This window comes from Amborella trichopoda, chromosome 9 (genome assembly GCF_054954075.1).
Source record: "Amborella trichopoda isolate Santa Cruz 75 chromosome 9, AtrichopodaSantaCruz75HAP2 v2.0, whole genome shotgun sequence".
NCBI lineage: Eukaryota > Viridiplantae > Streptophyta > Magnoliopsida > Amborellales > Amborellaceae > Amborella > Amborella trichopoda.
Genome location: NC_142344.1, coordinates 48,690,322 through 48,762,410, shown reverse-complemented (window position 1 = coordinate 48,762,410; position 72,089 = coordinate 48,690,322). Strand labels below are relative to the sequence as shown.

The following is a 72,089-nucleotide window of genomic DNA, read 5'->3' as shown; positions in this document are numbered from 1 at the left end:
ATATTTTGCTAAAATAAGTGAAATTAAGACGTCCTTTCTTGTCGAAGTGTTTATTCATATTAAAATTTTGTAACTTTTAGTAAAGAAACAAGGGAGAAAGTAATTTTGATACAAATTTAGCCACACTAATTGTATTTTTTATTCTCCTTTTTTTTTTTTTTGGTTATATGCAGATATTTGTTAAATTTCAATGCACAACAAATTTTAATTATTCATTATTTTTGTACATGCAACTTAGAGCTAATTGACTCATCAAAACTTACCTTTTTTTTTATTTTTTATTTTTTATAATGGTCATCTTGTGATACTTACATGGATCCCAAAATTTCAAATAAAAAGAATTAAGCGAAATAATTATTTTATCCGAGGAAGTTGTAGTACAATATGCTCCCATAGGAGCATATGCTATACATGCTCATAAACGTAGCTTTATTCACAAAAGGCCGGAACATTTCAATGTTTATTTAATGGGTGCGGTTTGTATAGAGCCTAGGCTCTAAACAATCAAATTAGAGCCTACCTTCAAATAGTATAGAAAAATGTGGTTTAATTATTGAAAATCATTGTGACAGACTTAAAATATATTTTCATATTTATTTATAAATGATTTATAAATTCAAAACTAGTGTAGATTGACAGATCTATGAAAACTTGAAAGTCTTGAAAGTTGACGGTCCAAAATGCGTTATAAAATTCAATATTTCCAAAACTTTAAATCCATTTTTTTTCTCATGTCCATGCATCTTGATATTGAGATGATCAATTTGAAGACATTTGAAAATCAAAAGAACCTCTTCTAGTGAAATTTTTGAGGTAGGCTCAAATTTGTTTGTTTAGAGCCTCGGCTCTATATAAACGTTTCCCTTATTTAATTTGTTAGTGCGGGCCTACGATGACAAGCTTGGCGAGTACGTGGGCCTGAATTTGAGACCTTAACCGCGGCCCGAAATTGGACCCCACTTGAGCTTATTAGCAACTCTAGTATACTGTGCTCATCAGTATCTAAAATATTACCGATTTGGATTGAAACCAGCTGACTCAAATGAAAATTGTTTGACCCGAACCGATTACCGCACCCAATGGAATCGACGATTCCACTATAGCGAACCACCGATACACTAAAGTGGAATCGCGGATTCCAGTTTCTTACCCAATAATGCACGAATCACTCTTTTGTTTTTTTTACCTTCCACGGGGTTGTTAGTTTTTGGAGCAAATTAATGGAAGAAAATTCATTGAAAAATGGCTATTAAAAAGGAATTGACGATTGAAAAAAATCATTAGATATTTTTTCAGGGCAAATGACCTTTACACTCCTTTCCGAAATTTCTATCTCTATTAGTCTCTTGGGATCACCAAAATCCCTTGTACCCCCTAAGTTTAAAACTTTGGGACCATTAGCCCCTAATTATGTTCTTTTCTTTTATTTATTTATTTATTTATTTATTTATTTATTTATTGTTTTTTTTTTTTACAAATTTGATCATAAAATGCCAAACCCATACATTAGTCATTCATAAATTTTTTTTGTGATTTGATATACAAATTTTATTGATGATGATGATAATACTAATAATAATAATAATAATAAAATAATAACAACAACAATATATTAATTGTTAAATAATTCATCTCTTACAGGTATTTTGAGAAATTTCTTTAATTAAATGAATAAATAAATGATAATAATCCATTAACATTAGTAACAAAGATCTTGATTAATCATTTTTCGAGTTCAAAAGATATTGATGTAATTATAAAATAGGTTATAATATTAAAAAGATTCATTTTCTTTTTATGTCTAAATTTATAGGGTAGGGTGTATGGATGTAAGATTCGTTTTAGGCAACGAAAAAGAAAGGAAAGGAAGTTGATTAATATAAGGGTTTGGCATTTTGTAAAAATATTAAATTTGTAAAAAGAACAAAGAAAAACATAATTAGGAGGCTAACGATCCCAAAATTTTAAACTTGAAGGGATACAAGGGAATTTGGTGAACCCAAATGGTTAGTAGGGATGGAAATTTTAGGGAGGAGGGGTATAGGTCATTATCCCTTCTTTTTTTTATCGATTTAGAATTTTAAACAATTTTCGATTTTCATGATTTCGGCTTCGATATGTAAAAGAAAAGTATATATTGTCTATCAAGTTAATATAAGAGGTGTATATTGTAATCTGTATATTTGAGAAACATAGATACAATATATTGTATTTATGGTAAGTTTGGGTATAGTATAGGTATTAGAGCTCTGATACCATGTAAAAAGTCTCGAGTTTCTCTCAAGTGACTCAGTGCCCATTCAGCATATGAATATACAAACTTGTCTTTTATAGACAAATTACAGATGACAAGAATATAAATAAATCTTATACTATACCTAAACTTACCATAAATACAAGATATTATATCTACATTTCCCAAATATACAGATTACAATATATACCTTATATATTAACTTGATAGATAATATATATTTTCCTTTCACACTCCCCTTCAAACTCCAGATTCTATGAGAGAGAGCCATTCAAGTTTGAATACTAATTGTGAAAACAAGCAGTTGGATTTTCAGGTATATTGTATGACCGATAGATATAGTAGTTGCCATGCTCAAATTGCTTCATCAACAAGCACAGAAAGCAGCGGCGGATCAACAAGCCTCGGGAAAAGATGGCCTCAGGAACTAATGGCCATATCAGAGTAGGCTCGATCAATCAGACAAAAATTCCAAACAAAGCAGTCGAGAGAGCTGAGAGAACAACATGATACTTAAAATAGCCAACAGAACTTGTACATATCCGATATAGATTTAGTAGCTTGCAAACCAGAACAGATAGGATCTGGGAACATACTTGATCATACAACAAAGTGAAGATGATCTTAGGAGCATGACACGATTTTATTTTTTTATGATAAAAAAAAGAGATGGTTTTGTTAGATCTCGTGGTTTTAGAGGCGATTTTTCAGGGTTTTTAGAGGTTCAATTTGACTTCAGATCTAAAGATTTTTAAGTTTTTTTTCATTTGTTTGTTTGTTTGTTTTTTTTTATTTTTAGCTTATACCGAGATTTGGTAGCTTAAAGGAAATAGCTACGGCTATTGTCTATTATCACATCAAACATCTCAAGAAAGGGTAGCGTAAAAGAAACACCTATGGCTATAGCCCAAATCCTTATTGGAGCCTAATGTGAAACATATAGGTTGGATATTCTACCTAAAATACCATCCTCGAAACAGAATCTCTAGGGAAAACTGAAGAATAGAGAATATTCAAGGGAAAATTAGAAAATCTAACAGAGAGGACAATTGATTAAGCCCCATAAAACATATGGTAGAAGTTTCCAGACTATCATTAACCAGAACAGAACCATCATTTAACTGAAGGTGAACTCAAAGAAAGCCTCTCACTTTGTGCTTTATTTTCCCTTTCCAAGTAATCTTGATGAGATTGATGCTTTGTCCCTCGATTCATGAGAACCAAAGGAACTCCAAAGACCACTCCTATAATGGCGATGCCTGCAAATCCATGCTTCATATCACCGCTGTCCAGATAGTACTCCATTTTTTACCTGAACCCACAGCCATGTTCAGCACCCATTTGATGTTTTCAAGTCCCTGCAACTTTAAACGACACATAGAGAGGAAAATGGCTGCCCTCTCTCTAGAAGAAAGTGGCTGCTCTCTCTCTATGCTTAAACAAAAGGCCCAAACAAACTGAGAGAGAGAGAAAAGCACAAATCTGAGAGAGGCGTAAAACGGGGAGATCGTGAAAGAAGAAAACAACGACAGAGGGAACTCCTGAGAGAGCTTAAGATCGTGCCGTTCTTTGTTGTTTTTGTTTTTTTTTTTCGGGGTGGGGGCCAAGAATGACTTTCCGACGGATCTCCCGTGCTTGTTTTATGTAGATCTATGGTCAAACTGGATTTTCCAATTTCATATGGATTTGAGAAATTACTGAGAAAGAAATCCTAGGCACTAGTCTCAAGTTTATCGTAAGAGACTTAGTGTCCATTCAACATATGAATATACAAGCGAAGACACACTTGAAGAGTCTCAAGTTTCTTGGAAGAGACTTGGGGGCTGTTTCGATACCTGGAAATATATTATATGTTAAATATATTACACACATAATACAATATCTTTGCAAATAAATTGTTACTGTTTGGGTAGTATTTAGATGGAACCTGGGAAAGTTACTGCTATTGTTTGGCTACGTCGAGAAGAAATATGAGAAATGCATTACCAATATTTTACCAGTAGTTACCTATAAATTATCAATTTTTTCTTTTTTTTGTCACAAAATTATACTGAAATACAGAATTAACGTCATCATCACACAATTTCAAAAATATTTTCTACTAATAACTTGTACCATTTTCTAATAATAACATCATCACTATTCCAAAAAGATTTTCTAATAATAACTTGTACCATTCTAAAGTCACGATGACACCATTTCCAACTAATTTTACATGCTTTATTTTTATTTATTTTTTATAGAAGTCTTTCAAATGTCTCTCTATATGATTTCAAATAAACAATAAATTTATGATACCAAATTCAAAATCTTTATAGTACAAGTTAAAAAATGGGAAAAAGTTTGATTAGTAAACTAGAAGGTTTGGGAAAAAATGGGAAGAAGTTTGATTAGTAAACTAGAAAGTTTGGTAATTGCAGTAGAAAACTTTGAGGCATTCAAAGAGACTAAAGAGGTATCTTATTTCAATTGAGATTTTACTAATGTTTTATAAGGATTATGTTGTGTGAAATTTTTTATTACGATTGTGTAGGGCTTACCAGGACTCTCCTGTTTCTCTCCCTTCAGATTAGTAGCAACTACTCCTACTTCTCTCTTCATGTTAGCAGCTGCCTTTGCATCTTGACTTTGAATCACATGGTTTCAAGATATTAACACTTTGGAATAACATATTTTTATTATGATAAACCATCATATTTTTTATGTTTTTTTTTCTTGTGCTAAAGCCTTTCGATCATCTCTCTCCAAAAAACTTCCATGGGCAAATTCATAAGAACAAAAAAATGTTTGGAGAAATTTGGCTGGTAACCTAGAATGCTTTATGACTAAATGAGATGTATTAGAGGAGAAATTATTTTGAGGCATTTGAAGAGATTGAGGAGGTAAATTAATTTAAAAAAGTTATGAAAAAAAAAAGCAATTTAAACACACTGATTTGATGATTGTGAGTGAACCCAAATATTTTTAATTTATCAGTAAAAAAAATAAACAGAATGATCTTAGCAGAAAACCTAAATCCATTTATTTTTTGGACTAATAACTATTGCATAACCCAAAATAAATATGGGTTATCTACAAATAAACAATATCTACAGTGATTTCAGACGATGGGGCTAGCGATTTTAGCATGGGCTGACGGTTTTAGCTGCTAGTGTAAGAGATGGGCTGGCATGTTTTAGCTGTTAGTTGAAGAAAATAGGACTATTGTGTGATTTAGTTAAAGAAAATATTTGAAATGGGTGCTAGATGGGCTAGGGGGTTTTAGCGGCTAGTTGAAGAAAGTAAGGCTATTGAGTGATTTAGTTGAAAAAAATATTTGAAATAGGGTGGTATGTGGTTTCTGAGGTTTAAATATATGTATGATTCGGTTTGAAAAGGGCGCTATTGGTTGCATAAGATAGGGCTACCATGTTTTATTCTGTTTGCAAAGGGCGCTATTGGTTACATAAGATAGGGCTACCATGTTTTAGCTGTTAGTTGAAGAACTTTTTTTTATTGTAAAAGTGAATCAAAGGAATTTTTAGTAGAAACATTTTTCACTCTTTACAATGAATAATAGATTTACTGATTTTTAGGGAAATTTCCTATAATCCTTTTTCATTTTTTTATTATTAAAGTGTTACTAAACCATGGAAATCTCATATTTCCATTGGGAAATATGATATTTACTTGTAATCTATTGTCATGTAATAGATTTACAGGTACGCTATAGATTTACTGATTTTTGGGGAAATCTCTAATAATCATTTTTCATTTCCTTACTACCTAAACAATGGAAATTTCATATTTTCGTGTAATCTATTTTTATGTAATAGATTTACAGGTTCCCAAACGGCACTACCCAAACATTGAAAATATGATATTTACTTGTAATCTATTGTCATGTATTAGATTTCCAGGTACCCAACGTCGGCGCCGTTTGGATACCTCAAAATATATTCTCTATGAAATATATTAGTGGGGATACCTCGAACTATATTCTCTATTAAATATATTACTAATGTAATACATCATGTGCAAATAGATTGTGGATAGTATTTAGATGCAGCCTTGGAAATACATTGTTATTGTTTTGCTATATCTAAAAGAATATGGGAAATGCATTACCATCCTTTTTTTTTTCTTTTGTTTGGCTTTATACCCAAAACATGATTGAGAATACAATCCCGATTAGTATGTAGCTTAAACTTTATAATTGCATCAGGCATAAGAATTAGCCACATCTTGCGTCTTAACTTGAAATCACATGTTTTCAAGATGTCAACACTTTGGAATAACATATTTTTATTATAATAAGCCATCATATTTTTTATGTTTTCTTTTTTTGTGCTAAAGCCTTTCGATCATCGCTCTCTAGAAAACTTCCATAAGCAAATTCAAAAGAAAAAAAAAAAAAAAAAAGTTTAGAAATTTGGCTAGTAACCTGGAAGGCTTTATGACTAAATGAGATGTATTGGAGGAGAAATTATATTGGGGCATTGGAGGAGATTGGAGAGATAAATTAATTTAAAAAAGTTTTTTTAAAAAAAAAACAATTCAAGCACACTGATTTGACGATTCTTTGTAAGTGAACTCAAATATTCAAATTTATCAGCAAACAATAGCAAAAAAAAAGTAAAAATAAAGTCAATAAAATAAACAGATTGATCATAGTAGACAACCCAAATCCATTTTTTTTGTTTTGGAACAATAGCTGTAACTGTGATTAGAGAACAAAAAAATTAATTATTGTATATCAATCTTAGCAGAGAACCCAAATCCGTTTATTTTTTTTGAGGTTTAGCTATTGGTTTCTGGGTTATTTTTTTTGAGGTTTAGCTATTGGTTTCTGGGTTACGGGGTTTTTTTCTTGTGGTTTATTGGGGGTGAATAAGGGGATTTTTGAGTAGCAAAAATACGATACACATCTTAAAAGATTTCTAAAATTATTTATCACCTCATCCTTCACCTCTCGTAATAAATTTACTGGTTTTTTTGGGGAAATCGTGAGTAATTTTTTTCCATTTACTTACATTAAAGTGTACCCAAAGAATAGAAATGTCCCAAAGAAGACAAATGTCCCGTGTAATCTATTTTCATGTAATAGATTTCCAGGTTCCCAAACGGCCACTTAGTGTCTATTCAACTATGAACTTGTCTTTCATAGACAAATTACAGATGACAATAATAGAGATAAATCTTATATTATACCCAGACTTACCATAAATACAAGACATTGTATCTATGTTTTCCAAATATACAGATTACAATAAACACTTTCAATATTAATTTGATAGACAATATAGTCTTTTCTTTCACACGATATACAACTAATTTGTCTCAAATTTGGTACTGTTTGAAGACAATCGAATCCTTCATATGATTATTGTGCATATTTGTTTGATTAAATGAAGATCGGATGCAGATTTCCCCAACGTTGTTTCTAAATGCTTGCGCTGATCCAAAATTGAAGATGCCGTTCGATATTTGAGTCGATTATGATGAAATTGAAGTGTGGTTCTTGATTTACAAAGTTTGAGTTCTCAAAGGTAAATTTATTTATGACTTTTTATGTTGTTTATTACTCGAATGTGATAGTGTGTTAGGGTTCCGCCTCTCCTTTTCTAGAATTGTTACCTCAATTTTGAATCCAATTTCTTCATATTTCATTAAAAAATAATCTTAATAAACCTACCTACTTTATTATGGATCTAATTTAATGGATCGAGACCCAAAAAATCAGGGATTTTTGGCAAAACTTTAGCTCGGTTTTAGGGTGGTTTATGAGTATTCGTTCTTTTTAAAAAAAAAAAATTAACTTGATGCATATGGAGAATTGGTATTGTTTTCATTTTTTATAAATTTCTTGAGTTTTATCTCATGATTTTACAAATTTCAAGGGAAAAAAAAATCGATTTTTTTGAAGGATTTTTTTAAGGGTGTGGGTTGCAACCTAAACATCCGATTAAGTTGGACCTCCAAATTTTATCATGACATGTAATTTTGGCCTAAAATATTATTAGGATTATCTGAAAACCTTTTTTTATAGCCAATTATAAAATTTTAAACTTTAAAAATAGTTAAAATCAAGTAGATCTATAAACATATGAAAATCTTGAAAAGTGACGGTTTAAATAATGTGTTGCAAGATGCGCTATTTTTGAGACTCAAAATCTTTTTTTTTTCCTCCATATTCATACATCTCGATGTCGAGATGATCAATTAGGGGGTTTTTCAACATTAAAACAACCTTTTCCAATAGATTTTTGAGCTGCATTTTTAATTCTAAATTTAAGGTTGCAACTTTATATAAACTTTTTCCTTTTTTTTTAATGTTAAAACATCTAAAATGGCTATGGATTATATATTTTTTTTATTTAATCTTATATATGGCAGTGTTTTTTATTATAGTTTTTCACTTAAATCTTTTTATGAAATATTGATATATTAAGATGGATCATTATTAAGATGGATCATTTGGATATTAGAATGAATATCGCAATATGTTATAATTATATGATAATAATACAAATCTTGTAATTCATTTATAAATTCATTTATTTTCTAAATTATACAATTTATTGTTTCAATTATAAATGTAAATAATTTTTTATATATATTAGAAGTTATTACAAAACAAAATTTAAAATTATTCATATTTATATAGAAAAATAATCATAAACTAATAATTTTAATTCTAGAGTATAGAATTATAGTATTATGGTAATAACCATAGCACTCATGTGTTTTACAACCCCAATGGTACGGCCACATAAGTCACTTGCCTTGTCCTTGATGGCATAAACAAAAGTCGAGTGTACCTCAATATCGACTTAACTACCTGCCAACTTGGATTATACAAAAATCTGATCATTATACGATAATAGTACAAATCTTGTAATTCATTTGAGGATTGTATATAATGAGATCATTTATCTTTAATACATGAAGGTCACAATTACTTACAACTATCTGATGTAAAATTTGATAGCTTTGGTGTATCACAAAGTTCAAGAAAATTTATTTTGAACTTTGAGCTTCGTCAATGAAATAAATGCAGCCACCTAATTTCACTTTCAAGGGTCAATATTAATTGTGACCACTTTTGGTAAAGGTAAATGGTCTCATTATATATTTTCCCATTTATTTATTTTCTAAAAGCATATATCAGTTTCTTTTTTTTTCTTTTTCAAATTTTTTTTTGTTTGACATTTTTTTTTATATGTTCCTACAATACAGTGTCGCCTAAACTAATTTTGACTTAGGTAATCTTGCGGCATCAAGTACAAGTTGCAAGTTGAACCCAGACTAATAAGATAAGGATAATTTACACAAGCACACATGACAAGAATGGAGTACATAATCTTATTTAATGGCTATTTTTGCTATACACATTTTGTCCTACACTTTAAAGGGTGCCCCTCAAGCCAAGACAAGGAGCTACGTAGCCTTGAATATATATGCCTACATATTCACCCTCATTTAGATTGTGCATGGCCGGTACCATATACTGACCTACCAATGGGTGTGACAGTTACCCTACGGTAAGGTTACATATTTAGTCAACCCACTAGTGTTTATGTATTTAAATTCAAATATATAGTGTCAGTACATCCATCTATTTTGATACGAAGTATGACCATTATGCAAGCCTATCTCTCATCGCAACAAAAACAAAAACAAGTAACATATTGTCCAACGTTGCACTGGAAAAAGGCACTTAATCAGAAGTTTGGTTGCAACAATAAAACTGCATCTACAATTTACTTCCAAATGAAGATGGAATCTATTGGATTTTCACTCATTTTTGTGTTATGGGTACTTTGCATACCTTCTAATATCTTATAACGTCTTCGGTAAATGAATCGTGAGAAAAGTGGCCAAACCTTTTTGACAAATATTTCGAAATTAAATCAAAAGAAATGGGTAAAACGTTAAAGGTGAGGTTTTTTATAAGGTGCCCACTTTATACTTATACTGTAGAAGAAAGGCGTACCTCTAATATATAATTCCGGTGTGGGAAACTTTATGATGCTTGAAAATCTATTTTTATTTTTAATTATGAAATCTCAAATATAAAAAATGGTATGGACCAAGCAATGCTAAACATACTTCACAATCTAGAAAATACACAGTCCAAATAATTTGCTACAAGATACATTATTTTTAGAACTTAAAATCCACTTTTTCTTCATATCTATATATCTTGAGGTGGTCAATTGTATGGTTCTCTGATGTCGGAACACACTCTTTTAGAGGATTTTTAAGGTTCACCTTACTTGAATAGTTTAAATTTGCAACCTTATACAAACTTTTACGTGTTAAATAGTTATTTCCAGTACTTAATAACTTAAGGGAAAGTATAAAATGAGACTATTTATCTTTTATACAAAGTGGTCACAATAATCTTGACCATTGGATGTAAAGTTGGGTGGCTACAATCAGTGCTTGTAAAATTGAACCGGAACGGTTAACCGGACATGGGGCCAGAAGCGATTTAATAGGCCTAACCGATAAACCGGCCAATTCAACCGCTCTATCCGGGTAAGCCCATACGATAAGAAAAGTGTTAAAAAAATAAAAAAGGTACAAAAAATAATTCTATTAAAATATGAAAAGTATATAAAGAATGTGATTAAAACAAAACACAATCAAATGAAGTTGAAAATTAATGAAAAAAATGGATTTTAACGAATCGATTTATACCTAGAGGTATTTTAAATTTTTTAAAGAAGATGGGAAAATATAAAAGTATCATTGACCAAAATGTTTTTTAATCTTTACCATAATGTAAAGAATATTAAAATAGTGTTAAAAAAATTGACTTGACCAACTCTTTTTTTTAAAAGAAAATGAAGGAAAATTAAGTTATATATAATATTGGCTATTCTTTTTGTCAACTAAATAGTAAATGGTGTATTGGACAGTGGGTCTAATAATAGATGACTTGTTTCAAGTTCGATTTGACATAAATTCAAAGTAGTATCATATCTAAAGTTTAAAAATATCGGTTGATCACCAAAACTATCCAAAACCGGAACTAATTTAATCAGGTAGTTACCAGTTAGATCGACAAATTTTGCGAACAATGGCTGCAATTATTCCATTCAACAAGCTCAAACTTCAAAAGTAATTTCTAAAACTATGTAACAAATACAACTATCAAATAATTGTGAAGAATTGTGACCACCTTGTATAAAAAGTAAACAGTATCTCTATTTACAATCCCATAACTTAATATCTTATTTGCACTTTAACAAAATTCCCTTTTCCTGCAAATCGGTTAAGGACGAGGTATCCTTTTCTAGGAGGTGGGTGGTATTCAAATGTCACTTGATGGTTTTTTCTCCCGAGAAGATTTAGATTGAGGGAAAAAGCCAATGATCACTGTCGATCAGGAATTGGATGGCCATTGTTGATGGTATCAATGCCAAACCTTTTGTTCCTCCAAGGGCCTGACCATTGCTTGGACTCAGATAACCCTAGAGACGCCATCCGATAACCCTAGAGAGGGCATCCGTTTTAAGGGTATAGTTTGTATAAGGGCTGAGGCCCTAAACAATAAAAAATAAGGTGCACGTTCTAGTGTTGACAGATGTCATTTTGCTATAAAAAATATTTATGATGGCTTGAGAATTTATTTTCATATCTAATTATAAAATTTAAAGTTTCAAAAATAGTGTAAATCATGCAGATTTACGAACACTTGAAAATCGATAGCCTTTATAATTCATTATAAAATGTATTATTTTTAATACTTGAAATTCATTTTTCGTTTACGCCCATGTATGTCAAGGTTGAGATGATCGATTTGAGGGTTTTATGATATCAAAACAACTACTTCTAATAAATTTTTTAAGGTGCGTCTTTGTTTGATTATTTAGGGCCTCAACTTTATATAAACTTTTTTCTAGTTCTAAACAATAAAAAATACAGGAATTTCTAGCGTTTCACATTGAGATGGTTTGTTAAGATGTTATGTGATTTTAAAAGCAATATTTTTCTTTGAATATTGATTTTAAAAATCAACATAAACGATATGTATAACTTTGAGAAAATGACAATTTACCAACTCTTTTTCTTGGATTACAAACTTTCCATGGCATTCTTACAAAGTCGTGGATATTTTTTGTTTTCTTTTATTTTGAATGCCAATTCCCCTTTCAAAACTATATGAAATACTATTTAATTTTTTCCATCATAACTTTTTCTGCATGTTTATTTTCAATTATTTATGTTTTATGAGATTTGAGATAATATTGGTTTGTGTATGTTACAAAGGGGAAAGATTTGCTTTTGATTTGAGAATATATCTGTTTTTATTGGATCCAGTTTGAGAGGTACTACTAATATATTTCTCTAAAGGGTGCAGTTGGCATACGGATGCATCCCGTAGCTGTAGAGGTAAAGTGCACCTTCAAATTTTATCATGGTATATAATTTTGATATAAAATGTTCTTAGGATTATCTCAAAATCTATTTTTATATCTAATTATAAAATTTTAAATTTCAAAAATAGTTAAAATCCAGTAATTCTATAAACATATGAAAATCTTGAAAATGGACAGTGTAGATATGTTGTAAAATACACTATTTTTGAGACTTAAAATCTTTTTATTTTTCATGGTCATACATTTCGATGTCGAGATGATCAATCAAAGGAGTTTTCAACATTAAAACCACCTTTTTGACGTGCATCCGTAGTTCTACATTATAAGGTTGCATCCTTTTATAAATTTTTTCCCTCTCTCAAACGTGAAAAAACAGCAATATGTGCATTTTTGTGGTGTCGTTCGCTGCACCAATGACAGACTTGAAATTATGTATAAAAACCATGCTAGTGCTTTTTTGACGTGGACGGGTGCACAAGCACCCTTTTGGTGGTTGAGATTTGACAAGGCCAAATCTAACGGCTAAAAATCAACTTCAGGATGTTATTTTTTATTTAAATAATATATTTCTTTGAATTTTGGGGGTGTGGGTTCATTTTTTTAAATACAACAAATAAAAATGATAAAAAAATGTTTCAAATATAAATATTTAAAATACCCTTGAATTCATTTGGATCAATATCTTTATTTAAAATATTTTTTATTATTTTTACTCAATTCTAATAATTCAATTCTAATGAAAAAAACAGATAAAAAATTAAATTTCAGATCAATATTATTTTTAAATAAAATCCAAAAATAAAAAATACGATTTTTTTTTTTGGCCGGTTGAATCTGAACCATCAAAGGATGCTTCAGCCTTTATAAGTGTCCACACTCCACAGCTTGTGGACGCAATACCAACCCGTATGTGAAACCAAAAATCATTTTATCACGTTTAAGTCTTTTTCTTATGGTCGGTAAGCTGCTTTATTCACCCAAGAGAAAACGGTACGCTGGTTTGGTTTTATATTTAGAAGTAAGAATCAATTTCAACCACGAATCCCTCCTTACCCACAGATTGCTTTTTAAAAGGGAAAACTAAGTTATTCAATGACACATCAGTGCTGATCCTCAAAACCCATCAATTAAACTAATTTATATACTTTCTCTCTCATACACACAGTCACACTGGAATTAGATGTCCACATGTTGAGGTCAGGGTAAATGGACTTTCCTCGAGTCAGAGTAATCTACAATTTATAAAGAAATTAAAAAATAATTAAGAAACAAAAAATTGGGCGACTCTAGGGATTTTCCATCCCAAATTGTCTTCCTTCAATCCAGATCTGACCAGGGAAATTCGGAGTCGCATTGTTATTCAGAAAGTTGTGAGATGGGCAGTGTTATGGGAAGTATGAAAATAACGAAATAGGAGAGTCTTTGAAGGCAACACTTTAATGGTAGAAAGGGTGATTAACAATGTTTTACAACACTCTAATTAGAGTTGGTTAAGTATTACCAAAGAATGTCAAGGAATTTCTCACATAGATGTAATATGAAATCTGCACAATCTTATTCATCTTTGAGTAATCAGAAATAAGCATGTGGGTAGATGGATACCACCATTGGAGGAATCTTTTAAATTGTACTTCGATAGTAGTTCTTATGGGAATCCTGGAAAAACAGGTATTGGGGGTGTAGTGAGAGAAGCCGGTAGAAGAATAGTAGTTGGTTTCTCATGGCCTTTGGGTCAAGCCGCAGCTAATTTCACAGAATATGTAGCTTTGTTGCAAGGTTTGAAACTATTTAAGGACAAAAATGTGGGCACCTGCTGCGTGGTAGAAGGAGGTTCTATGGATGTCATCAATTGGTGTTCTAATAAGCCGAGAGTTCCATGGACCCTTAGGCTTATGTGGTGTGAAATCCTAGACTTAACAAGATGTCTCACGATCTCTTTCCAGCATGTTTATAAAGAAGCTAACCTTTGGGTTGACTTGTTGGCTAAGATGGGAGTTTCTTTGTCTTCGCTTTTGGTTTCAAGTCATGTAAATATGTTGTAATCTTTTTCTGAAAGCAATAAAATTGTTTAAAATTTATATAAAAGGAGGAGGAAGTAAGAACAAATGTCAACCACAAATCCCTCCTTTGCCACTACTTTCATTTTAAAAGAGAAAGTTGTATTATCCAATGACACATCATTACTAATCCTTAAAATCCATCAATTAAAAAAATTTAGACTCATTCTCACACACACATTCACACTGGAATCGGTTGGGCTAAAAGGACTTTCCTCAAATCAGAGTTCAATTTATAAAGAAATTAAAATATATTAAGAAACAAAAAGTAGGCGATTCTAGGGATTTTCCGTCTTAAATAATCTTCCTTCAATCCAGATCTAACCAAAGAAATTCGAAATCGGATCAGCGATATTTCTAATATTCATATATAATGATATCAATCCAGGAAATTGAGTCCCCTAAAACGTGCAAGATAGCACTTGCTTTGGGCCTAGGCCATTGAATTGGTTGAGATGTGAACGTATACCAACTCTTACATGAAAATCATTCGATTTAATGTGACAAGCATTACTTTGGGTTCTAAAATAATTGAGGCTCGGGACCTCCTCAATCTGCACCTTTTTATTTATATATTTTTATCATTGTCATTTTGCACGCATGGCCAAACCACATCCACCAATTTTTTCCTAAATACCGCCCACTACTTTTAAATCCTTTCCTAAAGAATCAAACCAGGCTCACATCACCTCAAAATACCTTCCTTTCTTATCTATGCCAATCAACAAAGCAAAAAAGGTTTCTACTCCCGTAGGAATATACTGTCCATCTACTCCCTCAGACAAAACTCGGAATATCTTTTGGATCCCAAATGTTGGAGTGTCGTCTTCATAACCCGCCAATGAACCTTGATAAAAAAAAATAAAAAAGAATTTTAAAAAATTAAAAAAAATCCAATTTTTTCCTTTAGAAAAAATCATCTACTTATAGTTCGATGGATCCCAAAATTGCAACTAAAAAAATACTCCCAAGCAAGTGTTTTGCCCGACGGAGTAAATATATAGTATGCTTCCGAAAAGACAGGGGCTAGTCATGATATTTTATTTAAATGGCAAAAGGCGGCATTTCTACAATTACCCCAAGATACGCTTCCAAATCTTTTGATTTTTCCTTTCCAAATCTTTTCTCATTTCCTAAATTCAAGCCTTTATACTTGGACAACAAAAGAAGCCAAACCCCCAAATTACAAAAAACCAATATGAAAAAACAAGCAAGGATGTATTTATTTGAGGTCCCAACAAGAATGCCTAATCCTATCAAGTTCTAATGGCCACGACACACAATTCCTCCTTTCTCACCCTCTCCCCCCTTCCTTACCCGGTTCTCTTCATAGTCTCACTTGCGTTGCTCTTCTTGGGGTTCTCATCGTGGCTCTCATTCGAGGCGGTCTATGAAAGTGCGGTCGAGCAGGCGAGCTTAGCCTTGGCTTTGTGCCCTATCCTTCTCTTGCTCGCGGTTCGTTGGCTCTCGTCTCTCGAAAACCATGGCCAAGGGATTTTTTTCTCATCAGATAGGAGACAGACGTATCGGAGTGCTCAACAAAGTGAAGGTAGTTCTCCTTGGGGTGTGATGGCCTTCATTGTATTGCTTCTAGTCATGCTTTCTTACCAGTCCACTTTTCTTGAGAAGTGGTTCCCTTAAGCTTGGGTCGCCTGAAAATTAGATACTGTTTTTGGATATTAGTATTTTCTTTTTCTTTACTCTTTTTTTTTTTTTTGGTTGACAAATAATAGTGGTATTTTTTTAATTCCATGAGGATTGCCTGGTTTGTGTGATCATGTTCCTGGGGTGTTTTAGTTGTAACTGCGGTTGTGATTGTAAAGTTCAGTTCGAGAGAGAGAGAGAGAGAGAGATCGAGAGAGAAGGGGAGGTGATCGGACTTTCCTTTCTCGGGTAAGTTGATTTCCTTTTTCAGATATGGCCGTTTGGTGGTGATACTAAAGTGGCCATATATGCAAACTCTATTTGAAAAATAATAGCGGTTTAAAAAAATAATATTAATACATAACATAGACCGGTAAGCGTAACCGGTCAGATTGCCAACAGGTGGTTTGGCCAGGTTTGTACCCAACCTATATCCACCGAGTATACCCGACACGGGTCTGGGCATGGGTTCAAGGTTTGGACATGCGGATAGCGTCCGGGTCCAATAAAGGATACCCGGATAGTCCTTGGTCCGGGTACAAGTCGTGCTATAACCGATCTGACAAGTACCCGGGCCCCAATTTTAGTTTACCCCAAGTTCAAAGCCCTAACCCTTAAATCGTTTCAATACTTTTCGTCTTCTCCTAATTCCCCAAATGGCCAAAACCAATCGCCATCTTCTCTCTCTACAATTCTCTTTCTCTCAGTTTCTTAGAGACATAGCTCTCTTTGGATCTCGAATGTCTCTCTCTTTCTTTCCGTAATCGCTCACCCCTCAAAAATTAGTTTTTTATTGTTCACCATTGTAAGCAACAAAAAAAGAAGTTCATAATGAGGGTAGTAATGGACTCGACCTGACCCGTGACCTGATGGGTCTGGCCCGGGTCCAAAACCGAATACATTCGGGTCTGGGTTTGCTTGGACCCGACCAATTGCCACCCCTAGAGAGAGAGATAGAAGAGAATGGGAGGTGATCATATTTTCCTTTATCGAGTAAGTTGATCTTCGTTTGGTGGTGCTATTAAAGTTGCGATATATGCAAACACTATATGAAAAATAATAGCGGTTTAAGAAAATAATATTAATACATAACATAGTTATCAACACCGGGCCGGACTGGCAAGTCTAACTTGTTATATTGCCAACCGGTGCTTTTGCCGGTATTATATAGAGTAAAAAAGGGATTGGTAAACAACCGGACAAAACTACTTTTTGACCATTTTTGGGTAGCTTGATTGGCCGTTTTGATCAGTTTAACCATCCAAATAAAGTGGGTTTTTTAATATATCATATATTTTTAATTATATTTATTTAAAATTTTTAAAATTCGGCAAAACCAGTTTGACTAGTAATTAGATCAGTTTCGATTAGATCAGAGCCCTCACTCAATTGACGACTGATCCAATCCAGATAATAATGATATAGAAGACATTTTTAAGAACCCATCACAAACGTGTGGCACCATAAATCAAATTAATGGAGAACATTCTAGAGTGCGTTCTAAGTGCACTTGCACAATGGTCCACTATCTCTATCCCAAAGAGAGATATGACGGTAATGTAAGTTAAAATAAGACGCACTTGCAGGGGGGTTGTAAACGGCCGACCGGGGCCTAAGTGACCCGAACTTAAAGCCCGGACTAGGCTGCATATGATGATGTAGGTCAAAAAGCTATGTAAGAAAGGTTGGATCCTTTTTTTTGAACCTCCAAGGATTGGCAACATGATTCAAAAAGTATTTTAAAAACTTACTTTTCAGTACTTTACTTTTGGTCTTTACAATAATGGGGAGAGAAGTTAATGTAAAAAGAAAGGAAAGTTAATCTAAACAATCAAATCGGAGCCTACTTTAAAAATTTTACTAAAAGAGGTTGTTTTGAAGGCCAATTTGTCCTCAAATTGATTATCTCCACCTCACGATACATGCATATGAGAAAAAATTGGATTTCAAGTTTTAAAAATAATACATCTTGTAATACATTTTTGAACAAGCAATTTTCAGGATTTTTAAGTTTTAATAGATATGCTCAATCTATCACAAAGATTTATAGTATTAAAACCACATTTCTCGATACTATTTGAACATGCGCTCTACTTTGATTGTTTACAGTCTCGGCTCTATACAAACCGCACCCTAAAAAGAATTGTGTTCTTTTATTGGGAAAAATTTCTAAAAGGTTCTAGACTAATATATGTACAAAATGTACACCTAAAAAACCCACTAAAGAAGGTTGTTCCTATGCAGGAAAACCTTCAAATTAGTCATCTCGACCATAGACATGAAAATGAGGGATTTCTAGTCCTAAAAATAGTTCATCAAACATACTATCTGAACCGTTCATTTTCAAGATTTTTAAGTGTTTATAGATCTGCATGATCGTCAGCATTTCTGGAACTTTAGATTTCTTTATTGGGGGCAACAATAGATTTTCATATCATTGCAAGGTTTTGAAGTGCCGAAACTGCATTTTCGGCATAGTTTTGAGGTACACCTTACTTCAATAATACAGGATTGACACCTTATACAAAAAAAACTGGCCCTTCTTTATGTGGGTACACATTATATGGTATTAAATTTAAACACCAAAATATGCATATTGAGGAGAGAAGAGGTGAAGAATTTCATGCTTCCAAGATGCTACGGCAGGTCAGGAGTGCCCATACACTTATAGGGCCGCGTTTGGGCAAGGGCATTTGAGGATGGGTGGCCCTGGTCAAGCTTTTAGGGCCACCTTTGTACCAGTCCAAGATGGGTATGTAGCTAATTTGGGGAAAGCAGAGCGCATATATCTTTGGTTTACCAACCTTTGGATTTTTTTGCCATCCCTATCCCATAGCTATTTTTGGGTCATTTGTTTGTTTAACATGGAATTGTATTTTATTTGAAAAATATTATTTTTGTTTAAAAAAATAAATTTTTTAACGTTATTACATAAACATTGAGAATCTTCCGTTATTACATGTACACCCATTTTTCACCTTTGTAACAATTTTTTAAAAAATAACGGAACTGCTTGTTTTGGTTGTTGAAATACCGAAAGTACATTGTATTTTAGTTTTTGAAAAGCCAATAATCCCCTAATTTCGGTTGTTGAACAACCCAAATCGTAAATCTCTTTTCCAGTATATTCCTGGAAAATAGGGAACCATTTTTTGTTTTTCAAAGTTCGAAAACACATATATTCTCACAATTTTGGTTGTTGAACAACAAAAATCACAGTTTTCTTTTTAAGCATGTTACTATCAGATAACTTGTTTTCCATTTTCGGGTTTTTAAAGACCGAAAATATATGTATTTTGATTTTTTTACTCTAGTTAAACACGTAGTTTGAAATTTTAATTTTAAAATTCTATGACTAAATAAATTGATGTGGGAATTTTTTTTTTTTTTTAATTTAAAGAACCGTAATGTTGACGAAAAATTGATCTAAATTATTCTCTCTAAAAAGTATTCCTTTCAAGGAATTTAGCTATGAAGGTGGACATCTAAACTCTATTTTAAAAGAGCACAAGTATACTATGCTCCATAGTTTACTTGTGCTTTCTTACTTGAGAGGAGTTTTTGTTCATGAAATTTTAGTAACTGCTTAAGAATTATTAGATGATTATTCTAAAAGAAGAACTTAAAATTTGAGTTTTTTAAGTCTTGGATCTCATCATCTAAAAATTGAATGGTCTCTATTCAATCTTGAAACATTATTATTTATTATTTTTTTAACTGCATAGAGGGTAATAGTTAGGATTTTATTTTATTTTATTGAGGTTAACCTATGAGTTGAGGTGAACGAGTTACATCCCCAATATTTGAAGTTCTAAATTAATTCTAGGTGGAGTATTACCCGAGGGAGTAAGTGAATATTATACCCCCAGTTTTACACACTTTAGAAAGTAGTGATAAAGATGTATCTCTGCTCCAAATATTTTTCCTCCAAATCTCCTCTCATGTGTGGATACTCTCCTGCATATTCTAATGGCGGATGATCTCTCATAGTTTGGAGAATTACATCTCTTGAATTTTAAAATATTACATTCTTATACCTATTAATTTTAGGTGGTTTTTATCTCTCTCTTCATGTTTCTATCTCCCTCTCCAACACAGTTTCTCTCTTTTTTATGTCTTCCTCTCTCTGTACTCATAGGGAGTTTCCATATCTCTCTACACATTATTTTTAAGAAGTTTACTCTACAATTACAATATGTCTAGAAGTAGGCTTTTTTTAATCTTGTGATAGGTGTCCATCTTTAACTTTGGCTTAATAATATAGTATAATATAGGTATAAACTAGTAAAAACCACCAATGCCATCAAAAGCATTGATCACAAATGACAAAACTCTCTAAAATAACATAAAAGTACATCCTAAAAATTTAATTGAAAGTGAAACTGCGCACGTAAGAAACACAAACTATTTCGAAACAATTATATTTTTGATAGAATATGAAAATAGTAACATATGACTTTGAGAAGCATAGCTCAATTTAAATTTTTTAAATTAAAATCTATAATTAAAAAGTATATTTTTAACAAACAAATAAAACAACCATCAAACCAATTGTTCACAAAAGTGTTTGCACAATTTCTTAAGTTTTGTTAGTTTCTCATCTTTATTGGTAATTAAGCATCAACTGAAAAGCTACTCTAAATTCAAAAATATAATTAATAATTAATATAGGTAGTAGCATAACAATTATTGACAATCATGTGAAAATATCCTGAAAATAAGATCATGAGCCAAAATTGATACAAATCAACCGCTTATGGAATTAAAAAAAAAAAGAAAAGAATTCACTACATACTTTATATTCATCTTGTATGAACTAACTCTAAACCTTGATATGCAATACACATGAAATAACAAATATAAAAAATAAAGAAAACAAAATACAACAACTCACCTTTATGGATGAACTTGTTTTTTGAGCTTATAGAATGGACAATGATACCTGCACAAAATAATATGATAATAAAATTTTGAATACCTAAAAACATGAGAGTAAAATAAATATTTAAAAGTAAGAACACATTTAAACAATACCAAGTGCAAATAGGAAAAGAAAGAAAGAAACAAGTCTTGCAACGTGAACCACAAAAGCCAACTCCACATAAAGAAGTTGTTCACCATATATCTAAAGAAAATAAAAATCTAATTTATTATTCCAAACATGCCTCTTACACATAGGAGAAATCCAAAAAAAAAAAAAAAAGGAAAGGAAGAATTTATTTTCCTATAAAGCAAAATTATTGATAATATTGTGAAAGAACAATCAATAAATTAAACATTGTCTAAAAAAGAAAAAATGGTTCAAATTACATGAATGAAACTTCATCAACAAATTGAATACAAATCCGAAAAATCCAATCTCTAGCTTTCTATTGATAAAAATACAAAATAAAAATAAAATTCATATAAGAAAATTAAAAATGATGGACAAAATGGAACATGTCTTATTTAAATATTGGCTTTGGAGAGAATGAGGAAATCTAAGTAGATGGGAAAAAAGCTGGGAGAAAATAACATCCATGATAGAGAGAGAATCGTGGGGTTAAAAAGGAGCGGTGATCAGGTGAGAGAGAATTTAGAAGAGAAAGATGAGAGAGTGACCCATGGGTTTGGAATTTTCATAAGGCATCATGAGAGAATATTGGAAGAAATAGAAATCTGACTTTTGAAATTTCACAATTAATGTGCTTTATTGCATTTATCCTTGTATATTTACTCTCACTAGATATTTCTTACGAAATGATATCATGTAAATACATCTAGTGTTATCACTCTCAAAAAAGGAAAAAGTTTATATAGGGATGCAACCTTATAATGTAGAACTACGGATGCACCTCAAAAATCCATCGTAAAAAGTATTTATTAATGTTGAAAAAGCTTTTGATAGATCATCTCGACATCGAGATGTATGACCATGAAAAATAAAAAGATTTTAAATCTTAAAAATAGTGCATTTTATCACATATTATCTACACCATCCATTTTCAAGATTTTCATATGTTTTATAGATCTACTTGATTTTAACCAATTTTAAAATTTAAAATTTTATAATTAGATATAAAAATAGATTTTGAGATAATCCTAACAATATTTTACATCAAAATTATTTACCATGATAAAATTTGAAGGCGCACGTTACCTCTACAACTACTGATGCATCCGTATGCCAACTGCATCCCTAAAAAAAAATCTAAAAAACCATTATCTCTCTCTCTCTCTCTCTCTCCATCTTTACATACCTCTTATTCACTATCTCTAACTAGTTAGCTAATTTTTGTATAAATCCCTATAATTCGAAAAGACTACAAAATGTCTATAGGTTGAGTTCTACAGTACTTCACTTACGGTTTTATCACCATTCAAAGTTTATCACACATTCATAGATGTCTGATAGTGTTTAAATTTTAATATTTTTTTTACAAATCATAATAATCTGAAATTTTGTAGGTGTGTGCGCCTTAGTGAGTTGCACATGAATAAAATATATAATAATAATTTGAATGATAAACATTATGTAAAATTCCCCTATAAATTTTCAGGGGTAATTTCATCTTTCTATTTATGATTATTATTTTTTAAATATTTTATTTTGGTGCAACTTAGTTATATGTACACACACCCCAAATTTTAGGTAAACCTAATTAGTACAGTAATTATAAAAATTCAAATACTACTGAACAACTGTGATCGTGTGATGAACTTTAGACGGTGATGAGGTGTTGGTGAAGTACTGTAGAACTTCACTTATAGGCGTTTTGTAGATCCTTCCCCTGTAATTTTGATATCTATCACTCTTTATAAAAATGATAGAAGCCCTAGGATCTCTCTTGATCTCCACGTACCTCGCTCTCTCTCTCTCCATCATCTTTTTTAGGAACCATCATATCACTCTTCTCATCTCCATGTACCTCTCAATTACCCTCTTGATATTGATTTTAGGGAAATTTTAGTATAGAATCCTAATTCTACATACTATTTCGTGGTAGACCCTCCTTGCGTTTTTTTTCAAGTGGTATAGGAAAACCCCTAAAGATTTCACCATAACCCCTCATCTCTTATGTCTATCTTTTATTGACTTTTGATCATAAAAATTAACCTCAACAAATATTTTTATATCATTTCAACTCAAAACCTTTTTTAATGGGTGGAAAGGGCAAAAGATGGTTAAAAATGTTTTTGGGATGAAATAGTATAAAAAGATTTGTTGGGGCTAATTTTTATGGTCAAAAGTCAATAAAAGAGGGAGATAAGAGATGAAGGGGTACGGTGAAATCCTTAAGGGTTTTCTTATGTTGCTTGAAAGAAAAAATGAATGCGGGTCTACTATGAAATAATATGATGAATTAGGGTTCTATGCAAAATTTTCCCTTGATTTTACGTAATTAACTAATTTCTATATAAATCCGTAATTTTGTTATAAAAGACTGCAGACGTGTAGATTTGGTAGGAATTGAGCATAGAGCGAACGAATTCCAGTCTTCTAGCAAACGAGAGAAACCTCGTTTTCCAATTTGGGATATCCATCATCACTCTTTCTATGTATGATATAAACCGTAGGATCCCTCTTAGTCTCCATGTACCTCTCTATCCATCTTTCTCGCTATCCTATTGCATGGGTGAATCGGTTGCCATCACAACATAATCGGTGGCTGAAAAAGTACGTGATCGGATAGCTTCTCCATTAGTAGGTGGTCGAGCGCTCGAATAGAAGAAGGAAGCTGACATGGACTTCTCTATTGATCCTTCTACTTCTCTTTTCGAGACGCATTCCATATGTTGTTCAATCGGCCAGTAATGTGCTAATGCACATCTATTTTCTTGCTTGCATTTGTTGGTTTATTTTTTTTCCGGCCCATTCCTTCTTCCTTAATCCAAGTAACGGCAATACAAGGTAGAGTACCGCCATTCTCTCCTAGCTTCGACTGCCAATTGCTTTTGAGAAATTGTTAGAGAATCAAACAAAATAGAGTTCAAAACGTTTTCTCTTCTTTAACACTGTCAAGGATGTATTTAATGGAGTGCCTCCCAATTGTTTCAGAAAGAGAGACCGTAGTGCCATCATCTTTTTTAGGAATGATATCTTAAATATATCTCTCTACATTTTTCACTCTCCAAAAACTAGGAAACCATTATCACTCTCTCTTCATCTCCATGCAGCTCTCAATCATTCTCTCTATCCTAGTTTAACCTAATTAACTAATTTCTATATAAATTCTTAAAATTTAGAATATCTATCACCTTTCCTGAAAATGATGATAGGATCGCCGCTGATCTCCATGTACCTCATATCTCTCTATCACCATCTTCGTTTTTAACTCTCTATACTATCCTACTATATTATTAAACCCAAATTAAGGGGTGGAAATGTAGAGATATTATAGTACAAATCCTTTTGGATATAGGACAAAAGGGACCTTACCTAGAGAGACATACATAATTTAGTGCATGCAGAGAGAGACAAAGAGACATAATTTAATACATATATATATAGAGAGATGAAGTTAGAAACATGCAGTTGAAAAAATCACATTAAGAAAGGAATGGACAATAAATCTATCTTATTTACTTCCATGATCGAATACAATCAAAATTGGAATCTTTTCCTTATGTCCCCCTTTTATTGAGAATCAAAATTTTTCATGCTCTCTCATATCTATCATAGCTTTCTCTATTTGATGCAGAAGAAAAATTCAAAAAGACAATTAAATAATATTTTATTTTAAGAAAAATTTGAAAAGAAAATTAGTATTATTTTATTTTATTTTCTTAGGGTTAGGAAGAGATAAGTTAGGTCCGGTTTTTGTTTTTGTTTGTGAACTTAAGAGATTAAGTTAGATTTAATTAGATATTTATAGGGTATCACAGCAGAAGAACGAGAAATTTAAGGAGATCTAGATATCATTAAAGTTAAGGGATAAAGATTGAAGAAATAGTAGGAAAATAGGCTGAGAGTTTTAAAGCATGGTAGAGAGAGAGTTTTAAAGAGAGACATAAAGTATTATTTTTTAGGTATTTTTATTTTTTTGTTTATTCTAAAAGTCTATTTAAATGGAAGAAGTCACTCATTATAAAATGAGTACAATATTGGAATTGAGTAAAGTTTATCTGGTAAAAATATCTTTTTGGGTTGGATTCCCTTGCACACCTTGAGAGAGAGTATAATAACTTATTATTTTATTTTATTTTTATTTTCTGGTTTATTATTATTTCTCTTTAATACCAACTGAAGCACGGAGAATAATAACAAACTAAAAACTAAATAAATAAAATAAAAGTTTGAGAGAATATATCCATCTCTAGGTTTGCAAGGGAATCCACCGCAAAAAGTCCGCAAGAGAGAAGGGAATCCACCTCAAAAACATATTTTGATCAACTTTACTCAATTTTAATATCTCTATTCTCTTTACAACGAGGGACTTATTCCCTTTAAATAGATTTTTGAAAAAAATTAAACAAATAAAAAATAAGCCCAAAAAATAAAACACTCTCTCTATAATTGTCTCTCCCACGTCTTAAAACTCTCTCTCTCACACACACACCCACCCTATTTTTCTCCTCTTTTCTCAATCCCTTATCTTTTCCCATATCTACATCAGATATCTTTAAATCTTATGATTTTCTATGGGATTTTTTATGGTTTAAAAATAAGGCTTCTCAAAACAGCTCAGGCATAAAAATAACTCATGCCCCACCTAACTTATACCTTTGTATCCCTAAGAAAATAATAATAATAATAATAATAATAATACTATTTTTTTTTTGAATTTTTTTTGTGGGTCACTATTTGCAAATGTTCAATTATGCAAAGGGTGGTGCACCTTTACCTATCTTTCTTCTCTTGAATCCAACCATTATTTTTACAATGGGAATGAATCCATAGCTCCTTCCGCACCTCCCACTATCTTTGGCAAAGAAAAAAGGTGAAATTGTAGCTAACAATGTAGGGTAAAAAATAGTGAAATAGTAGCTAACAATGTAGGGTCCTTGTCAACCCCTCACTTGTAGAATTAGAAATCCCAAACACCATAATTTCACCCAATATCGTATACATAGTTAGCTAAAAACAAAATAGGTGAATAAAACTATTATCGAGTGTAAGATATATAGCAAAAATCGAGTGTACGATAAAAAGAAAAAATTAAACCACATTACAACGACACACGGTTTATATGGTTCACCTCGTAAGGCTATGTCCATGGCCTTGACAAATGAAATCTACTCTCCCAATAAAGATTACAATTTTAGGTTATAAAAGATATACCTCTATCCACACATCAGTAGAAGCCCTCGCCTATCTTTCCTTCTAAATCTGCTCTCCCAACCAAATAACACCATCGATCATTCTCATATTTTGTAGTGCTATACTGCTACCGGAGGGAGAACCTTAAGTGAAACCAATTTTCTTTTTATAGAAGTAAAACTTTAACCAATCCAAAACTCTCAAGGGAAAATTACCTCTGTATGAGGCTATGTCTCTCTCTTTTGAAGACCTATATCCTACTTAGAGATTCCTTCCTATAAACCCCAAAAATGGTGACACTTAAAGGATGAATATTATCTTGCTTGACCTCTACTGGGGGCTTCTTTCTTGCTCTCCAATATAGGTGTGGTGATTTTGACTATCACCAAACCTAACAAAGAAAAAAGACATGAGAGTATATAAAAGAAAGAAGAGACAACAAGAAGTTGTAGATACCAACAACTACGTCTCTATATCCAAAAAGGAAGTAATTATAATATATCATTGTTGGAAAAACGGGTTGGTTAGAATCGAAACCGGCCGGTTAGCTTGGAACCGGCTGGTTAGCTCCGAATCGCTAGGGTTTCGAGTCTTGTTAGGGGAGGTTTTGATGATCTCCCCTAGCCTAGGGTACAACCCCATAAATTTTCAAGCCCAGAACTAGCCAGTTAGGGGTTGAACTGGCTGTGTTTTGATCAAACCAACCGGTTTTTCAACTAATCGACCGGTTAGTGGATATAATGGGTTTTATAAACAAATAACGGTATAGTTAAAATAACGGCCATTATTTTCAATTGAAGCCGCTATTTGATGTAGGAATTCACAGGTTGAAGCCCTACTTGGGCTTCTTTCTTGCTTTCATATGTAGGTATGATGATTTTGACTATCACCAAACCTAACAAAGAAAGAAGACGCGAGAGTATATAAAAGAAAAAAGAGATAACAAGAAGTTGTAGATACCAACAACTACGTCTCTATATCCAAAAAGGAAGTAATTATAATGTATCATTGTTGGAAAAACGGGCTGGTTAGAATCAGAACCGGCCGGTTAGCTTAGAACCGCTAGGGTTCCGGGTCCGGTTAGGGACGGTTTTGGTGATCTCCTTGCCTAGGGTACAACCCCATACATTTTCAGGCCCAAAACCAGCCGGTTAGGGGTTGAATTGGCTGTGTTTTGATCAAACCAACCATTTTTTCATATAACCGACCAGTTAGTGGATATAATGGGTTTTATAAACAAATAATGGTGTAATTAAAATAATGACCGTTATTTTCAATTGAAACCGTTATTTGATGTAGGAATTCATAGGTTGATTTTTTTTCAGCTTCCTTTTATTCTTTTTTCTACCATTTTGTGGCTTTTTTATGCTTTATGGTTGTAAAACATTATTTACTGTCTGTAAAACAAGCAAATTCACACCCAAATTGAAAAATCAAGAAATTTTATGGATTGAAATGGTGGATTTCACGCCTTTTGAAAATTCCGCCATTTCATCAATACCACCTTCAATTGCCAATGGTTTTCACTGAAATTTGAGAGTTTTTAATCATAATCAAATCATCTAATCATATACCTCTTTCAATTTGTTCAAAAACCAAAAAATTGGGGGTTGATTTTGTCCCGAAAAGTTGCTACTCGAAGAACAGGTGTTCAATCAAAAAAAAAAAAGATTTTGGATTGATTTTTTTGTCGTTTTTTATCAAATTGATTTGTGTATTTTGATCATCAAATCTTCATCTATGACATAAACTAGGTATGCTTATTTATTATTGAGTAAATATTTTTATATGACTTTTTTTGTTGCTCAATTTCACAGGTCTGAATTTTCCACGATTTTTTCAAATAAATAAAAACTACCGATTTTATTATTATTATTATTGTTATTAATGATGCATTTGAAAGGGTGATTGCAGCCTTTATAGTGCATGTGTGTTGATTTGTTCGATTATCCAAACATTGAGGGTCGTTCCTTGCTTGAAATGCTACTCAATTTTAGGAGTTTTTGAAAAATCGATTTTTAAAAAAAAAATTCTTTAACTTTATAAAATTATTATTTTTTACGAATATGGGAAGTGTTTTTTATTTTTCTTAATAAAATAATATTTTTTATTAAAATTATTTATTTTGATAAAAATATGTTGTTTTGATTTATATGACAAACCCTATATGTATCGGCCTCTCTACCTTGTGACATCTTGCCTTTTACTGATGAAATTCTAGAAGGACATGTAAACGTTGGTGGATCAATTTCTTTTTCATTGTTTCTAATTGTGATTAGCAGTATCTTAAAGTAGTGTAAAACTTGAAACTGGAGAGCGTAAACATATATGTGTGCCTATATTTTTTAGTAATAAACGTAGACTAATGTAATGTTTCTGCCTAGTTGCAACACCTGAATATCTAGAGTGCATATTTACACTGGGTAATACATTTATGGTAAGGTGTGGTAAATTTATTATCAGACTTAATTCTAAGAAACAAAAATATTTATGTGATTTGCTTGGGATCATGTACAGGACCATAGTATTCAAATATTAATTTATAAAATGTTGTTTCAATTGTTTTTTTTTTGTAAGATAAATGTATGTAATAAGATATTATACACTTAATCTAAGTTTTTCTTCTATTTTTTTTTATTTTTTTTGTGGGTTTTTGACCCATTTGTTTTTTAAAAAGACCCATTTGTTTTTTAAAAATCTACTTGACATGTTAGTTCGGTTAACCACCCCGATTAGTCTGGTTCTGGTTATAACTGCTTCCAGCCCCATGTCCAGTTAACCGTTCTGATTCGATTTTGTGAACAATGTAATATATAATGACTTCATTCTATGTCAAAGTTAAATAAATATTTTATTATTTTTATAGCTCTATATCATTTTTTTTTTTTCATATGTCATAATTTTTTATCCTCCTCTGTTTGCATCAGTGTTCATAAAATCGAACCGGAAAGATTAATCGGACATGGGGCCGGAAGCAGTTTTACCGGCTTAACCGGTAAACTGGCCGATTCAACCGTTCTAACCATGCAAGTCCTGGACGTTCAAAAAATTGTTGAAAGAATAAAAAAGATACAAAAAAAGGCTTCTAAAATATAAAAAGCATATAAAGAATGATTAAAACAAAACACATTCAAATAAAATTGAAAATTAATGAAAACAATGGATTTTAAGAATTGATTTGTGCCTTGGGTTATTTTTAAAAAATTTCGAAAAACATGAAAAATGATAAAAGTGAGTATCAATAGACAAAACAATTTCTAATCTTTACCATAATATAAAAAATATTAAAAAATGTATTACAAACCAAATTCCTTATTTTTAGGATTTTATATAAATTATTTTTAATTTTATTTGCTAAAATACCTGTCTATCACTAAAACAGCCGAAAACCAGAACCGGCCAGTGGTCGGCTCCAATCTAACTGAGAGGTTACCGGTTAGATGGCTCGGATTTTCTAATGTGGGTTTGCATTGAACCCACCCACAAGGATAAATACAGTTAACCGCGTCTCATTAGTACCTATCACCTAGAACATCACGAGGATAAAGCTAGGAATCAATTATCATCACAAGAATTTCAATTTGCATTAAATTCCAAAGGAATCAATTATTATAATTGCAAAATTCTAAAATCTTATGAGATAGGATGTTTTGAAAATTAAACATTGTACATATCCATTTTCCATGTAAATGTTTTGGAAATGTCAAGTTAAAGCCATCTGAATGTGCTGATTTTCCATGTGATTTTGGGATGTCACTTAATTAGTTCCACACACTTAGTTTTGCATAAGCACTAGTAACTGGGGCAAGCATTAGGTAAAGTTTCACACACTTTTTCGATAAAGGGTGTGGTTTATATATCGTGGTGAGTGTGGTTACTAAAGGCCTTATGAATGCTGGTAATAAACATTTTGATATAATAAAATATAAACTCGATAGAAGTGTAGTCTTTCGTGGACCATACTAAACAAATAATATTTGTTGATACTGAACTGAGCTTTATGAACTAAGCCAGACGTTTGGAAAAAACCTATGTTACCTAAGCATGAAAAACTATCCGATAAGGGTTTTAATAGGTCATCCCTTGATGAAGTCAGAGTCAGTCTGGATTTATAAGCCGATGAATTGTGTAGCCCTTATGTGTGATGGTAGCCTTCAGAGGCGAGGCAAAGCTTCATCCGCGTGCCATCACAAACATGTATATAGGATAGTTGTTTCGGGAAAGCGAACCATATTTCAGGGTGAAGCTTATGTATGTGCGAGAGATACTCTTATACGTCATATGAGTTGTGGTCACATCAAGTTTGGATGACCTTGGTACATCTCTAGAGGAGAACTTGAAATTCACAAACTGATATGACAATTCCTTGCCCATTAACTATACTTTGGTGACCCACTAATGAGCCCCTGTATGGACTGTGGGTTGTGGGCAATACTGGGTCGGTTTAAGAAAGCAAGCATGCGTTGTAGCCTACAGTTAAAGGTGGAGTGCATCAATGTTTTATTTATTTAATTCTTAAACCATATGGATCTTTTTCTCATGAATGAATTTAACTATGTTTATTTTATTGATATATGATTTTTAAAATTATTATTTGAAATTTTTTAGATCTCTGGATATTTTATTTATCAAATTTGAATTTATAAAAACATGGATATTGATCTTAGAATGATTTAATTATTTAAATTGAGTTTTATGAAATTTTAAAAATCATATAATATTTTAATTAATTTGATTATTGCAGGACCAATAAGCTATATGGGCCCACCATTGCATTGTGGGTGGGGCCCATGAGTGCACCTAAGGTGGCATGCCCCACTCCAAGCAGCTTTCCAATTTTGTTGGATCAAGCTTGGGCTTGAAGAAAAAAGTTTGTGATGTTTTAGAAAGTGTTTACCTTAAGGTAGCTTTGAATGGATTTTTGGAAATCATGAGGAGGCTTATGCATATTTTTTGGTAAGCCTAATATTATGTTTGAATTAATTTGTTTAATTTCTATTGATGAAAAAATGGTTTATAGGAACTGGGGGATAAATGTTCTAGTACATTCCATATGATGTTGATGATCCATCTATGGAATTGAGGGCTTAAATCTCTAACCCCACAAGTCACCCAAAATCAATAATGCATATTCAATATCACAACAAGAAGCAAGTCATAAAAAACCCTAAGAAACCCTAATCCTATTTTTACACTATAAAAAGAGGACCTTATGCCCATAAATTTCTACACCAAAAATCTAGTTTCTCTCTCTAAAATTTTTATCTCTTTGTAGAATGCCAAAATTGCGGGCATGCCCCACTTAAGAAAGAAAGTTCCCTCTCTCTTATGTTACAATATCTTGATCCTAAGGGTTGGGTAGAAGTAAGTAGATGTTATCTCTCTTAAACTAGGTTTTATGGGTTACACTTAAGTTTGAGATTTATGATCAAGAGGAGTTCAAAGTTCAATTGGAGGGTTTGGCCTAAACTTTCTTTACCTAGATTGAGATCGAAGGTTGATTTTTTATCCCGTACCATCGAATGGAGATGACTCGGTGTGGGGTGTAATAAGCCCGGTTGAGGTAATATATGGTACTTCTTTTTTATTTCTTGCCATATTTAATTATATTGGCTTTATGTTTCCAAGCATAAGAATTATGATTACTTTTTTGTTTAAAGAAATTGGTTTAGTAGCATCAAGGTTTTTCAGAACTTAGGTTTTCTAGTTTTATTTTCTTTGTAGCAAAGTATTGTAATAAAACTACTTATACGTCAAGCAATCAAAGTAAGACACATATTCAAATCTTTGTCAAAAAATATAGTTTGCATGCCAAAAGTTTTATAATGGTCTAAAATCCAAGTTTGCTACTAATTATAAAATTTAAAGTTAAAGTAATGGTGTAAATCAAGCATATCTCTAAACACCTGGAAAACTTTAAAACAATGTTCTAAGATTCGCCCAAGGCCACTCGGACTCGGCCGAGTTACTCGGTCTCGCCCTCTGGGGGAGGTGAGGTTTGGGTGAGTAGGTTGTACACCATCTTTATAAAATTTATTTACCCTAGTATGGGAAGTTTAGGTCACATACACTTGAATGACTCTTTGGGTAGTGCCACGCATATGTCCCAACATGGAGATTTCAATTTTTAATTTGTTTGAACGATGGGAGTCTCCCCTCCCCCACCCCGCCCCCCATTTTTTTAATTCGGGATAGACTCGGGTGAGTTAATCAGACTCGCCTGAGCAACTTGCCTCGTGCCAAGGTCCTAGTACCCCGGCAGAGTCGTGTTTCATAGCACTACTTTAACATTATGGTCCTCATAAAGTATTTCAATAAAATTCTATCATGAATTGTAAACAAATGCATTTTTATGTATTATCACAAAGAAGTGCTCCCTTATTTGAAATGAAAATGAACAGATTTTTATGAGTGTGAATAAAGAAATGTCAGGATGATCACGTGGCCATCATAAAAACATGAAAAATGTTACTAGCACCATTAGAAAGACTAACGAGGGACATTGAAGGTACAATTCGAATAGTGAAAGTCAATGGAAGTACTTCCTAACTGCCGTCCATTCCATTTTTTGACGTGTAACAACGTGATCCACATAACCCCACACCACACCGACCATGGCTGAAAAAATAAGGACTCTGGTTTTCATTAGAAGGCAACTCACATCATTTCTTCAAAAGACTGTGAATGGCAAACCAGAGACTGTTATGAATTTATTTCCAAATACTTTTATCCAAGGAAAAAATACCATTTGGGGACTCAGGATCGCCCGTCCAAAAAACCGCTTTGGATGGCGGTATGGGAGAGAACGGGCCAGTTCATGGGAGAAACTAGCCAGATTTTAATATTTAATGAGGTTTAGATGGGCTTGATCAATTTCCAATCTCGGTTCGGATCCAAATCACCAACTTTTTAAAACCTTGCTAGGCATGCATTTTTGTACTGCTTTGAGAGAACGGGCTAGTTCATGAGAGAAACTAGCCAGATTCCAATATTTAATGAGGTCTACATCTGCTTGATCAATTTCCAATCCTGATGAGGTTGGTTGGCTATGAAGTTTGTGCATTCATTTTGACATCACCTTGACATCAATTTTTTAGAAAGTAACTTTTGATCCATCTAAAAAATGGAAGTACAATGTAGATAATTTATTACAATATACATTATTTTTAGATCTTAAACTTTTAATTTCTTTTAACATAATGTTCAAGGGGTTGTACCCCTATTAAAATAAGTAAAGCCTCACCTCGTAACTTATCAAACATTGCAATTCAAGTGTTGAAAAACTTTTAAATCGGTCATTTTAGCTTGAACATTATGATTGTAAAAAACAAAATTAGGATTTCAAGTTTTAAAAATAGTGTATATTGCAACAAATCATCTAGACCATCAATTAAAATTCAACATTTAAAATATAGTGTAAATCAAGTAGATATGTAAAAACTTGAAAATCTTGAAAATTAACGGTCCAAAAATACCTTACAAGATGCACTATTTCCAAAACTTGAAATCTATTTTTTTCTCATGTCCATGCATCTTGATGTCGAGATGATCAACTTGCGAATATTTGGGCATCAAAATAACCTCTTCTGGTGAAATTTTTAAGATGGGCTCGAATTTGATTGTTTAGGGCCTTGGCTCTATAAGAAGTTCCCCTCAATAATCCTTTTTTTTTTTTTTTATCTTGATTTTTAAGGAATGTACAATCCCTAACATGAAGATTATTAATGTGCAATAAATAAATAAAAATTAAATCTCAAATTTATATTATTTAGAAAGAAATATTGGAGCTATTAATTTTACCTTTTTCTTGGAGGGACCAATACTTAGATCTAACTTCAGATGATCCTTTATGCATAGGGGGACCTAAATGTAGAAATAGGTCCCCCTGTACATAAACTACTTTTTGGATAAAAAAAGTATATAAGGTAACTATTTACTTTTAATATAAAAAGATCACAATCACTCGTATCATTGTCCTATCAATTATCGTGAAGAAACCGAAGAGCCGTGTCGTAAAGGAAGAGACAGAAATTGTTATTACGTTTTAGCATTTGATTTTCATTTATGAGGATGAGGATTTAGTTACCGTGAATGTGTTAGTCCCAAATGTTTGGAAAAATATTACTGATATTTTGTGACATTGGACCTATAATGGACCGCAAAGGAAAATGTATGGTTCCTATCAATAGCAACTCCTCATGGATTGCACGTGATGCACATGACTGAACTCCCCAAAGTTAGGCACAAACTCCCCTATAAATATACCACTGCACTTCTTTCAATTTATTACCATTCTCATTTTCGCACCCCAAAAGAAGGATTTAGGGGCAGTCTTGCACTTTAGAGAGAGAGAGTCATGGAAGTTGTAAATGTTCTACACATGAATGAAGGTAGAGGGACGATGAGCTATGCACAAAATTCATCCCTTCAAGTAATTCTCTCTCTTTATCTCTCTCTTTTTTCTTTTTTTTTCTATTTTTTTTTTATTTTTATTTTTATTTTTTTTTTTGGAATAAAACCTAGTTAAGAATGTTTGTAGGCCCCAATATTCGGGGATGTAAGCTCCTCAATATAGCGACACTCTAAAAAACTAGATAAAATAGAATCTTGCTTTGTATGTATGTCCCTCCATAAAAAAAAAAAATTTATGATTGAATATAGACTATCTATTTTAAGATGATCGTATATAAGTGTTTAGGAACTCAAAATCCAATTTATTCATGTAAAAATACTTGTCCGGTAGATCTAACGTGGACTAAAAAATTTTAGATTGATAAAATCCTCTTAAGTATTCTTTGACCGAGGAAGTTGATGTACAATATTGTTTCCATGCAAAAATCTACGATGAGAAGATACAAGACTTCTCCTCGTTTGCACTTAAACTAAATCAATTATTATTTTTTGTAATTTGTGAAGAAAGGGGTTTTGTAAAAAGGATTATCTAGAGACCATTTATCTTTTGTATATGGAAGTCACAATCATTCTCACTCGGTAAACATCAAATTGGATGGCTTGGGGTGAGTCACAAAGTTCGATAATTTTTTTTTTAGAACTTTGTATCTATTCAATAACATTATTATGACCACCAATTTTGAAATTTAAAGGATAAGAATGATTATGACATTTATGTACAAAAGATAAATGTTCTTTTAGTAGACAATCTTTTTGTAAAATTATGATACGAGCAGCAAAAAGGGACTTCTTTCCTGCAAACCACTGGCCAGATCGGCTAAAAGTTTGCCGCAACCTTTCTAAGGAGATTGACAAAAAATTAAATTTAAAAAAAATTATTATTAAAATAAAATAAAATAGATTGAAATAAAATGGCCTTCGTACTAAGCCCCACAAAGAGTTAGAGTTTGGATCAAGCTTAGGCCGTATGGCGAGATGGAAAAAAGTTGTTTTTGAACAAAATTGGCAGGGAGTTAAGGGCCTTGGTTCCCAATGACTCGGGTAGTTTAGGGTCAACCTTAGGTCTAAGTTTTGTTTTGGTTGGAAAGATCTGTTTTGATTGAAATTTTTTTGAAGGTTTGAAGTAAAGGTCTGCGTGTAAGGCCCATAATTCTTGTCACCGAAATGGTGGCCGAATCTAGACCGTTCATTTGCTCGTGACATAGTCCATGTCTTGTCCCATAATTGGGCCTGGACAGTAGTAGTTCCCACCACGCATCCCATGTGGCCTCATGGAGATATTTCTGGTCCATTTAGGGAATTTACTAGAGTTTTTAAGGTATTTTTTAATGTTTTAAAGTTAAATTTGATCTTCTTTATTGTTCAAGGGGCTATGTTTAGGGTTTGGGGTTATTACAATGTAAGAGTAGCTAGGGCCTAATTGTGCTGGATGGTTTTTTTAACGTATGGTTTAGGAAAGTTAGAAAGGCTTTTCCCAATGTCTTGGGCTAATTCAAAGTTGTGTAATCCAATGGGTTTAGGATAATTAACTGATGCAAGATAAAATTATTTTTATTTTTATTTTTTCGAGGATGTAAAATTTAATTTTAGTGTTAGGATTTATTTTCAAAGTTTTTAATTCTTTTATACATTTTAGGATTTTTTAATATTTTTATTTACTATTCACTAGTTTTTTAGGTACCTTTCACAAGTACTACTCACGGATTAATGTTCACATGGGTAAAATTTTTATTACAAATTTTATGTTTAAGTGAGGATTTTTTGGTTCATTTTAATTAGGAAAAAGTTTATATAAGGATGCAACCTTATAATGTAGAACTACAGATGCACCTCAAAAATCTATCGGAAAAGGTAGTTTTAATGTTGAAAAACCCTTTGATTGATCATCTCAACATCGAGATGTATGACCATGAAAAATAAAAAGATTTTAAGTCTTAGAAATAGTGCATTTTACAACATACTATCTACACCGTCCATAGTCAATATTTTCATATGTTTATAGATCTACTTGATTTTAACCATTTTTAAATTAAAAAATTTATAATTAGATGTAATAAATACTTGATTTTAATTATAAAATTTATAATGATTTTATAAATTTATAAATACTTGATTTTAACCATTTTTGAGGTAACCATACTTGATTTTAACCATTTTAAAATCAAGTATTTATAAAATCCATAGCTGTAGTGGTAAGGTGCATCTTCAACATACAATGATCATTTCCTTGACGATTTTTCTAAAGTATTTATAAATATGTCAATTGATTTCAAAGATCCAACATCAATGTATAATTGTTGTATTTTGATTTCCCCAGTAAACAACAAGTCTAAGAATTCAAAGCATAATATATGGGTTGAAGAAGATTATGGAACTGATGTGGAATTCATCTTAGCCTACGTTTGAACTTTAGGATGAGTTTTCTCTAATAAGAGGAGAATGATCCAGGATCAAATTATTGTTATTTTTAATTTTTTTTTAATTTCAAAGGATGCGTATTTTAATTTAAGTTTTAGGTTTTATTTTTATAGTTTTGAAGTTTTTAAGTATACTAGATTTTCTCAATGTTTATATGCTAATTATTGGTACTTCTCATGGGTATTATTGATGGGAACTCTTCACAGGTTACTCTTCGTATGAGTAAAATTGATGCGAATTTCGTATTGAAGTTAGAACTTTCTAGGTTTGAATATCTTTGAATATTAATTATAATGTAGAAGAGGTGTGTGGGGCCGTGAGCTAGTCATTCTATAAAAGAAGGATATATGTGATCTAGCTGGAGTATATAGCAATTTTTTTCTTTCTTTTTCTTTTCTTCATGGTCTAGATCACTTACAAGTAGTCTTTTTACAATATAATAACTTCAAATAAAATAATACATTAGGATCTTAAGAACTTGAAGCCATTCAAAACCTTTCTTTTAATAACAAAGAAAAAGACACAATCTATGCTTGAGAATAAAATACACAATAAATAAATATGAAATAAGCAAAAGAGGGTGCTGGAGATTATTTCAATCGGGCTTAGTACACCCCACGTCGAGTCTCCTCTTTTCGATGGTACTCGGGATCTTTGATCGGTCTCTTGATTTCTCATTTTTATGGCAAAACCTAATCAATGCACATGGAACTCGATCTAGAGCCACCTATCTAAAGCCTCAATGCTTAGACCTAATTTAACCCCCTTGGCTTGATCCTTATAAGATCTAGAAATCTAGAAATGAGAAAGAAAACTACCAACTAGGGATGATCCCTTTGCTACCCACAAAATGTTATAACGAAATTAGCTTGATTTAGAACCCATGAGAGAGAGATTCAAACTGACCTAGACTAGCTTGGGCGTGTTTCCTTAGAACCAACAATAAAGAGAGAGAGACTTGCTAGGTTGGGGTGTGCCCCCTTAGGATAGTTTGAGAGAGAGAGAGAGAGAAAGAGAGGTAGGCTAGGGTGGGGCGTTTTCCCTTAGGTTTCTTGGAGTGAGAGAGAGACAACTTATGTGGGACATGCCCCTTAGAGAGGTTTGAGAGAAAGAGAATATTTTAGAGAGAGAAGTGAGAATAAGTAAGAACTGTAGAAACAATGGAGAATGATCTCGTTTATAGATTTTTAATGCATTACGGTTTGCCATAAAATCGTAGGAGCAGATCTTAACCGTCGATTTAGTGAGATTTGTGGGATGAGAGATGTGAGCCATCAATTCTATAGATCCACCATCAAGATGCTAAGGAAGGTGCTAGAATCATATCCTCCCCTTCATAAACCTATTCCCATCAAATAAGTTAAATAAGGAAATTATCTTTTTATTTTTTTATTAGTAAATATTTATTCCTTACTTTTCAAATAAAACTTTCTTGATTAACAAGATATTCTAAAACTCAATATTATCATTCCTTAATGCAAGTAGGCTTCTCTCCAAAATGGAAAGCCAACTAGGATGGGATGCCTCTCGCCATATTTAGCAAGAAAAGGCAATCCCCTATAGGTGGGGCGTGCCACCCTTTGATGGCCACTCATGGGCCCCACCCAATTATCTCATGAGATTTTAATGGGCTTCCAATAATTATGGAATCCCACATATTTTATAAACAATAAAAAAATTGATTTTCAAAATTTTCAAACCTCTTAGTTCATTTAAAACTTTATAAATGAATTTCTCTTGATTTATAAATCCAAATGACAAAATTAAAATATCAAAAAATTCATAAAAATTAAATAAGCAATCTAAAAATCAAATAACATAAAATTAATTAAATTAAATTAATTTTGATAGGAGTCGAATCCAAATAGGTTTAGGATTTAATCAACGCATAGGAGCACTCTACGTTCAACTGTTGACTACGATCCACACTAGCTTTTTCTCAAACTAACCTAGCAGTTCCCATGATTTACAGTCCATTGCAGGGGTTTATGATTGGATCGCCAAAGTCAATCAATTGACTAGGGGAGAAAATCACAATCTGTAGATTTCAGATTCTCCCCTAGAGACAAACCATGATCTGCCATACCATGATGCAATTATGACACTATGGTGCATAGGGGTATTCTCTCGCACATGTACATACTTCACCCTCAATGGTGGATTACTTTATCAATATGGCTATTTATTTACATTTCGTGTGATGATACAACGATGAGGTTTTAGTCTTGTCTCTATAGACTATTCATCATACATAAGGGTCACACAATCCATTAGCTTTCATCCGGGCATACTCCGACCTTATCAAGGGCTAACCCACTAAACCCTCCTCGACTACATCTCTATGCCCAGGTAACTTAGGTTTTTTAACTCGGCTGGCCTAGCATGTCAAGCCTAATCCCAGTATCGGTAAATTGCATTTGCCTAGTATGGTCTATAAGAAGACCACACTCCCACTGAGTTTATGTTTCACTATATACAATGCTCATATAAGCTCTCATAAGGCCACATAAACCCAACATTCCATACAATTTTAGAATTTTAAAGAGGGTAGAGAGAGGGGACGCGTAGAGAGAGAGAGAGAGAGAGAGAGAGAGAGAGAGAGAGATTTAATGGGTAGGGTAAAAGAGGTAAATGTAGTTTAGTATTTAAAACATGAATGATTTACATACGGATCTTAAAATTTTAGGTAAACTACAAAATGCTCTGCTCATTGGCAGAAATTACAAAGAAGGTCGGTTAGCCCATATTTGTTTACTTTTCTAAATTTGCCCCTCGGTCAGCTCGAATTTTAATTTTTTACTTTATTTTTTTTGTAATTTTCACATATAAGGGGAGTATTTTGTATTTTACCTAAAATTTTAAAGCCAGTACATAATTCACTCTTAAAAACAATGACTTTTTGACTGAGGGCAGGGTAAAAGCAAAAAAAAATAGTAACTTTTTGACTGGAGGCAGGGTAAAAATAGGAAAAAATAGTAACTCGGTCATAGGTTTGATACTAAAAGCATTGGGGGGTAGAATATCTACAAAGTTCATTTTGGAAGGATATCCATAATTTTCCCTAATATGTCAGCTATTCTATAAGAAAATAATTTTTCATGCTTTTGGAAAAAGGGTGAGGTTTATACAAGGCACTCTCCTTGTAAAGTATAAATAAGGTGTACCACTAAATTTTTTTTTGGAGCTATAATTTTGGTTTTAGAATCTTTAAGATGGCTTGAAAATATATTTTTATCTCTAATTATGAAATTTTAAATTTTAAAATAGCACTCGAAAATCTTGAATATAAACATCAAGATAATTTGTTGCAACAAGCATAACATTTAGGATTTCAAAATTTTTTTTTTATCTCCACGCATCTTGATGCCAAGATGATCAAATCGGAGGATTTTCCAACATTGGAACACTCTCTTGAAGAGGAATTTTCAGGAGCACCGTTGACACATTTCTGAGATAAATGTAATCTTTTTTCTCGTATACTGTCTCTACCTCTCTTCTCTCTCATCTTCTCTATATTCCGCTCTCTCTCTCTCTGCCCCTAAATGCCATTGTATGTCACTACCATTGATGGGTTTCTTCACAGAGACATGGATTGGAGTTGATTAAGCCTATAACCAAGGAGGCAGTGATGAATTTGCTCTCTACCCATTTCCCTGAGAGTTTAGGGATTGCTGATCTCGGCTGCTCTTCTGGTCCCAACACATTCTCAGCTTTAATCACCATCATCGAAGCGGTGCACAACATATATCAGCAGGTCAATTTGCCAATGCCGGAGTTGCGATTGTACCTTAATGACCTGCCTGGAAATGACTTCAACTCAATTTTTAGAGGACTCCCTTCATTCTATGAGATGGTGAAAAAGAAAGGAGTTTCAGGGTCTTGCTTTGTGGCTGCTGTCGCGAGTTCTTTCTTTTGTAGATGTTTTCCGTCAAATAGTTTACAGTTTGTTCACTCTTCTTACAGTCTGCATTGGCTATCACAAGTAAGCAGCCACTCTTTTTTCTCCTGCCATTCTGTTTATCTCTTTCATTAATGTCGAAACAAAATAAAGAAACCTTTTTACAAGGATTTTATAATCTTTTGTTTACCATGAATCTTGGAAAAATCCTTATGATGATATTTTCAAATGCTGCCGGAACAGGATTAGACTAGTTGGACTGATGTTCCGGATCACAAACTTGTTCAGTCAAGTGCAAAAAGGGGATCATGAAACAAATATGTTTTCAATATATTTTGTGAATTTATTTTTATATTTTAGGTTTTCAACCAATTATTACATGTCCAATCTAATTTTGGTAATACCGATATGCTCAAATGGTTGCCTGATTCAAACATACCAGGTTTAATGGAATTTTGGTTTTAAGCTAAGCAAACAGTTTTCAATAAATTTTATGTGTCGGACCAACATAAAACGCAATTTATCCGAAATGTAAGATATATGGTGGTCCCGCATGTCCAATATTCAGTTCAACATGGGCTAGAACACAGAAGTTAACATGTTTTGTGGAATCAGATACTTTATGAAATCATTTTGGTTCATCCTTTTATATTCATTTTGGTGCAACTAACTATAAATTCAACTACACATGTTCTCAGATTTTTCTTTTGAAAAGGTTTAGGTAAAGTATCCACTTTATACTATTGAAACAAGGTGCACATAAAAAATCCTCAAGAAGTGAGTGTGTTCCTATTATCTTGAGCTCAAGATATATAGATATTATGAAAAAAGTAATTTTAAGATATAAAATAGTGCATCTTATAACAAGTTATATGCACCGTCTATTTTTTTCAAGATTTTTAAGTGTTTATCTATCTATTTGATCTGTGCCGTTTATGAAATTTTAAATTTCATAACTATGGATAAAAATAAAATTTCATGCCATCATAAGATTTTCGCACCAAAACTACTGCATCATGCAAAATTTAAATTTCCTTTCCAAAATCGTCTATAAAAATATAACAATTTCGAATAAATTCGCAGGTTCCTCCAGGACTTTATGATGAGCATGGAAAGCCCCTTAACAATGGCAATATATACATAACTGAAAATAGCCCACCAAGTGTAACACATGCCTTTCTTCAACAATTCCGGAACGACTTTTGTCAATTTCTCGAGTTCCGTTCAGAAGAGGTGGTCCGAGATGGGTGTATGGTGTTAGTATTTATAGGTCGAAGGACAAAGCAAGCAGGTGATAAAGAGGGTGGCCTTATATGGACTCCTTTGAGTCAAGCTATAAAGAACCTGGTTTCTAAGGTGCTCCCCCCATATCTATGTCTACTATACATATCCAAGCTTTGGCACTTTGTAGGACAAAACAATATGTGTGTTTTTGACAATTACTAAAAAAAAGAAAAGAAAAAAAAAAAAAAGGCTATATGTGTGTTTTTTTTGTGAACATATGGGAAGTGTACAGATAGAAACCAGAGATTTGTGAGTAGGATGAAAACTGCTATTTGCAATTTTCATCTCTGTTACGAAGTGGCAGCATTTGGTAAATTGGCAAACTAAGTCCAAGTATTGTTAAATGCTCGCAATCCAACCATGAATGTGCAGAACCAAAAAATGCCACCCCTACAAAGCCGATCCATGTTTCAGGGTTAGATGTCTGTCTCTTCTAAACTTTTGAAGGTGTGTTGGCACAGGGATTTATAGAAGAGGAGAAGCTGGATTCTTTTAATTTGCCATACTATGGTCCATCTGCCGAAGAAGTTGAAGAAGAGGTGAAGAGAGAGGGGTCATTTACAATTTCGCGTTTCGAAAAACTACGAATAACACCATGGGAAGCCAGCCAGAATGGAAAAGACTTAGCATTGATGTTGCGAGCTGTGGCAGAACCCTTAATCAAACATCAATTTGGAGAGGAAGTCATGGACATGCTATTTGAAGAATATGCTGAACTTATTCAATTGGATATCGACGAAGGGAAGAAGAAGCTGACTCATTTTGTTCTGGTCTTGAAAAGATCAAAGTGAACCTACTTTGGTTCATCATCCAGCAAACTATCCATTAAATTCGACATTTCAGATTATGGGGAGCTTGGTTTAATGTTTATGTACATCATATCTTGATGTCGATTTGTGGTGAGCTTGTTCTATAGTTCATTTACTTGTTTTTTCTCCAGTGGACCTCACTTTGAAGTTTTTTGTAAGTTTACATGAAGTGTTTTTTTGCAATAAAAATATTTCTTCACTAGTGTGTCCGTTGTTTATATATAAAATTATTTATATTCACAAACAATCCAACCAACTAGAACCCTGACAATAAAGAAAGATTCCAAGATATACCTTTAGAGTTTCATAAACACAAATAGTTTTCATAAAATATCAGCTCTAAACCAAGACGAGGAGAGAGAATGAGAAAGATGATAGGTACAAGCCACAGGGGAGAAGGAGAGAGAAAGATGAGGGAGGGGGGAGAGGAAGATGGAAGGAACATCAGTTGGAATGAGGAAAAGTGGCGAGAATGGAATCTTATCAAATATAAGATGGATTGAGGTACTGATGTACAAAGATGCACTTATTTTATTTTTTTGAAAGGGGTGGATTCTGATATTTAGGGTCCGAACCATGGTTACCGGGAGCCAGTGCGGGAACCGGAGATCGAAGGGTATCAGGAGCTCAAACATTCAGGGAGCGTTCTTCGTACAACGTATCTATGTTGAAGCTGGATCCCATATATAGAGTATCTTGTTCTCAATGTTCATGGGAGAGAGATCCGATTTCACAAGGACTGTGGTTTCCACTTCTCATGGGATCTCAACCCTAAATACCCAGGGACCGCAATCTGTATAAATTTGGTTCCTCAATCCATAAATATGAAGCATCGTAGTCCCAATGCTATTGTAAACTAGATCCTATTATGCAATAGATGGGGTTTCCTCTTCCCATTGTGTTAATAACTCTAGTAGCAATCTAGATAATTTAATTCTTTGTTTGGGATCAATACATAAAAAAGATCGAGATCCACAAATATAGGGATTGAGATCCCGACAAGGATGGAAATCCATAAATATTGGGATTGAGATGATTAAATCATGGATTACATTACAAATATGTTAGGGATCAGGATCAATAAAATAGGGGGATCGAGAAGCATGATTAGGTGGGATTGAGGTCACTACAAATTAGGAATAGAGATTTTGTGGAAAGGTGGATTCCAGACCCCGAACCATGTACCCTAGGGGCGCTCCTGGTAACAATGTCCAAACCCTCACACTTGTGATTTTTTATTTATTTCTTAATACGAAGATGGGTTGGAACATCCGGTATAGGTCAGAATGAAGCTTGTCACCAAAAATGTTAGAGGTTTAAGGAGCAACAAAAGAAAAAGAGAACGTTTGTTTTTGAGTTTTTAAAGAAGGGTGCGACATCTCACTACTAAAAGAAAAGAGCCCGGGTGTAATTCGTTAGGGCTTGATGATTGGCAACGCTATATTCTAGGCTCAATTCCTACAAGGGTAAGGGCTCTCCCTCCACAGACTCACCAAATAAAAAAAATAAAAAAAAATAAAAAATAAGAGAGAAAACACCGAGAACCAGGGCTCTAGCGAGCCCGAGCTATCTGGGGTTCTTGCTCTCTGGTGTTTTTTAGTGGAGCAGCAACAGAATTCTCAAGAGGTTTGTATGTGCTTTGGGATCCTATTATTATTTCTAGTCAGGGTGTCTGCCCTTACGACAAGTTTGTTTGTTTGTTTTGAGGGACCACTTTTTGGCTTTAGGTGGTTTTGGGTGAATTTATATGGCCTCATAGGCCAACTGTTACACTGCTTTAGGCAACATTCTCTCTTCTATTTTGTGCAATGCTAATTCTCCTGCTATTTCAGTGGTCTGATGAGCTCGAAGAACTACCTCCTCGACAATAATGTTCGATGGACTTAATTTTGCTAAAAACTGCAATTATTAAGGGAAGACCTACGGATTAGAAACAAATACTCTGGACTATCGGGAACATCAAAAACAAAATAAGGCTTTATTGGGAATTATTGAGTAGGAAAACCAAGGCTTTATTGGGAAAGTCGCTGGCGTCATGGTGATAGTACCCCACACCTTCCCCATCATGTTGTGGTTTATATTCTCACCACTAAAACCACTCTATTAATATTTTTAAAAAGCCAACTCTTAATCTACTTGAAAAAACAGTGTAGAGGTCTGTCTTTCCTAGTATTCACAAAACTAGCCGAACTAACTGCTAACCATCTAGTTAGATCGGTTCCGATTTTGGGCAGTTTTGGTGATCAATCGGTATTTAGAAACAAATAAAAAAATATATATAAATTCTCAAAAATAAAGAATTTGATTTGTAATTCATTTATAAATATTCTTTACATTGTGGTAAACATTGAAAATTTTTTTGGTCATTAATACTCACTTGTATATTTTCCCATCTTTTTAAGAAAATTTTAAACATTACTCTAGAAAAAATATAAAATGCGTTAAAATTCATTTTTTTTCATTAATTTTCAACTGCATTTGAATGTGTTTTATTTTAATTATTCTTTATTCTTTTCATTACTTTTTTTACCACCTGGGACTTGCCCGGTTAGAGTGGTTGAATCAGCCAATTTACCAATTAGACCGGTTAAACCGCTTCCAAACTTATTTCTAATTAGATTTGCGAACACTGGTCTTCCCCCATTGAAAAAAAAAAAAAAAGAAGAAGAAGGAAACACTCCAAGGTTTTACACATGCTTATAAAAGGGAATGGCCAGAGTTCAATGCTTCTCATCAATATCACTAGTTGGGGGGTGGAAGTATACTGGAAATTGAGGTCAAAAATCAATTGGCTTAAGGAAGGAATAGATTGGAAACAGATATCCTCATAAAATCGGAGTTCGACACCCTCCTCATAACTATGTCTTTATGTTTCATCCTTGTCAGATAGCAAAAACATAAAAATAAATAAATAAATAAACCTTATGAAACAAATCTGGTTGAAAAAAAAAAGTACCACCTTATCAACTAGGATGAAATCATACTGCTAGAGGCCTAGTTGGCCTAGGAATAAGAAGATTAATACTTATGAACACATCCCTAATAACTATTGATGGTGGAGATGCGAGAGCTTCCATGGGAATTAGCAAACAAGGCCTCATTCCCGTCTTTTACTTTCATGGGATAATTGTTTGATTTCAATTTCGTTCTTTCAAGTTATGCTTCCTCTTGAAGCAATACGCTTATAGGCTTATGGCCTGGTTTTGAATCATCACCCTTATTGCATCAAATTGTCCTTAGATTTTCATAGTTGATGGCAATTCAGAGTGTCAGTCTCCATCTTAACACCAATTCCTTCTAATTGATCACATAGAAGCTTAGCTTGATGAGAAAATTCTACAATCGAGCCATTACTTTTGCTTACATGCCGTTAACTTTTGCTTCCAGGAATGCCTTTCCTCATTCTACTCACCTGTTTGTGCACAGTAGTTAACCGATCCCAGGCTTTTTCTGTAGAACATAACTAGCTTACCTGAGATCTGAATTGCAGCCCATCAATGGAAAATCCTACATACCTTCAGGTAGGCTACTATGACTGCTGATCTCTTGGGCAAAGAGGCAGTTTCCAAAGTCAAAGCAAGGGTTTGACTTGCACTCCCCCCAGATTTTTTAATGCTTCTCTTTTACCTGATGTTGCCAATGTCCCATTCCCCTTCCCGAGGGTTGTAAAAGGATTGTCTTGCAACTCTTTCTTATTTGTTTGAATAAAATGGGTAGCCGCATGACATCCCCATTGATTCACCCAAAAAAAACACATAAAAAAAAAAAAAAAAAAAGGATCTGAATTGCATGTAGAGCCCTATCATTTTGTTTCTTCCATGATACAAGTATGTCATGTGCAGTTGGTCTTGGTTCAATCCCATCGACTACATCCCATAGATCTGGCCCTATCAAATAGCTTATCAACCACATTTTTTAGTCTCCATAATTCCTTATGGTTAGAACTTCGGGAACAATGGTACTTAATGTTTTTCTCCTTTTCTTCTTTCTTTTTTTTTTTTTTGCTTTCTTCCTTTTTGTTTTTAATAAAAATTCAACTAAAGAAAAAATAATTGAAGATCGGAAAGAATAACTAACTTCTAATTGCTGAGTCCTGAATCTTAAAAAACTTGCTATGATACCTTGTTGAAAATACACAGGACAGCTTTGAATATTGACGGACACGATTTGATGTGCACAAGGAAAAGACCGCTGCAAAAGAGACTTTTATTTCAAAAATATTTGGCCGCCTTGGGATGTTACGCACTCTTTCTCCTACAATTTGTCTCTAACCTCAATGGCCTCTTATTTTGTCTCTCTAGCGCTTACCCCCAATCACTCACATTGCCCATCTTTCCCTCTTGATACATCCAGTTTTCTCTTTTAAAAATCCATATATCCCTTATGCTATCTACCACCACCTTTTTATAGCACTTTTTACTTTTCCTGTTTTTAATAGGATTAGGTATACCCTTATGTTTTGCCTACAATAGAACTCCAATAAGATAACTTTGGTAATAGACTTATTTTGATCCCATATCATCATTATCATCATAGTTTTTTTTAATTATTTGGGGTCGACTATACGAATCTTGGCCTACTAATCAGCTATATTAAATTCTATATCCTCAGTAAGGCCGTATGTCCTCACATCTTCTTAACTACTTCTAACCCCAATCTTTTGAGCCTACCCCTTGCTCTTTTCAATCCTTCTAATTGAACTAACTCGCACCTCCAACATGTGTTGAACTAGGCCAGAGCTACACATAGTCAACCCATCGAAGTCTACTCTCTCTCATCTTATCGCCAAATAGCGTCACACCTAAATTTTTCTGAATGAATTCATTTCGAATTCGAACCCTTTTTGTCTTGCTACTCATCCATCTCAACATCCTCATTTAAACTACACTCATTCTATGGGTATATTGGTTTTTGTTCTAAATATTGTCTAATAATTGTCCAACTAATAGGACTCCCAATAAATAGAACTTCTAACTTAATGGAACTTAGCAATGCCTATCTTTAACATTCCCTTCTACAGTGTACATCGAGACCACTCGAATGCAAATCATCAATGAGATTTGATGAGACGCTCCCTTAAAGAAGTGTTAGGCATACATAAATGAGCACCATAAAATAAATAATGATCCAACATATGGACTTGCTTATACATTATTTGCTTGGCACATCTCAATTATGTCCTTGAAGTATAGGTCATCATGATAGGTTTCTCGTACTGCCTCTGAACCCACCTCTTTAACTGCTAATATCCTCACCAAATGAACATGTCAATTAAGAGCATTAGTGACCTTTTGTATAGATCCTCATATATATATATATATATATATATACTTAAATTTTTAAGGAAAAATATATAATAAAACTATTTACATTTGGTATAAGGAGGTCACAATAATCTTGACCATTGGATGTGAAATTGGGTGGCCACATTTATTTTTATTAACAAAGCTCAAAGTTCAAAAAAAAATTCTCAAACTGTACAACATGCCCAAGCTGTCAAATTTCACATTGGATAGCTATAAGTAATTGTGACATCCCTGTACCAAAGATAAATGATCTCATTGTATATAAGGCAAAAAAACAGTCTCACATTAGCTTAGAAAAAAAAAAAAAGCCACATGCGGTGAGACCCCTTAAAAGTTAAACGCGATGAACCGCTCCTCCTTAGTAGTACCTATCATTTAGAACATCACAAGTATAAATCTGATTGTGTCCCAAGGATTTCAATTTGCATTAACTTCCAAAGGAATCAATAATCATAATTACAAAGTGGTAAAATCTTCAGAGATGGATTTTTAATTAACCATTGTACATTTCCATTTTCCATGTAAATGTTTTTATTGCTCTTAGTTTGGAGCTATCAATTAAAGCCATCTTAATGCGGATTTTCCATGTGATATCGTGATGTTGCTGAATTAGTTTCACATAGTTAGTGTAGCAGATGAACTAGTAACTGGGCATGCATTATGTAATGTTTGCTGTTTATTTTCCTTGATGCCATGATTCTTTTGTTAAAGGGTGGGGTTTGCGTAAGGCGCTCACTTTAAATCAAGTTCGCTTCGAACTTTGCTTTGATTTAGTTTAAAAAATAAAGCAATTTGGCATTTCAGCTAATTCAAGTGAAGGCTTTAAATTTATTTTTTTAATTTTAAAATAGACTTTTTTATAAATTATAAAAATTTTTTAAAAAAATAATAATAAATTAATAATATATAAATTTTTTATCGATCAAAAAAATCTAAGTATAATATTGATTGACATTGAAATCACAGAAAATATCCAAGGTTGGCCTTTTAGGAAAACCTCATCGAAATATTCAAACCTTCATTCAATATTCCGTGTGGCCCCCAACTCATACCCTTCCAACTTCGGTATGGTTCGTACAAAGAGTCAAAGACCAATCCTTGCCATAATTGAGTTTATCTATATATATATATATATATATATATAGAAAGTCCAATCCCTATCATCATGACACGTGTTGATATTATATGTCTCTTATGCTGAAACGCACAAGATTTTGGTGGAAAATGCTAAATTTCTGGGTCATTGAATTGTGAAATATTTTTCACTACGCTTCAGTTGAGCGCGTGAACCCAAGGCTTCGACCTCTTCGGTTAAAATGAAAAGAATTTAACATTGCTTTAATCAATTGAAGTATAGTACAAATCTTGCCTAAATGTAGTTTTGATGTTGAAAGCTTTTACAACCGTCTAAAATCCATGTTTGCAACTAATTATCAAATTTAAAACTTCAAAAATGGTGGAGATCAAGCATATCTATAAACACTTGAAAATTTTGACAATAAATAGTCCAAATGATATGTTACAAAATACACTATGTTTAGAGTTCAAATCTTGTTTTTCATATATAGCATCTTGAGGTCAAGACACTTAATTGACAAGTTTTTTAGCACCGTAATAATCTTTTTTAGTAGATTTTTAATGAAAAAATTACAAAAAAACCACAAGGCCACACTTTTTATGCAACTTACCCCAACCTAACTTTTTTCTCACTTTTTTCTTCAAAACAAAATTTCTATGCAAATACCCTCCCAAAAGGAAAAAGTTTATTTTTTAGACAGAAAGGCTCTTCCTGTATACAAAAATCATTTTGGCTAGATTTGGCGTTGACTTTGGGACCCAGAAGCACATTGCCGAAGTGCACCATCACATTGCTGGAGTACATAAGTACTGGACCACCCTAAGACAACTACTTGACTAAAACTTAGTACTGTCGGACCGCCCTTTACATATTGCTCGAGCCCTGGAATCCAATAACATCTACTACCAAACTGCCCTTTGCAATTATCTAACCGCTCTTTGCAACTGCGGAACCGTACTTTACACAGTGCTGGAGCCATACTGTCGAACTGCACTTCACACAGTGTCGTAGCCCTATCGCTGGATCGCACTTTACGCCGCACCGGATCCCTACTGCCAGACCACACTTACATAGTATCAGAGCCCCTATTTTAGTGGGATAGAAGCACTTCACACAGTGTCGTAGCCCTATCGTTGGATCGCACTTTATGTCGTACCGGATCCCTACTGCCAGACCACACTTACATAGTACCAGAGCCCCTATTTTAGTAAGATAGAGGAGAGAGAGGCATGGTAAAAATAAGGGAGTCTAGTTTAGGCAATTTTTTTATTTGTTGGCACCATATATAGCGCGGATAAATTGGGTATGTTCTTAAACAAATGAAATTCTTTTTTTCTCATTTGTTTCTTTCGTCTTTTCTTAAAATCCCATCTTCAAATGAAAATGAACCCTATTTTATGCACCATGATCATTGGTCGTGATAAAAAGATGAACAACATTAACATTGAAGGTACAATTGAACAAATTATAACATGATTGATGGCAACTACTCCGTCATTGCCGTCCAATCCATTGTTTATGACGTGTAACAACATGATCCACATAGTAGTGAATAGGAACCATGTTGGAAAGAACAGTGCGTATGGTACCTGACATAATCTTAGACTATGAGTAGTAAGTTACATATTTTTTTCCTTTTTTGTTTTTTTTTTTTTTTTTCGTTTGTTTTTTTTTTTTTTCATATGATAATAAACTTAGTAAATTAGAGCTCACAACAAAAATTTGTTATGAAGCAATTTTGGTGCCGAAAATTTTTAAGATAGTGCGAGAATCTATTTTTATCGTTAATTATTGAACTTTAAACTTTAAAAATGGTTCAAATCAAGCATGCTTGTCTGAAATTTTGAAAATAAATGATCCAGATAATATGTTACAAAATCTATTATTTTTAGGATTTGAAATCTTTTTTTTTTCTCACTATGTATATATCTCCCAGTCGAAATGATAAATTAGATATTTTTCCATCATCAAAAAAACAGTTTTTCGAAAGATTTTAGAGGTGCGCCTTAATTCTACATTTTAAGGTGTGAAATTTATATGAACTTTTTCCATTTTTTTTTGGGTAGATCTGGCAATTACATGCTCTTGTTTGTTTTAAAAAAAAGGCTAATTTTTTTAAAATGTTACTGACAATGGAGGCCTTAAGTTTTAACTAGCACTGCGACCCAAACCCTATTCTCAAGCAAATAATATTGCTATCACATACGCTATGATTACGAGCTTCATTTTTTCACTATCATATACCTTATGATTATGAGCTTCATACTTTTTTGCCAATAATATTGCAAATGTTATCAATATTGTGACAATATGAACATATGGAGCGCGCCTGAAAACACATGACTGCCATCATATACTCTATGACTGCGGGTACTGATTGGGCTTGTGTCTATACCTATACCCAACCTGAGGTCGCGTACCCATCGAGTCCTGGGTCTAATGGGGTCCATGGCCACCCTACTGGGTATTTGGTTGTTGTGAATGTCGCAAGTCTTATTAGTGACATTCTAGTTCCCCAATAATCGCATTTCCTAATGGATTCCACGTGATACGCATGACTAAAGTCCCAAAAGTGAAGCCCAAACTCCTGTACAAATGTAGGATCTCACATTCATCCCCATTTCCACCATACGGTTGGCCTAAAGAAAAATTTTCAGGCAGTGTTGCAGTCTAGAGAGAGAGAGTGATGGAAGTCCCAAATGTTCTGCACATGAATGAAGGTGCACGGAAGCTGAGCTATCCACAAAATTCATTGCTTCAAGTAATTACTAATCTCTAGCATTACCTTTTCATTTTTTTTGAATGTTGACGTGAGACCTGATGGCAATGGAACTACAGGTCACACTGTGGCACCTGCTACCCTGATCACTTTAGTTCTCTCTTTCTCCCTCCACCTTTACTCCTTTAATTCTCTCTCTTACACTCGTGCTCTCTCGCTTATGGTTTTGTGTTGTAAGTTGTGTGTGCAAATACAAAGAAGCAGCGTATTTTCTGCTGCTTCAAAAATCCAATCTTCATATTTGCTGCTTCAAAAATCCAATCTTCATATCAAATGAGGTCAAAATCGTTTGTCCGTAATATAAAAAGATGAAGTTTCTATAAGGCCTAGGCTTTATGAAAACAAAATAAAGCCCCACCTAAAATCCTTGTTTGAAAAGCACTTTCAGCAACATAAATCTCTACGATGGCTCTAACATCAATTTACAACACCGACAATAAAATTTGAAACTCAAAAAAAGATATAGATTTTGGAAATTTATGAACACTTATTTTTTGGGTGAAAGGGATGGTCTAGATAATTTGTTACAATATGCATTCTTTCATTTTTAGAGAAAAATCTTAATTGTTTTTTATAACTGTAATGTTCAAGCCAAGATGATCAATGTAAATATTTTTCAATGTTTGAATCACAATTATTGATAAGTTATGAGGTGAGGCTTTACTTATTTTGATAGAGCTGCAACCCTATGAAACCATGTTACATTATAAATTTAAAACTCATTAAACCCACAGTCATGTCATGTTCTAGCGGGCACAATCTCTAACATCATCCATTTGTCCATCAAATGGTGTCTACGGGGAAATATTATACAAGTAAGGCTCACCTCAAAAATCTAATGCAAAAGTGTTCTAATATTGGAAAAACTTATAATTGATCATCTTGATCTCGAGATATATAGTAAGAAGGGGAAAAAAATAAAAAAGAATCTTAAATCCCTAAATATACTTCATATTTGTAGACACCCCATTTTAAATCTGACAAATTCTATAGTTTTTTGAACTCTTAAGAACACATTATCCTAGTAAACCCAATTTAATTACCCCAAAACTACCCAAATCCTATCCCAATTTAAAGTAGAACCCAATAGCTTTCCAACGATCCAAGAATCACTTGAATCACACCTATTGAGAAAAAGATATAGCAAATGACAATTTAGTCATTGTGAGACCCAACTGTCAGGCTACAGGTCGAGCTGTAACAGGCTCGACAGGCCTAGACTCGAGCTGATGATGCAATCAACTCATCTGATTATACAGTAAATGCTTTTTTCTTAATTAGATAAGGCTAAAACTTTAAGATAAATCCGAAAAAACTCCAAAAAATTTAGGAAAAATCCCCAATTGAATCTTATAAATACCACATCTCCCTAACCCAAAAAGAGAGAAAAAAAGAGACCAAAAGAGCTTTAGAAATTCCTGAAATTATAAAAATTTCTCAAAAATACCAAAAATAAGAAAAAACCTTAGATAATTCCTAAAAATTTAGGAGAATTCCAAAAAAATTAGAAAAAAATCTTAGAATTCATATTCAACCTCTGGAGATCACAAAACCTTAGAAAACTAAGGAAATTCTCCTCCAGACCTGAGAGAAACAGATAGAAATTGAAACCTTAGGGCACAACAACCCTAGATCTAATCCTTCTATACCACGTCTGAATCAGAGAGGCAAAGCTGACCGATTCTGATATAGGTGAGCCCTCGAAGGCTCGGGAACCCCGTGCCATCCGACTTGGTTTGGTATTGTTTCTTCCGCTATCTTTTTTATTCTTTTATTATTTTATTTCTATTTTTATTTATTTTGATCTTTTAACTTTGTCTTAAAATCATATTTTAAAATAAGTAAAAACATAAATAAATAAATAGCATAATCTAGCAAGTCTAGGTTCCCGTCTAGTCTTAGCCTACGTCTTAGTTAGGGTTTTTGCCCCTAGAGTCAGACTAGCTCTACCCTGAGGCGTCAAGTCTAGATCTCACCGAGTTTAGGAATCATGAACCAAGATCATAGCAGAGCAATGTCCAACCTTATGGCCCTAGCTCAGTCTATATCTAGTGAACCTAGTCAGTCCGAGAGGCACCGTCATAGTGCTCCCTCGCAAATCATCCATAGCACTCGTGTCAGTGAGCCGATTCTTGACTCACATTGAACCAAACCTAGCCTTCTAAGCCACTTTCAAGGCCACCTTTAGAAGTCAGGAGCCAACAGGTTGATAACGTTCGTAATACCCTGACTAGGGTCAGGCCGATCCTCCAAGACATAGGGGTTAACCTCAAATCCAGCCAGCACAACAAGAATAAGGCCCCGACCTAAATCACTGAGTCAGCCGATCTCAGTCGTGTGAGCCCTGATGGTCAAGTAGTAGCCCAACATTCCAGTCTTGGCAATCAGCCAGTTAATGGGCTAGTGGGTTCACATACAATTAGGGAAAGTCTACCAAAGCAACTCATCATTAATGAAGATCAGAGTTTTGATCTAACTAGATATAAAGACAATCCTAAAGTGCATGCTTACTTTCAATACCTACTCAATAGAGGATACACCATACAGCGCACTCAATCCATGAAAGTCGGGTCAGAAGCTCAAGCCTTAGGCCAAGTCCAACATTTGGCTCAAACCCAGATAATCCTAAGGCTGTTAACCTGCCAATCCAATCCACTACGAGCCAGAGGTCTAGTTCTAATCATCACTCGAGCCCAAGACTACCTAGAGGAAAAACTCCATCTGGCAGTAGTTATGACATTCCTTCACTCTTTCAGTTTAGTGCTGAGGCTAGAGAATACCCTAACCTTATGGATAGATCATCCAACCAAGGTTAGAGTCAAGTAAATGTAGCCACCCGAGGTAAGAGGTCTAGTCGTCATAGCAGCTTGAGTCGTCCATCCCAGTTAAATGGTGATCCTATCCCACAGACGTCCTTGCATGGCCAAGTTGTGCAACTTCAAAGTAATGGGTATGCTCTGACCCAACTTAGCTCGGGTGAGTCTACAAGCCGACAATCGGCACTTCAAGTTCAACCTCAGCCAGTTTATATGAGCTACATACCACAAAGTCAGATTCAACAGGCCATACAATCGAGCCAGCTCACAGTTATAATGATGGCTCAATTCGCTCATATGAAACACCTTCAAGACTCTTTAGAGAAAATGAAAATATGGGATTTCTCAACTCCTAAAGCTTATGTACAATAAACTCTAGGACACCTAGATCTACTAGTGGGATTTGTGATGTCATAGTTCAAAAAGAGGATCCTGAGGCACACATCAACACCTGTTTATTGATGGTCCACACACTGCCAGACTGACCCAACCAACTTAAGGTCATGTTCTTACATAGCTTATCAGAAGAACCCTTGATGTGACACCGAAGATTCATGAAAGATGACCCTCAAGCAACTCTTGACGAAATATTCAGGAAATTTTTCTCCTGCTATAATGGAGGAAGATCGAGACCCCTCACCCTTGGTGAGTTAACTTCCACCAAACAGAAGTCAGGCGAGTCTCTTTCCCTGTTTATAACCAGATTAAGAGAGGCCGCTATGTGGGTTATCGAAACTCCACTCCCTTAAGCCGCGAAGGTAAGCCTGCCATTAGAGAACATGCCTCCAGAATATGTCACGTTCTTCAGTATGGGGGCAGTCCCTTACTCATTTAATGTTATTCTTGAAAGAGTATCGCGGTATGAGCCAGCTAAGGAAGATAAGGCCGTAGCCGAAAAACCCTATCAAGAAGGAGAAGTGAACATTATCAAGAGAAGCAATCCTTTTGCAAACCATTCACAGGGAAAGGCTAAAATTATTTCTACCACATGGAGAATGCAAACTTCTACACCAAGGGAATTCACTCTCATTGATGAGCTTATGACCAATGTCATGAAGAAGTTGCTTAAGGCAAAGCTCATAGAATTACCAACAGAAGCCAAGATTCCTCCTTTCTATGGAGGCGATACATCTCAATGGTGCGATTGGCATCAAAACTATGCCCATAACACTGAGGAATGTCGAGCTTTCATACATAAAGTTCAAGACCTCATTGATAATGGTATGATAAGTGTCAGAAATAAAGAGGTTGATGACATAAAAAAACTAGAAACTCTAGATGCTTCGACAAACAAATCTGATGTCAACCTGATTAACTCAAGAGAATCACAAGTTGTGCCCAAACCCGAAGACCATCCAAAAAGGACTTGGAGTACAAGAAGAAATCAACTAGAAAGTCCAGTAGATGAAAAACAAAACGAGCATAACCTCACCCAAGAGTCAATGACTAAATATCAAATCAGCGAGGATGATCTTAGCTCCAAGCCCATAACCGAAAAAAGGAGAAAGACAGGGGTATCGCGTATGGAATTCCACTCCAATATACACTCCCAAAAGTGGCACAAAAATTCCCCATCATCGAGAGCCACACTAGGGCATATGAACCCTCCAACACGTACTTCCAAGTTAACACAATAAAGGGTTCACACCTGTGTGGTAACAAATCAAACTCGCAAGAGCAATATGAACTCTAGCATAAGCTCAACCAAAGTTTTGAAGTTATGGATTCTCAAGCCTATGACGATAAGAAAAATCTTAATTCTGGGACAATAACTCGTGAGGGGGCAAATGAGCAAGTGCTAAAATGAAGCCCTTTACCCCACAACCTTGATGACCCATCAAAGAGGAATCAATATAATGAGGACGACGTGTTAGAAATTGATGTGATCTAGATCAATGAGAAGGGATCATCTTCCAAACAAGGGGCTAACACCTCAAATATCAAAAGAAGTCAAACCTTTGAAAATTCTAAGGGGCCCACCTAAGCCACCTTCACTAGACTTCTTCGCCAACCCACCTATATGGGATGAGGAGCCAAGCTTAAAAGATTTAACCGAGTCACCTCCTAAGGTGAACCTAGTTATAGATGATGGAGAAGCAAAGAGCCCAAATTTGACTATTCCCAAAGATTTGACATCTTCACTTGAGTTGATAGAGCTCGAACCTTTAGAAATTCTAAGAAGCCCACCTGAACCACCTTCACAAGGTTTCTTAAATGATCCACCAATCTGGGATCAAGAATTGGATATTGGAAATCCGACTATATTACCTCCTCAAGAGGTAGGCTCTCTAAAAGTCATTAACAACATGAGCACAACTCTGAAAATCGGAACACCACCATATCAAGAGAATTCATTATGTGAAGAACAAGTTCCCAACATAATAGAAAGCCCTGCAGGAGCAACCCCATCAAAATATTCAATAGGGGCAAACTCCTCTCATGAAGAGGATACAATAGGGGCAACTAATGAGATTGAACCCTTCTTAGTTGACTCCCAACATGCGACAAGGACAACTGATACCAACTTAATCACTCTTCTGGTGCGAAAGTCTCACCTGAGTTCGAGCACTGAGCAGGAGCCTACAACGGAGTTAACCTAAAAAAAGCAATTCTAAATTTGCAATGAAAAAGATTATCGAAAAGGAGTTGGGTGATCACTCACCCCTTTCAAATAACCAAATGAGGCATTCATGCCTCATATTTCAAAAGGCATTAATGCCTAATGTGTAACATAAAATACTCCATTAATGGGAAAACCTTGACAAGCGTATCCGTCCATACAGAAGACTGAGGGATTAGGAAGCTGAGAGTGATTTGTAGTCCCAAAATCAAGGTTCAAGTGGAGCAGTTTAAAAGGACAAGCTCAATGGAGACTAAGCATTCATTGTCAAAGAGATTTTGGATGCCAAACTGGGTTAAGGAAAACGGAAGAAGACCGATATTTGAACCTCCATGTCACTTGGAGGAGGGAAAGATGATCGAATTCTTACATAATCTTAAGGTGAGTTGCTAAAAAAAAAAAAAAAGGGGGGGGCACCTTTTGACTCTTATTCTTCCTTCCCCTCTTCCTTTGTCACTGTTTTCTTCTTCAAAATAAAAAATAAAAAATCTGCTGAGCTGAAAATCCGAAAGAAACCCCAAGCGTTGGAAAAAAGGCAACTGGGCTGAACACCCGAAAGGGACCCCGGAGCGATAAAAAAGTAAAAAAAAAAAATTCGTTGCGTTGAAAATCTAAAAGGAACCCCAAGTATTGAAAAAAAAAGGCTACTGCGCTGAACACCCGAAAGTGACCCTGGAAAAAAAAAAAAAAAAAATCTGCTGAGCTAAAAATCCGAAACGAACCCCAAGCGTTGGAAAAAAAAAAGGCTACCGGGCTGAACACACGAAAGGGACCTCGAGGCAATGAAAAAGAAGAAGTTCTCTCCTTCCTTCTACACTCCAAGTTCTTTTCTCTCTAAACATCTTCTCTTCCTTCCCCTGTGTCTAAGTGGTGTTAAAAGAATATCAATAAATATTAGCTTGAGGAAACATTGTTCATGATCTTATCGTCTGAAACTTCGAAAGGTGAGTGGTGGAGGAATGAAATCAGAAATCCAAAGAGATTCTGAACACCCAAGGGCGGTATCCTGTATTTTCAAGACTTTGTTTTGCTCGAAACTCCAGAGAACTCTCCTTGAATTGCGATACAAGAGCTAAGGTTTGAAGATAAAGAAATACTCGATGATTCCTCGTCTAGAAGATTCAAGCAAGGATCTGATATGCTCACATAAGGACCACCAAAGGGGCCACAGGTGGCAAAACTATAAGGCCCGTCCTTTTAAAAGCACTTTTTCAATCTGATTGTTAAAACCCTTCATTTCCAAAATCCTTTTAAGAAGGACTTCCTCCATCACTACAAGAGGTTAAATTGTTAGTCGATCTGGCCTCGTTCTTGAAGTTAACTTCTTACGCCTGTTATGAAGGTTTGAAACTAGTCAGGCACTCCATGGTTGTATGAGTATAACTACCAACTACCACATATCGGAGATGGGTTAACCTCGCCAATGATGTTATTGGCTAGTCTGGGAGCATTTTTCTCTCGATTGGATCCTCTGAGGCGAAATAAGGCAAGCTCATCCCCGTGTGTGCGTATGATGTCCCAAAGTCCAATTCAAAAAAACGTCAAACTCGTGCGACGTAAAAGAGCCGAGACAAGATAAACGTCAAACTTGTGCGACGTAAAAGAGTTGAGAAGGGATAAGCGTCAAACTCGTGAGACGTTCAAGAGCCGAGACAGGAAAAAAAGGTCAAACTCGTGCGACCCTAAAAGAGCGGAGATAGGAAAAAAACATCAAACTCATGCGACGTTAAAGAGCAGAGACATGAAAAATGCCAAACTCGTGCGACGTTAAAGAGTCGAGACAGGAAAAACATCAAACTCATGTGACATTAAATAGTCGAGACAAGAAAAACGTCAAAATCGTGCGACGTTAAAGAGACGAGACAAGAAAGATGTCAAACTCGTGCAACGTAAAAAAGCCGAGACAGGTATCATTTAGCCCCGTATGCGTGAAAGGTCTGGTGTATCCAAGTTACAACAACCATGTTCAATGAAAAATGTCAAACTCGTGCGACGTAAAAGAGCCAAGACAGGTACCGTCTATCCCCATATGACGTGAAAGGTCGGGTGTACTCAGGGCACAACCACCTTATTTCAATAGAATGACATCAAACTCGTGCGACGTAAAAGAGCCGAGACATGTACCGTCTATTCCCATATGACATGAAAGGTCGGGTGTATCAAGGGCACAACCGCCATGTTTCAATGGAAAACTGTCAAACTTGTACGACGTAAAAGAGCCAAGGCAGGTACCGTCTATCCCAATATGATGTGAAAGGGCGGGTGTATCCAGGGCACAATCACCCTGTTCAATGGAAAAATGTCAAACTCGTGCGACATAAAAGAGCCGAGACAGGTACCGTCTATCCATGTTTGACGTGAAAGGTCGGGTGGATCCAGGGCACCACCACCCTATTCGATGAAAAACGTCAAACTCGTGCAATGTAAAAGAGCCGAGGCAGGTACCATCTAGCCCCATATGACGCAAAAAGGTCGGGTGTATCTAGGGCATAACAACCATGTTTGATGGATTCCATCTATCCCCGTATTGACGTAAAAGGGTCGAGTGTATGGTCCGTTGCTGCATGACGGGCAGCAGTTAAAACTGCTAACCAACCTTGTTTTTCGAAATATCTTTCTCTTTTCAAAATTTTCACTATATTGTCTTGTGTTTTCCAAAAACTTTAATTTTTTTTGTTAAAATCATAACCTGTCCTTGCTGAGGGTTATATTTCAAATCTCCCCCTACTTTCAAAAACTCTAAATAAAGTCTTAAAAAAACGAAGGAGCTTGGACACCCGTATATGATGATTACCGCGTTGCCACAATTGTCGTGTTACTGCCTCGTCTCTCACTTCGAATTTGGCTAGACAAGTCTTTTCCTATAGAAAGCCTTTTCCTATAGACAGCCTTAAGAAACCATAAGGAGATCAAAGAAAATGTCAAAGTTAAAAATTCAAACTACAAAACCCCTAAAGTTAGGTGGCATGGCTAGAAAATCCAACTCGAGTTTCAAGCTTGTGTAACTCATCGATATCTCACGCTGAAAATGCTAGGAGGAAAAATGCCCTAGGTGGGTAAGCTCAATGAGTGCAATGACTTGGAGGGATAGTTGGTGTGCCCCCTGACCACGTGACCTCAAGAAGAAATTGAAAATGTCTGTTTTATCTTTGACATTCATTACCCCTCAAAAGACAGGGAATGCTAAAGTGTCTACTTCTTTGCCACTCATCTGTTCTTCGAAGGACAGGGAGTGCCAACTTTAGACACCATTTAAAATCTAGCAAATTCTATGGTTTTCTGAAGTCTTAGAACTACATTATCCTAATAGATCCAATTTAGTTACCTAAAAACTACCCAAATCCTATCCCAATTTGACATAGAGCCCAACAACTTTCCAACAATCCAAGAATCGCCTGAATCAGACCTACGAAAAAAGACATATAATAAATAACAATTTAGTCCCTATGAGACCCAGCTGTCAGGCTGCGAGCCGGGCTGTAACGGACTCGACAGGACTAGATGCGAGCTAATGATGCAGTCAATGCATCTGATGATGTAGTAAACGTGTTTTCTTTAATTATATAAGGTTAAAACTTCAAGATAAATCAAAAAAATTCCGAAAAAAATCCAAAAAATTTAAGAAAAAACACCAATTGAATCTTATAAATACCCCATCTCCCTAATCCAAAAAGAGAGAGAAAAAGAGACAAAAAAAGCCTTAGAAATTTTTCAAATTAGGAAAATTACCCAAAAATACCTAAAATAGAAAAAACCCTTAGAAAATTCCTAAAAATAGAAAACAAATCTCCGAAAATCCCAAAAAATTAAAGAAAATCTCATAATTGATATTCAACCTCTGGAGATTACAAAACCCTTAGAAAACAAAAGAAATTCTCCTCTAGACCTGAGAGAAATACAGAAAAACAGATAGAGATTGAAACCTTAAAGCTTTAGAAAGATAGAAACCCTAACCTCCTGAGACCTTAACCCCTAAGCTTGAGAAAACCTAGACCTAGGGCACAATAACCCTAGATCAAAACTAGACTAAGGGCACAACAACCCTAGATCTAACATTTCTACAACAGAGATCTACTGACCAATATTTGAATCAGAGAGGCAAAGAGGACCGGTTTTGATACGGGCTAGCCCTCGAAGGCTCGGGAACCCCGGTCATCCATCGCGATTTGGTATTGTTTCTTCCTCTCTCTTTTTTATTCTTTTATTGTTTTATTTCTGTTTTTATTTATTTTGATATGTTAACTTTGTCTTAAAATCGTATTTTAATGCTTTGGATCATGGTGGCTCTGCCATAGATCTGATAGTAAATCTACTCATTTTCAGGTAGATCTGGCCTCAAATCTAATTTCGATCGGACTCACTTTCTCTCGACTTTATTTACATATATTTTATTAGTCTAAGGTGTTAAAATTCGAGAGATCTTCATCAGAAGATCTGTCATATTTTCATCGTAAACAATATTATAATAAATTATCTGGATCACCTATTTTCAAGATTTTTAAACGTTTATAAATATACTTAAACTGTACCATTTTTTGAGTTTAAAATTTTATAATTAGCCATCATAGGGTTTTTGGTATAATGTCGGCATCTTATAGAAACCTCACCCTTATAGTATAATCTCTCTCTCTCTCTCTCTCTCTCTCTCTCTCTCTCTCTCTCTCTCCATTCCAATTTGCACAGCCAAAGTAATTCTATCCTAGTGTCTGCAGAACCGGCTGGGTTGACCCGGAACCGACCAGGTTACCCATAATTTAGAAAAAAAAGTGTTCAAGCCAAGCACTTAGAAAATTTTCAAAAAAAAAAAATTATAAAAATAAAAAAATAAGAAATTTGTTTGCAATAGTTTTTTATTGTTTTCTATTGTTTTAAAAAATAGGGAAGTAGTTTGACCATAAATACTTATTTTTACATTTTCCCTTTTTTTCAATTATTTCTAAAACATCCTCCAGCATTTTTCAAAATCCATTTTTTCACTAGTTTTTTTATCTCATTTGGATGTATTTTGTTTAATTATACTTTAAACGAACTTTTTGTGTTTTTTGAGATTTTAATTTTTTTTAACCCTTTCTAGCCTTGCCAGGACCTGCTTGGTTATTGCCAATTACCCGGACCGGTTTCCGCCCATGGCCTGTTTATGCTCCCCAGATGCGGTTTCTAATACTGCTCATATATATTTCAATTTGGGTAGCCAAATCAAATTGAAACATTAAAGAATTCTTTTTGTTTTCTCTTACCCTTGTGTTTCTCTTTCAATAATGTAGAAACATGTTTATGCTCTGATTTGCACCAATCTCTGAGATGAGATCAACTCAAATCTTTGCAAAACTTAGTTAATTTGTAAGAGGATAGAGATGGTCACTCAAATTATAAGCTCGAAAACATGACAGAATTATACAGATCTAGCCTTTTTCTGAGTTCACTGGAAGCACCAACTCCAAATCCATATTTTGAACTTTTAGAAAAACATTTCTTAAAATTTAACTAAATCTAATAATAAAAAATAAATTTTCAGAAAAATAAAACAAAATAGAGAATTAAATGATGAAAATAAACTAAATTAAGCAAATAAAAAATTATTAACTTTTAGAGACCCGAAACCTGGAATTTCAGGCTTGGATTAAGCCGCTCTTCTGATTTGCACCATCATCTCCTTTTGGATACCTTTGCTCGCTACAATTAGTAGATTTGAATGTTTTTCACTTGGATCTAGGGTTCCTAAGGCTGTGGAAAAGCTCAAGATTTTTTAGTCTGGTCTACGTAGGTAGGCTTTTTTTGGGTTCGGAGGCGGATTTCCATAGTTTGTATCCTGACCTCCTAAGATAAAATCTGAATTTCGGGATTTGTGGTGATTTTTAGATAATTTTTAGGATTTTTTCAAATTTTCTATGAATTTTCTAGGATTTTTTTCCTATTTTTTGGTATTTTTTCTTATTTTGGGATTTTCTCCTATTTTCTATGGATTTTCATATATTTGGAGAGGATATCCTACTTTCCTAGGATATTTAGGACTTTTCCTAATTTTCCTAGATGATTTTCCCATTTATTTGGAATTTTTTGAGAATTTCCTGGGGATTTTTTGGGTTATTTTTTATGTTTTCTTTGGTCTAGTTTGAAGGGAGTTATTTATTAGTTTGAGCTAGGGTTAGGGTGGAAATTAATTGCTGTAATCTATTATTTCAATTAGGATTATGATTAGACTTTTCCTTGACTTTTGTTTTGAATTTTTCTAGTAAGAAAAGGGCCTAAAATAAGTCAAAATGGGCTTAAAATGCATACAGGCCGTGGAGCCATGTGGCGAGTTACACACTGACATGTGTCCAGTCTCAGCAGGGACTAAATTGTTATTTTTTCGTACAAATTCCCCCAGGCCACAACTTTCTAACCATAAGTTTGATTCAAATGATTCTTAGACCGTTAGAAAGCTTGCAATCTCCTCTATAATTTCAACCTAAATTGTAAAAATTGAGAGGGATATATAAGGACGTTAGAGTCTCGATTTCAAGTTTCTAGACGTCCGATCGGCGTTTAGGTGAGTTTTATGGGTTCAAGCCGAATGGATGTTTAAGGTGACTATGTGAAGTTATTAGGATAAATTTTAGGTAGTTTTGGGATAATTTTACTGGGTTTACGTTCCTATGGTCTACTAGGGTTTGTGTGGTTCTTTGGACTTGAATCAAGCATTTAGGAATTCTCTTTAGCCATAATTTTGATGTTAGTGTCTACAGTTGCCCTACTTTTAGGAACAGGTGAATGGAAAATGAGACTTTTTTCGATGAGTAATTCTTTTGAATGACAATTACCCTTTGGGCAGATAGTATGTTGATGGATGTTTTTTATCTGAAAGACATCGAACTGATACTAGTATCTTTGAACTAGTGTCATTGAGATATCTCTGACAATTGGGATCCAAAGTGACAGTGAACACATACCGTGCTATCTTTGAGCAGGTAACACTCCTTGTTGTAGTCACCCTAATGTTACCTAGGATGCCAGTGTAATCATCTTAGGCTTTAGACCATTTTTCTTGGGGGTTTGGTTCTCTAATCGAATGATGTATTAATTTAAAAGAAATAATGGAATAATGAATTTTGGCTTGTTGACCTTCTTTTTTTGCCTTCAATTCTAATTCTTGGGGTCACATGTTCGGGCTTTTGTTTTGGGAACTTAGGAATTAGTTTTTTTTCCTACGGGTTTGTAAGCATGGCATCCAGGTGTTAGTGGCGGTGGAACATTATGTCCAAGCCTCCTTGAAGCTCCTTCATTTTTTAAAAAACATTTTAGAAGGTTTTGAAGATCTGTAGGATTTTGAAACACATACAGAGTTCCGAGTTACGATTTTAAATAAACAACTTAAGGGTTTTCGAAAACTTCACATGAACATGTGAGGGAAATTTGGAAGATAGGTGAGAAGTTAGAAAAGCAACATTGGTAAGCAGTGTTAGGCTCATGCTACCATTGAGCTTTCTTATTTTTTACTTTTATTTTTTCTTTTCCAACATGAGCTTGTCGAGCCTCTATTTAGGATTTTCAGGACAAGGAGTCATCAGGTGCTTCCTCATGTTCCAATCTTGCCTCTTTGTGATGCAACTTAAGGGAGAGTTTTTCTTGAAGTTTTTTAGTAAACCGGTGTCTTGGATAATATTGGATATTGCCCCAAAGTACTCGGGATCTCCTTGGACTTCCAATTTCGTCCCTCCATTGTCAACCCTTTGAAATTCAGATAGTCAAGCCTCTTTAGATTTATTCGTAACGATGTCTTTACATCCCTTTCTGACACCATTCTGACTTTAGGAAGAGAAGAGACGAAATGAGAGAGAGAAACTTACTTTTATGTCAACCCGGGGTTCCTTTCAGGTCTTCAGCCCAATGGTCTTTTTTGTAACATTTGGGGTTCCTTTTGGATTTTCAACCCGATAAACTTCTTTTTTCTAATTTCTTTTTTCCTTTTTTTTCCTGGGGGCTTCTTTCGGATGTTCAACTCGGTGGGGGTGGCCTTTTTTCCAATGCTCGAGGCTCCTTTTGAATTTTCAGCCCGACAGAATTTTTTTTGTTTTTCCTTTTACTTTTTCTTTATTTTTTTCTTGATTGCCCCCAAGGTTCCCTTTCAGGTGTTCAGCGCGATGGCCTTTTTTCCAATGTTCAGGGTTCTTTTTGGATTTTCACCCATGCGGAATTTCTTTTCTGTTTTTTCTTTTTAATTTTGAAGCAGATAAAGAAAGAGTAGGAAAAGAAGAAGAGTCAGTGCTGCTTTTCCCTCTTGGCACTTAATCTAGTTGAGAAATCGATCAGCCTTCCTTTCTTCAGGTGGCCGGGAGGTTTTAGTCTTGGTTATCTTCAAATTTTTCATGTCCCTAGTTGGTATGCAGTACTTTCTTGATAGTGGTTGTTGCACTCCTATTAACTCTTCCTTCCTTGAATTGCTTCACTTGAGCTTTGTCTTCAAGCTCAAAGTCACTCTCAGCTTCCTAGCACTTCAATCTCTTGTTTGGTTGGCCAAGCTCATTTTCTATTTATTTTTTTCTGTTTTTCCTTCAATCTCTTAATTGGTTGGCTAAGCTCATTTTCTTCTTTTCATTTTCTCTTGCTTTTTTTTTTTTTTAACTAACTCTTTAGGCTACTATTGTCATGGACTAAGATGCCTAAGTAGAGCGTAGATGCCCCACTTGGCTTATTTGAAAGGGATGAGCAAGTGATCACTCCATGCATTCTCAGTAATCTTGCTCATTTGCAACCTCATGTTGCACTTCAAGAGTATATGGCCTTGAGGCATGTTGGGAGTTGTAGGATGCCCTTACTATATTTTCATTATTGGATGGAAGTGCCCCTAACAAGTTGTGGGCTTGCCCATGTAGGGTCTTCTCCATTTAATGAGATTGTTCCTATAAGTATGTTGGATGGAATTGCTTCTATGCCATTTTAATCATATGGGATGATCCCTATCTGGCTGGTGGATGGGATTTGCCCTACTAGATTTTTCATCTACACTTTAGGTTTCAAGGATTTAAATCTTCTTGAATATGAGGTGCCATAGGTAGTGGAGTCGTGCCCATGTCCCTGTTTTCTTCTTGAGATTCTTCATTCCAGACAGACAGATTATCCAGGAAAACTTGTGAGAGCTTCCCAAGTGATCCCCTTAGAACTTCTAGAGGTTCTAACTCTTGCGAATGTGTTGAATCTTTAGAAATGATCAAGTTTGGAGCCTTTACTTCTTTTGGATTGGATTTAGAGAATGGTCTGATTAACTACTTTAGGCTTAACTCCTCATATCAAATAGGGAGATCTTTGGGGAAATCTGGTGAGGGTGGCTCAAGTGGAATTCTTAAGATCTTTAAAGATTGAGGGGTTAAGTTTTTTGTGCTCCATATTTTTTGGGTAAAAAACAGACCCTAAATAAGTCAAACAGGCTTAAAACATGTATTGACCCATTGGGTCGTGCAGCACGTCACGCACGGACACATATCCAACACAACAGGGACTAAATTGTTAGTTTTTTTAATAAATTCCTCAAGGCTATAACTTTCTAACTATAAATCCGATATAAGTGATTCTTGAACCATTTGAAAGCTTTCAACCTCCTTTATAATTTGAAACTAACTTTGATATACTTTTGAAGCGTTTACAAGGCCGTTAGGGTCTCGGTTTCAAGTTTCTAAATGTTCGATCAATGTTTGGGTCATTTTTTTTGGATTCATGAGGTTCATGGGTGTCTAAGTTGACTATGTGAATTGGGATAAGTTTCAGATAGTTTTGGGATAATTTTATTGGGTTTAGGTTGTCTGTGGTCTCTTAGGGTTTATGTGGTCCTTTAGACTTAAAATCAATGTTTTAGGAATTCTCTTTAACGAGAATTTCAAGTGGATGTCTACCAAACATAATAAATAAATTTTTTTATAAGGTCTCTATTCCCCATGAATCAGTGATATTTTCCAATGTTGTCAGAATTTATTTTTATATTTCAGGTTTTCAACTATATGAAAGTTCACATCTGCACACAAAAATAAATGAGAAAATATGGAAAGTTCCATATTTTCCTAAATATTATGCATACATCTGGTCCCCTTGTGTTTTTTAAATTTTTCCAATTTGCCACTTGGTCTGATTTTATCAACATCGGGCTGGTTTAATTTTAAAAAAAAATATTCTGGAACATAATGTTATGGCCTAGGTTTTAGGTCACTTCGGGGCTTGTCTGATGCCTAAAATATTGAATTTCCTATAGTGGGTTGTTCGATGTGGGAGACATCAGACTAGTTTGAAACTTAGTGTTAATCTCCCTGTCCAATATTTTTGACATCAAATCAACTGGCCCCGAAGTGACCTAATACACCTAGGTCACAATCCTATGTTCATAAACAAAATAAAAAATTAAAAATGAAAAATAAACAATAAAAAGCAACAGGCAAACTGGGAAAATAAAATAACATAAGGCGAAGGTATATGGTGGGAAAATATGTACCTTTCTATACTTTTTCATTTGTTTTTATGAACACATGTAATTTTTTATTTTAAAAAACGTTTAGACAAGGTTGCAACCTTAAAATGTAGAGTTAAAGGTGTACCTCAAAAATCCAACATAAAAGGTTGTTTAGAGTTGGAAAACCATCTAATTGATCATCTCGACATCGAGATTTATGAATATGAAAAGAATAAAAAGCTTCGAGTCTATGAAGTAGTGTATCTTAGTACACATTCTCTGAACCGTCCATTTTCAAGATTTTTATGTGTTTATAGATCTATTTGATTTGAACCATTTATAGAGTTTAAAATTTTATATCTAGAGATAAAAATAGATTATCAAGCCATTTTAAAAAAAAATTATATCAAAATTACATTTATGATCAAATTTAGAGGTGCACCTTAAGTGGATTGTTTAAGGTTTCAACCTTATGCAAACAATACCCTTTTATGCTTCCATTATTATAGGTCCATTCCAAATTTGGCAGTACCGATATGCTCTAATGGTTTCCTCTATCAGACTAACAGGTTTAACTGAAATAATTGTTAGAAAGACCATAGAAATTTTACATGTTGCACCAACATAAAATGTTATTGATCATAAATGAAGATAAAAGTTTAGTGCAAGGCATATATGGTGGTCGCGCATGTCCAAATATACATTCCAACATGGCAAGAACATATAAGTTGGAAGCATTTGTTTGACGTGAAACTATATCAAATAAACTTAAAACTTTGGTTCAACTTTACATATACATTTTCAGAAATGGGCTAGAATAGGTTTGGATGATTTGTGGGAGCAAAACTTTATTAATATGGATCTATGAGCTCACATAGTCTTTTACAAACACTAAAATTTATGTACAATACCACATATATATATACTAGGATTTTTCATCTGAGAAAAATTAAGAAAAACTTAAGTTTCAAAATTTTGAGTAAGTAGTTCATATTTATTCTAGGATTTAATTATCCTAATCCCTAAAATATTAATAATTAATTATCTAATCACATTCTTTCATATTCACCTGATTCGATTTTCCTTTCCAAAATCATCTCTCAAAATATTTTTGAATAAATTCTCTAACTAATAATAAGGTCTCTGCAAGTTCCTCCTGGACTCTATGATGAGTATGGAAAGCCCCTTAACAAAGGCAATTTATACATAACTGAAGATAGTCCAAGTGTAACACATGCCTTTCTTCAACAATTCCAGGGCGACTTTTCTCTATTTCTCAAGTTCTGTTCACAAGAGGTGGTTCGAGACGGTGCATGGTGTTAGTATTTATCGGTCGAAGGACAAAGCAAGCAGCTGATAAGGAGGGTGGCCTCATATGGACTCCTTTGAGTCAAGCTATAAAGAATCTGGTTTCTAAGGTGCTCCCCCATATCTCTGTCTGCAATAGTTATCCAATCTTTGACACTTCCTAGGAGAGAGCTATGTGTGTGTTTTCTTTCAACATGTGGGAAGCAAACAAATAAAAGCCGAGGATTTATGAGTAGGAGGAAACCTGCTATCTGCGATTTTTATCTCACAAAGTGGCAGAATCTTGTGTGTGGTTAAAAGGGTCGCATTCTAAAACTCAAAAAAAAAAAAAATGCTCACATAATTTCTAACCATGAATGTGCCATCATCGAATTGCATTTTAGTTTGTCTCTTCTGAACTCTTTAAATCGTGTTGACACAGGGATTTATAGAAGAGGAGAAGCTGGATTCTTTTGATCTGCCATACTATGGTCCATCTGCTGAAGAAGTTCAAGAATAGGTGAAGAGAGAAGGTTCATTTACAATTTCGCGTTTCAAACAAATACGAATAGCTCCATGGGGAGCCAACCAGAATGGAAAAGACTTAGCATTGATGTTGCGAGCTGCAGCAGAGCCCTTAATCAAATATCAATTTGGAGAGGAAGTCATGGACATTCTATTTGAAGAAAATGCTGAACTTATTCAATCGCATATCGATGAAGGGAAAAAGAAGCTGAATCATTGTGTTCTTGTCTTAAAAAGATCAAACTGTACTCATTTTGACTCATCATCCACCAAACTATCCCTTAAATTAGACATTTCAATTTATGGAGAATTTGATCTACTGTTTATGTACTTTATATTTTGATGTCTATTTGTGTTGAGCTTGTTCTATTGTTCATGCACTTTGACTCATCATCCACCGGCCAGAAAGGGAATGCGTACTCTTTAATACAGCTCGCTAAACTCTCCCCTCTTTTTCATATCTAGCATCTCGAGGTCATGATACTCAATTGGGAAGTTTTCTAGCACCTAAAACAAAATAATTGAATAGATTTTTAATGTGCACCTCACTTCTATAGTATTAGGTTGGCAGCTTATTCACAATTTTTCCTTGGATAAACTGGGTATGTTCTTAAATAAATGAAATTATTTTTTTCTCTCTTCTTTTTTTTGTCTTCTCTTAAAATACTATTTTGAAATGAAATTGAGCTCCATTTTATGCATTCTGTCAAGGGAGAAACCTCCCTTCTTTGAAATGAAAATGAACATATTTTTATCATTGTGTCATTGGAGAAATGCAGCATGATCATTTGTCGTAGTAAAAAGATGAACGCCATTACAAAGACACGAGGAACATTGGAGGTACAATTGAAATAAAAACATGATTCATGGCAACTACTCCCTCATCGCTGTCCAACCCATTTTTTGGGGAAAGCTTTCTATGTTACCCCTATGTTATACAAGTTCTATCCTCCCTCTACCATCCAGCAGTCCATTTTTTGTCAAGAGAGCCATTCACCGTTTGATCTTAGATCCGACGTCTCAAAATATTTTATTTTTAGTTTTCTTAATACAATTTTTTTGAATATGAAATTTGCTACGTGCTATCTTCTCATTGGGGCACGCGCACCTATAAAAAATATTAACAATAATTCTTCGATAAAACTTAATGATTAAAATCCCCCTTGAATCATTCAAGGGTATTTTAGTCATTTTATTTTATTAAAAATATTTTTTATATATATTTTCATTAGTGCGACTTTAATAGAGGAATAGACGTCCAAAATTTGGTATCAAGACAGTTTATAGATAAAAAATTAAAAATAAAATAGTGTATAAACATGACATTGTGATTGAAACAATCTTAACCCTCCATTCAAAAATAGAGGGTTGGATAAGGTGGAAGAAATAACTTCTAGGTTGTAGGGAAACATGGAAAGCTTTCCCTTGTTTTTGACGTGTAACAACATGATCCACATAGTAGTGTTGTTTACTGAGCACAAGGATCATATTGAAAAGAACAATACGTGTGGCACCTGACATCATCTTTTCAAAAAGACTTTGACATGGATTCATTTGTAAATGCTTTCTCTCATCTTTGGGGGGAAAACATTTTGGTAGGAGTTATCGGATGTTAAGTTTGTTTATTCGAAAATTATCTGTCCTTATATTATAGATATACGTCCTAGCATGTCGGTTTCTCTTTTTCTTTTTATTTTTTGTTTTTCTTTAAGTTTGCTCTCGGTTCGATAATTCAAACATTTGAGCGTATAATAACTTTTTTACTTTTTCAATTTTTTTAACTCATAAAGAGGTACAACATGTAAAACATCCAACCTATTTGTGTGGCAGTCCATCAAACATTGCACCGACCTTCACCTGTTTTAACGTCACGAG

At 34.1% G+C, this 72,089-nt stretch overlaps 2 protein-coding genes and 1 long non-coding RNA gene across 3 annotated transcripts; all 3 read left to right on the top strand.

Annotated features, from left to right (window-relative positions):
• The first annotated feature begins 15,947 nt into the window (after positions 1-15,947).
• LOC148780590 (uncharacterized) lies at positions 15,948-16,322 on the top strand. Its single transcript, XM_088847826.1, has one exon. The coding sequence runs from the start codon at positions 15,948-15,950 to the stop codon at positions 16,320-16,322; it is 375 nt and encodes a 124-aa protein (XP_088703952.1).
• An 18,401-nt stretch (positions 16,323-34,723) lies between these two features.
• LOC148780589 (putative jasmonic acid carboxyl methyltransferase 1) lies at positions 34,724-43,585 on the top strand. The gene is made up of 4 exons (XM_088845983.1): positions 34,724-34,996; positions 40,979-41,377; positions 42,377-42,649; positions 43,039-43,585. The coding sequence occupies exons 1-4, from the start codon at positions 34,922-34,924 to the stop codon at positions 43,366-43,368; spliced, it is 1,077 nt and encodes a 358-aa protein (XP_088702109.1). The 5' UTR covers positions 34,724-34,921; the 3' UTR covers positions 43,369-43,585.
• A 25,998-nt stretch (positions 43,586-69,583) lies between these two features.
• On the top strand, positions 69,584-70,534 carry LOC148780588 (uncharacterized). Its single transcript, XR_016040191.1, has 2 exons — positions 69,584-69,820; positions 70,132-70,534. It is a non-coding gene; the product is annotated as an uncharacterized LOC148780588 (long non-coding RNA).
• Positions 70,535-72,089: the final 1,555 nt, after the last annotated feature.

Excerpts from the sequence above, each read along its gene's own strand:
- LOC148780589 (XM_088845983.1), top strand. The coding sequence starts at position 34,922 with ATGGAAGTTGTAAATGTTCTACACATGAATGAAGGTAGAGGGACGATG. Across the intron at positions 41,378-42,376 it reads GTCTGCATTGGCTATCACAA|GTTCCTCCAGGACTTTATGA; the intron begins GTAAGCAGCCAC and ends ATAAATTCGCAG. Across the intron at positions 42,650-43,038 it reads TAAAGAACCTGGTTTCTAAG|GGATTTATAGAAGAGGAGAA; the intron begins GTGCTCCCCCCA and ends GTGTTGGCACAG.
- LOC148780590 (XM_088847826.1), top strand. The coding sequence starts at position 15,948 with ATGGCCACGACACACAATTCCTCCTTTCTCACCCTCTCCCCCCTTCCT.